Below are 71,804 nucleotides of genomic sequence, written 5' to 3' on the forward strand. Positions count from 1 at the left end.
CATAGAAACACATTTGAGTTTCCCGTGAATGCTTGTAAGTAGCTTATGACACTTTCAAAGGAAAGTGATTTTCTCTGAAAGGACAGCATTTAGAAAGTGAAGCAACACTCCATTCACTTCGCACAGTGAATTGAAGTTTTGGAACAGACAGCTTCTCTTTCATAGAAACACATTTGAGTTTCCCGTGAATGCTTGTAAGTAGCTTATGACACTTTCAAAGGAAAGTGATTTTCTCTGAAACTACAGCATTTAGAATGTGAAGGAACACTCCATTCACTTCGCACAGTGAATTGAAGTGTTGGAACAGACTGCTTCTCTTTCAGAGAAATGCATGAGAATTTCTGTTGAATGCTTGTAAGTAGCTTAAGGCACTTTCAAAGGAAAGTGATTTTCTCTGAAAGGACAGCATTTGGAAAGTGAAGCAACACTGCATTCACTTTGAAAAGTGAATTGAAGTGTTGGAACCGACTGCTTCTCTTTCAGAGAAACGCATGTGAATTTCTGTTGAATGCTTGTAATTAGCTTAAGGCACTTTCAAAGGAAAGTGATTTTCTCTGAAAGGACAGCATTTAGAAAGTGAAGCAACACTCCATTCACTTTGCAAAGTGAATTGAAGTGTTGAACAGACTGCTTGTCCTTTCAGAGAAAATGCATGTGAATTTCTGTTGAATGCTTGTAAGTAGCTTAAGGCACATTCAAAGGAAAGTGATTTTCTCTGAAAGGACAGCATTTAGAAAGTGAAGCAACACACCATTCACTTCGCACAATGAATTGAAGTGTTGGAACAGACTGCTTCTCTTTCAGAGAAAACAGATGTGAGTTCCTTGTGAATGCTTGTAAGTAGCTTAAGGCAGATTCAAAAGTGAGTGTCTTTCTCTAAAAGGAGAGCATATAGAAAGTGAAGCAACACTCCATTCACTTCACACAGTGAATTGAAGTGTTGGAACAGACTGCTTCTCTTTCAGAGAAACGCATGTGAATTACTGTTAAATGCTTGTAAGTAGCTTAAGGCACTTTCAAAGGAAAGTGATTTTCTCTGAAAGGACAGCATTTAGAAAGTGAAACAACACTCCATTCACTTCGCACAGTGAATTGAAGTGTTGGAACAGACAGCTTCTCTTTCATAGAAACACATTTGAGTTTCCCGTGAATGCTTGTAAGTAGCTTAAGACACTTTCAAATGAAAGTGATTTTCTCTGAAACTACAGCATTTAGAATGTGAAGGAACACTCCATTCACTTCGCACAGTGAATTGAAGTGTTGGAACAGACAGCTTCTCTTTCAGAGAAAAAGATGTGAGTTTCTTGTGAATGCTTGTAAGTCGCTTAAGGCAGTTTCAAAGGAAAGTGAATTTCTCTGAAAGGACAGCATTTGGAAAGTGAAGTAACACTCCATTCACTTCGCACAGTGAATTGAAGTGTTGGAACAGACTGCTTCTCTTTCAGAAAAATGCATGTGAGTTTCTTGTGAATGCTTGTAAGTAGCTTATGGCAGTTTCAAAAGTGAGTGATTTTCTCTAAAAGGAGAGCATATAGAAAGTGAAGGAACACTCCATTCTCTTCGCACAGTGAATTGAAGTGTTGGAACAGACTGCTTCTCTTTCAGAAAAATGCATATGAATTTCTGTTGAATGCTTGTATGTAGCTTAAGGCACTTTCAAAGGAAAGTGATTTTCTCTAAAAGGACAGCATTTAGAAAGTGAAGCAACACTCCATTCACTTCGCAAAGTGAATTGAGGTGTTGGAACAGACTGCTTCTCTTTCAGAGAAACAGATGTGATTTTCTTGTGAATGCTTGTAAGTAGCTTAAGGCAGTTTCAAAAGAGAGTGATTTTCTCTAAAAGGAGAGCATATAGAAAGTGAAGCAACACTCCATTCACTTCGCACAGTGAATTGAAGTGTTGGAACAGACTGCTTCTCTTTCAGAGAAACGCATGTGAATATCTGTTGAATGCTTGTAAGTAGCTTAAGGCACTTTCAAAGGAAAGTGATTTTCTCTGAAAGGACAGCATTTAAAAAGTGAAGGAACACTCCATTCACTTCGCACAGTGAATTGAAGTGTTGGAACAGACTGCTTCTCTTTCAGAAAAATGCATGTGAGTTTCTTGTGAACGCTTGTAAGTAGCTTAAGGCACTTTCAAAGGAAAGTGATTTTCTCTGAAAGGACAGCATTTAGAAAGTGAAGCAACACTCCATTCACTTCGCACAGTGAATTGAAGTGTTAAAACAGACTGCTTCTCTTTCAGAGAAACGCATGTGAATTTCTGTTGAATGCTTTTAAGTAGCTTAAGGCACTTTCAAAGGAAAGTGATTTTCTCTGAAAGGACAGAATTTCGAAAGTGAAGCAACACTCCATTCACTTCGCACAGTGAATTGAAGTGTTGGAAGAGACTGCTTCTCTTTCAGAGAAACGCATGAGAATTTCTGTTGAATGCTTGTAAGTAGCTTAAGGCACTTTCAAAGGAAAGTGATTTTCTCTGAAAGGACAGCATTTAGAAAGTGAAGCAACACTCCATTCACTTGGCACAGGGAATTGAAGTGTTGGAACAGACTGCTTGTCTTTCAGAGAAACGCATGTGAATTTCTGTTGAATGCTTGTAATTAGCTTAAGGCACTTTCAAAGGAAAGTGATTTTCTCTGAAAGGACAGCATTTAGAAAGTGAAGCAACACTCCATTCACTTTGCAAAGTGATTTGAAGTGTTGGAACAGACTGCTTCTCTTTCAGAGAAATGCATGTGAATTTCTGTTGAATGCTTGTAAGTAGCTTAAGGCACATTCAAAGGAAAGTGATTTTCTCTGAAAGGACAGCATTTAGAAAGTGAAAAAACACACCATTCACTTCGCACAGTGAATTGAAGTGTTGGAACAGACTGCTTCTCTTTCAGAGAAACGCATGTGAATTTCTGTTGAATGCTTGTAAGTAGCTTAAGGCACTTTCAAAGGAAAGTGATTTTCTCTGAAAGGACAGTATTTAGAAAGTGAAGCAACACTCCATTCACTTCGCACAGTGAATTGAAGTGTTCGAACAGACAGCTTCTATTTCATAGAAACACATTTGAGTTTTTTGTGAATGCTTGTAAGTAGCTTAAGACACTTTCAAAGGAAAGTAATTTTCTCTGAAACTACAGCATTTAGAATGTGAGGGAACACTCCATTCACTTCGAACAGTGAATTGAAGTGTTGGAACAGACTGCTTCTCTTTCAGAGAAACAGATGTGAGTTTCTTGTGAATGCTTGTAAGTACCTTAAGGCAGGTTCAAAAGAGAGTGATTTTCTCTAAAAGGAGAGCATATAGAAAGTGAAGGAACACTCCATTCACTTCGCACAGTGAATTGAAGTGTTGGAACAGACTGCTTCTCTTTCAGAAAAATGCATATGAATTTCTGTTGAATGCTTGTATGTAGCTTAAGGCACTTTCAAAGGAAAGTGATTTTCTCTAAAAGGACAGCATTTAGAAAGTGAAGCAACACTCCATTCACTTCGCAAAATGAATTGAGGTGTTGGAACAGACTGCTTCTCTTTCAGAGAAACAGATGTGATTTTCTTGTGAATGCTTGTAAGTAGCTTAAGGCAGTTTCAAAAGAGAGTGATTTTCTCTAAAAGGAGAGCATATAGAAAGTGAAGCAACACTCCATTCACTTCGCACAGTAAATTGAAGTGTTGGAACAGACTGCTTCTCTTTCAGAGAAACGCATGTGAATATCTGTTGAATGCTTGTAAGTAGCTTAAGGCACTTTCAAAGGAAAGTGATTTTCTCTGAAAGGACAGCATTTAAAAAGTGAAGGAACACTCCATTCACTTCGCACAGTGAATTGAAGTGTTGGAACAGACTGCTTCTCTTTCAGAAAAATGCATGTGAGTTTCTTGTGAACGCTTGTAAGTAGCTTAAGGCACTTTCAAAGGAAAGTGATTTTCTCTGAATGGACAGCATTTAGAAAGTGAAGCAACACTCCATTCACTTCGCACAGTGAATTGATGTGTTGAAACAGACTGCTTCTCTTTCAGAGAAACGCATGTGAATTTCTGTTGAATGCTTGTAAGTAGCTTAAGGCACTTTCAAAGGAAAGTGATTTTCTCTGAAAGGACAGAATTTCGAAAGTGAAGCAACACTCCATTCACTTCGCACAGTGAATTGAAGTGTTGGAAGAGACTGCATCTCCTTCAGAGAAACGCATGAGAATTTCTGTTGAATGCTTGTAAGTAGCTTAAGGCACTTTCAAAGGAAAGTGATTTTCTCTGAAAGGACAGCATTTAGAAAGTGAAGCAACACTCCATTCACTTGGCACAGGGAACTGAAGTGTTGGAACAGACTGCTTGTCTTTCAGAGAAACGCATGTGAATTTCTGTTGAATGCTTGTAATTAGCTTAAGGCACTTTCAAAGGAAAGTGATTTTCTCTGAAAGGACAGCATTTAGAAAGTGAAGCAACACTCCATTCACTTTGCAAAGTGAATTGAAGTGTTGGAACAGACTGCTTCTCTTTCAGAGAAATGCATGTGAATTTCTGTTGAATGCTTGTAAGTAGCTTAAGGCACATTCAAAGGAAAGTGATTTTCTCTGAAAGGACAGCATTTAGCAAGTGAAAAAACACACCATTCACTTCGCACAGTGAATTGAAGTGTTGGAACAGACTGCTTCTCTTTCACAGGAACAAATGTGAGTTTCTTGTGAATGCTTGTAAGTAGCTTAAGGCAGTTGTAAAAGAGAGTGATTTTCTCTAAAAGGAGAGCATTTAGAAAGTGAAGCAATACTCCATTCACTTCGCACAGTGAATTGAAGTGTTGGAACAGACTGCTTCTCTTTCAGAGAAACAGATGTGAGTTTCTTGTGAATGCTTGTAAGTAGCTTAAGGCAGTTTCAAAAGAGAGTGATTTTCTCTAAAAGGAGAGCATATTGAAAGTGAAGCAACACTCCATGCACTTCGCACAGTGAATTGAAGTGTTGGAACAGACTGCTTCTCTTTCAGAGAAACGCATGTGAATTTCTGTTGAATGCTTGTAAGTAGCTTAAGGCACTTTCAAAGGAAAGTGATTTTCTCTGACAGGACAGCATTTAGAAAGTGAAGCAACACTCCATTCACTTCTCACAGTGAATTGAAGTGTTGGAACAGACAGCTTCTCTTTCATAGAAACACATTTGAGTTTCCTGTGAATGCTTGTAAGTAGCTTAAGACGCTTTCAAAGGAAAGTGATTTTCTCTGAAACTACAGCATTTAGAATGTGAAGGAACACTCCAATTACTTTGCACAGTGAATTGAAGTGTTGGAACAGACTGCTTGTCTTTAAGAGAAAACCATGTGAATTTCTGTTTAATGCTTGTAATTAGCTTAAGGCACTTTCAAAGGAAAGTGATTTTCTCTGAAAGGACAGCATTTAGAAAGTGAAGCAACACTCCATTCACTTTGCAAAGTGAATTGAAGTGTTGGAACAGACTGCTTGTCTTTCAGAGAAATGCATGTGAATTTCTGTTGAATGCTTGTAAGTAGCTTAAGGCACATTCAAAGGAAAGTGATTTTCTCTGAAAGGACAGCATTTAGAAAGTGAAGCAACACACCATTCACTTTGCACAGTGAATTGAAGTGTTGGAACAGACTGCTTCTCTTTCAGAGAAACAGATATGAGTTTCTTGTGAATGCTTGTAAGTAGCTTATGGCAGTTTCAAAAATGAGTGATTTTCTCTAAAAGTAGAGCATATAGAAAGTGAAGCAACACTCCATTCACTTCGCACAGTGAATTGAAGTGTTGGAACAGACTGCTTCTCTTTCAGAGAAACGCATGTGAATTTCTGTTAATTGCTTGTAAGTAGCTTAAGGCACTTTCAAATGAAAGTGATTTTCTCTGAAAGGACAGCATTTAGAAAGTGAAGCAACACTCCATTCACTTCGCACAGTGAATTGAAATGTTGGAACAGACAGCTTCTCTTTCATAGAAACACATTTGAGTTTCCCGTGAATGCTTGTAAGTAGCTTAAGACACTTTCAAAGGAAAGTGATTTTCTCTGAAAGGACAGCATTTAGAAAGTGAAGCAACACTCCATTCACTTTGCAAAGTGAATTGAAGTGTTGGAACAGACTGCTTCTCTTTCAGAGAAAAAGATGTGAGTTTCTTGTGAATGCTTGTAAGTAGCTTAAGGCAGGTTCAAAAGAGAGTGATTTTCTCTAAAAGGAGAGCATATAGAAAGTGAAGGAACACTCCATTCACTTCGCACAGTGAATTGAAGTGTTGGAACAGACTGCTTCTCTTTCAGAGAAATGCATAGGAATTTCTGTTGAATGCTTGTATGTAGCTTAAGGCACTTTCAAAGGAAAGTGATTTTCTCTAAAAGGACAGCATTTAGAAAGTGAAGCAACACTCCATTCACTTCGCAAAGTGAATTGAAGTGTTGGAACAGACTGCTTCTCTTTCAGAGAAACAGATGTGATTTTCTTGTGAATGCTTGTAAGTAGCTTAAGGCAGTTTCAAAAGAGAGTGATTTTCTCTAAAAGGAGAGCATATAGAAAGTGAAGCAACACTCCATTCACTTCGCACAGTGAATTGAAGTGTTGGAACAGACTGCTTCTCTTGCAGAAAAAAGCATGTGAATATCTGTTAAATGCTTGTAAGTAGCTTAAGGCACTTTCAAAGGAAAGTGATTTTCTCTGAAAGGACAGCATTTAGAAAGTGAAGGAACACTCCATTCACTTCGCACAGTGAATTGAAGTGTTGGAACAGACTGCTTCTCTTTCAGAAAAATGCATGTGAGTTTCTTGTGAACGCTTGTAAGTAGCTTAAGGCACTTTTAAAGGAAAGTGATTTTCTCTGAAAGGACAGCATTTAGAAAGTGAAGCAACACTCCATTCACTTCGCACAGTGAATTGAAGTGTTGGAAGAGACTGCTTCTCTTTCAGAGAAACGCATGAGAATTTCTGTTGAATACTTGTAAGTAGCTTAAGGCACTTTCAAAGGAAAGTGATTTTCTCTGAAAGGACAGCATTTAGAAAGTGAAGCAACACTCCATTCACTTGGCACAGGGAATTGAAGTGTTGGAACAAACTGCTTGTCTTTCAGAGAAACGCATGTGAATTTCTGTTGAATGCTTGTAATTAGCTTAAGGCACTTTCAAAGGAAAGTGATTTTCTCTGAAAGGACAGCATTTAGAAAGTGAAGCAACACTCCATTCACTTTGCAAAGTGAATTGAAGTGTTGGAACAGACTGCTTGTCTTTCAGAGAAATGCACGTGAATTTCTGTTGAATGCTTGTAAGTAGCTTAAGGCACATTCAAAGGAATGTGATTTTCTCTGAAAGGACAGCATTTAGAAAGTGTAAAAACACACCATTCACTTCGCACAGTGAATTGAAGTGTTGGAACAGACTACTTCTCTTTCAGAGGAACAGATGTTAGTTTCTTGTGAATGCTTGTAAGTAGCTTAAGGCAGTTGCAAAAGAGAGTGATTTTCTCTAAAAGGAGAGCATTTAGAAAGTGAAGCAACACTCCATGCACTTCGCACAGTGAATTGAAGTGTTGGAACAGACTGCTTCTCTTTCAGAGAAACGCATGTGAATTTCTGTTGAATGCTTGTAAGTAGCTTAAGGCACTTTCAAAGGAAAGTGAGTTTCTCTGACAGGACAGCATTTAGAAAGTGAAGCAACACTCCATTCACTTCTCACAGTGAATTGAAGTGTTGGAACAGACTGCTTCTCTTTCAGAGAAACGCATGTGAATTTTTGTTGAATGCTTGTAAGTAGCTTAAGGCACTTTCAAAGGAAAGTGATTTTCTCTGAAAGGACAGCATTTAGAAAGTGAAGCAACATTCCATTCACTTCGCACAGTGAATTGAAGCTTTGGAACAGACAGCTTCTCTTTCATAGAAACACATTTGAGTTTCCTGTGAATGCTTGTAAGTAGCTTTAGACGCTTTCAAAGGAAAGTGATTTTCTCTGAAACTACAGCATTTAGAATGTGAAGGAACACTCCAATTACTTTGCACAGTGAATTGAAGTGTTGGAACAGACTGCTTCTTTTTCAGAGAAATGCATGTGAATTTCTGTTGAATGCTTGTAATTAGCTAAGGCACTTTCAAAGGAAAGTGATTTTCTCTGAAAGGACAGCATTTAGAAAGTGAAGCAACACTCCATTCACTTTGCAAAGTGAATTGAGGTGTTGGAACAGACTGCTTGTCTTTCAGAGAAATGCATGTGAATTTCTGTTGAATGCTTGTAAGTAGGTTAAGGCACATTCAAAGGAAAGTGATTTTCTCTGAAAGGACAGCATTTAGAAAGTGAAAAAACACACCATTCACTTCGCACAGTGAATTGAAGTGTTGGAACAGACTGCTTCTCTTTCAGAGGAACAAATGTGAGTTTCTTGTTAATGCTTGTAAGTAGCTTAAGGCAGTTGCAAAAGAGAGTGATTTTCTCTAAAAGGAGAGCATTTAGAAAGTGAAGCAATACTCCATTCACTTCGCACAGTGAATTTAAGTGTTGGAACAGACTGCTTCTCTTTCAGAAAAACAGATGTGAGTTTCTTGTGAATGCTTGTAAGTAGCTTAAGGCAGTTTCAAAAGAGAGTGATTTTCTCTAAAAGGAGAGCATATAGAAAGTGAAGCAACACTCCATGCACTTCGCACAGTGAATTGAAGTGTTGGAACAGACTGCTTCTCTTTCAGAGAAACGCATGTGAATTTCTGTTGAATACTTGTAAGTAGCTTAAGGCACTTTCAAAGGAAAGTGATTTTCTCTGAAAGGACAGCATTTAGAAAGTGAAGCAACACTCCATTCACTTGGCACAGGGAATTGAAGTGTTGGAACAACTGCTTGTCTTTCAGAGAAACGCATGTGAATTTCTGTTGAATGCTTGTAATTAGCTTAAGGCACTTTCAAAGGAAAGTGATTTTCTCTGAAAGGACAGCATTTAGAAAGTGAAGCAACACTCCATTCACTTTGCAAAGTGAATTGAAGTGTTGGAACAGACTGCTTGTCTTTCAGAGAAATGCACGTGAATTTCTGTTGAATGCTTGTAAGTAGCTTAAGGCACATTCAAAGGAATGTGATTTTCTCTGAAAGGACAGCATTTAGAAAGTGTAAAAACACACCATTCACTTCGCACAGTGAATTGAAGTGTTGGAACAGACTACTTCTCTTTCAGAGGAACAGATGTGAGTTTCTTGTGAATGCTTGTAAGTAGCTTAAGGCAGTTGCAAAAGAGAGTGATTTTCTCTAAAAGGAGAGCATTTAGAAAGTGAAGCAACACTCCATGCACTTCGCACAGTGAATTGAAGTGTTGGAACAGACTGCTTCTCTTTCAGAGAAACGCATGTGAATTTCTGTTGAATGCTTGTAAGTAGCTTAAGGCACTTTCAAAGGAAAGTGAGTTTCTCTGACAGGACAGCATTTAGAAAGTGAAGCAACACTCCATTCACTTCTCACAGTGAATTGAAGTGTTGGAACAGACTGCTTCTCTTTCAGAGAAACGCATGTGAATTTCTGTTGAATGCTTGTAAGTAGCTTAAGGCACTTTCAAAGGAAAGTGATTTTCTCTGAAAGGACAGCATTTAGAAAGTGAAGCAACATTCCATTCACTTCGCACAGTGAAATGAAGCTTTGGAACAGACAGCTTCTCTTTCATAGAAACACATTTGAGTTTCCCGTGAATGCTTGTAAGTAGCTTAAGACACTTTCAAAGGAAAGTGATTTTCTCTGAAACTACAGCATTTAGAATGTGAAGGAACACTCCATTCACTTCGCACAGTGAATTGAAGTGTTGGAACAGACTGCTTCTCTTTCAGAGAAAAAGATGTGAGTTTCTTGTGAATGCTTGTAAGTCGCTTAAGGCAGTTTCAAAGGAAAGTGAATTTCTCTGAAAGGACACCATTTGGAAAGTGAAGCAACACTCCATTCACTTCGCACAGTGAATTGAAGTGTTGGAACAGACTGCTCCTCTTTCAGAGAAACACATGTGAGTTTCTGTTGAATGCTTGTAAGTAGCTTAAGGCACTTTCAAAGGAAAGTGATTTTCTCTGAAAGGACAGTATTTGGAAAGTGAAGCAACACTCCATTCACTTCGCACAGTGAATTGAAGTGTTGGAACAGACAGCTTCTATTTCATAGAAACACATTTGAGTTTTTTGTGAATGCTTGTAAGTAGCTTAAGACACTTTCAAAGGAAAGTAATTTTCTCTGAAACTACAGCATTTAGAATGTGAAGGAACACTCCATTCACTTCGAACAGTGAATTGAAGTGTTGGAACAGACTGCTTCTCTTTCAGAGAAACAGATGTGAGTTTTTTGTGAATGCTTGTAAGTAGCTTAAGACGCTTTCAAAGGAAAGTGATTTTCTCTGAAACTACAGCATTTAGAATGTGAAGGAACACTCCAATTACTTTGCACAGTGAATTGAAGTGTTGGAACAGACTGCTTGTCTTTCAGAGAAAAGCATGTGAATTTCTGTTGAATGCTTGTAATTAGCTTAAGGCACTTTCAAAGGAAAGTGATTTTCTCTGAAAGGACAGCATTTAGAAAGTGAAGGAACACTCCATTCACTTTGCAAAGTGAATTGAAGTGTTGGAACAGACTGCTTGTCTTTCAGAGAAATGCATGTGAATTTCTGTTGAATGCTTGTAAGTAGCTTAAGGCACATTCAAAGGAAATTGATTTTCTCTGAAAGGACAGCATTTAGAAAGTGAAGCAACACAACATTCACTTCGCACAGTGAATTGAAGTGTTGGAACAGACTGCTTCTCTTTCAGAGAAACAGATGTGAGTTTCTTGTGAATGCTTGTAAGTAGCTTATGGCAGTTTCAAAAGTGAGTGATTTTCTCTAAAAGGAGAGCATATAGAAAGTGAAACAACACTCCATTCACTTCGCACAATGAATTGAAGTGTTGGAACAGACTGCTTCTCTTTCAGAGAAACGCATGTGAATTTCTGTTAAATGCTTGTAAGTAGCTTAAGTCACTTTCAAAGGAAAGTGATTTTCTCTGAAAGGACAGCATTTAGAAAGTGAAGCAACACTCCATTCACTTCGCACAGTGAATTGAAGTGTTGGAACAGACTGCTTCTCTTTCAGAGAAACAGATGTGAGTTTCTTGTGAATGCTTGTAAGTAGCTTAAGGCAGGTTCCAAAGAGAGTGATTTTCTCTAAAAGGAGAGCATATAGAAAGTGAAGGAACACTCCATTCACTTCGCACAGTGAATTGAAGTGTTGGAACAGACTGCTTCTCTTTCAGAGAAATGCATATGAATTTCTGTTGAATGCTTGTATGTAGCTTAAGGCACTTTCAAAGGAAAGTGATTTTCTCTGAAAGGACAGCATTTAGAAAGTGAAGCAACACTCCATTCACTTCGCACAGTGAATTGAAGTTTTGGAACAGACAGCTTCTCTTTCATAGAAACACATTTGAGTTTCCCGTGAATGCTTGTAAGTAGCTTATGACACTTTCAAAGGAAAGTGATTTTCTCTGAAACTACAGCATTTAGAATGTGAAGGAACACTCCATTCACTTCGCACAGTGAATTGAAGTGTTGGAACAGACTGCTTCTCTTTCAGAGAAATGCATGAGAATTTCTGTTGAATGCTTGTAAGTAGCTTAAGGCACTTTCAAAGGAAAGTGATTTTCTCTGAAAGGACAGCATTTGGAAAGTGAAGCAACACTGCATTCACTTTGAAAAGTGAATTGAAGTGTTGGAACCGACTGCTTCTCTTTCAGAGAAACGCATGTGAATTTCTGTTGAATGCTTGTAATTAGCTTAAGGCACTTTCAAAGGAAAGTGATTTTCTCTGAAAGGACAGCATTTAGAAAGTGAAGCAACACTCCATTCACTTTGCAAAGTGAATTGAAGTGTTGAACAGACTGCTTGTCTTTCAGAGAAATGCATGTGAATTTCTGTTGAATGCTTGTAAGTAGCTTAAGGCACATTCAAAGGAAAGTGATTTTCTCTGAAAGGACAGCATTTAGAAAGTGAAGCAACACACCATTCACTTCGCACAATGAATTGAAGTGTTGGAACAGACTGCTTCTCTTTCAGAGAAACAGATGTGAGTTTCTTGTGAATGCTTGTAAGTAGCTTAAGGCAGATTCAAAAGTGAGTGTCTTTCTCTAAAAGGAGAGCATATAGAAAGTGAAGCAACACTCCATTCACTTCACACAGTGAATTGAAGTGTTGGAACAGACTGCTTCTCTTTCAGAGAAACGCATGTGAATTACTGTTAAATGCTTGTAAGTAGCTTAAGGCACTTTCAAAGGAAAGTGATTTTCTCTGAAAGGACAGCATTTAGAAAGTGAAACAACACTCCATTCACTTCGCACAGTGAATTGAAGTGTTGGAACAGACAGCTTCTCTTTCATAGAAACACATTTGAGTTTCCCGTGAATGCTTGTAAGTAGCTTAAGACACTTTCAAATGAAAGTGATTTTCTCTGAAACTACAGCATTTAGAATGTGAAGGAACACTCCATTCACTTCGCACAGTGAATTGAAGTGTTGGAACAGACAGCTTCTCTTTCAGAGAAAAAGATGTGAATTTCTTGTGAATGCTTGTAAGTCGCTTAAGGCAGTTTCAAAGGAAAGTGAATTTCTCTGAAAGGACAGCATTTGGAAAGTGAAGTAACACTCCATTCACTTCGCACAGTGAATTGAAGTGTTGGAACAGACTGCTTCTCTTTCAGAAAAATGCATGTGAGTTTCTTGTGAATGCTTGTAAGTAGCTTATGGCAGTTTCAAAAGTGAGTGATTTTCTCTAAAAGGAGAGCATATAGAAAGTGAAGGAACACTCCATTCTCTTCGCACAGTGAATTGAAGTGTTGGAACAGACTGCTTCTCTTTCAGAAAAATGCATATGAATTTCTGTTGAATGCTTGTATGTAGCTTAAGGCACTTTCAAAGGAAAGTGATTTTCTCTAAAAGGACAGCATTTAGAAAGTGAAGCAACACTCCATTCACTTCGCAAAGTGAATTGAGGTGTTGGAACAGACTGCTTCTCTTTCAGAGAAACAGATGTGATTTTCTTGTGAATGCTTGTAAGTAGCTTAAGGCAGTTTCAAAAGAGAGTGATTTTCTCTAAAAGGAGAGCATATAGAAAGTGAAGCAACACTCCATTCACTTCGCACAGTGAATTGAAGTGTTGGAACAGACTGCTTCTCTTTCAGAGAAACGCATGTGAATATCTGTTGAATGCTTGTAAGTAGCTTAAGGCACTTTCAAAGGAAAGTGATTTTCTCTGAAAGGACAGCATTTAAAAAGTGAAGGAACACTCCATTCACTTCGCACAGTGAATTGAAGTGTTGGAACAGACTGCTTCTCTTTCAGAAAAATGCATGTGAGTTTCTTGTGAACGCTTGTAAGTAGCTTAAGGCACTTTCAAAGGAAAGTGATTTTCTCTGAAAGGACAGCATTTAGAAAGTGAAGCAACACTCCATTCACTTCGCACAGTGAATTGAAGTGTTAAAACAGACTGCTTCTCTTTCAGAGAAACGCATGTGAATTTCTGTTGAATGCTTTTAAGTAGCTTAAGGCACTTTCAAAGGAAAGTGATTTTCTCTGAAAGGACAGAATTTCGAAAGTGAAGCAACACTCCATTCACTTCGCACAGTGAATTGAAGTGTTGGAAGAGACTGCTTCTCTTTCAGAGAAACGCATGAGAATTTCTGTTGAATGCTTGTAAGTAGCTTAAGGCACTTTCAAAGGAAAGTGATTTTCTCTGAAAGGACAGCATTTAGAAAGTGAAGCAACACTCCATTCACTTGGCACAGGGAATTGAAGTGTTGGAACAGACTGCTTGTCTTTCAGAGAAACGCATGTGAATTTCTGTTGAATGCTTGTAATTAGCTTAAGGCACTTTCAAAGGAAAGTGATTTTCTCTGAAAGGACAGCATTTAGAAAGTGAAGCAACACTCCATTCACTTTGCAAAGTGATTTGAAGTGTTGGAACAGACTGCTTCTCTTTCAGAGAAATGCATGTGAATTTCTGTTGAATGCTTGTAAGTAGCTTAAGGCACATTCAAAGGAAAGTGATTTTCTCTGAAAGGACAGCATTTAGAAAGTGAAAAAACACACCATTCACTTCGCACAGTGAATTGAAGTGTTGGAACAGACTGCTTCTCTTTCAGAGAAACGCATGTGAATTTCTGTTGAATGCTTGTAAGTAGCTTAAGGCACTTTCAAAGGAAAGTGATTTTCTCTGAAAGGACAGTATTTAGAAAGTGAAGCAACACTCCATTCACTTCGCACAGTGAATTGAAGTGTTCGAACAGACAGCTTCTATTTCATAGAAACACATTTGAGTTTTTTGTGAATGCTTGTAAGTAGCTTAAGACACTTTCAAAGGAAAGTAATTTTCTCTGAAACTACAGCATTTAGAATGTGAGGGAACACTCCATTCACTTCGAACAGTGAATTGAAGTGTTGGAACAGACTGCTTCTCTTTCAGAGAAACAGATGTGAGTTTCTTGTGAATGCTTGTAAGTACCTTAAGGCAGGTTCAAAAGAGAGTGATTTTCTCTAAAAGGAGAGCATATAGAAAGTGAAGGAACACTCCATTCACTTCGCACAGTGAATTGAAGTTTTGGAACAGACAGCTTCTCTTTCATAGAAACACATTTGAGTTTCCCGTGAATGCTTGTAAGTAGCTTATGACACTTTCAAAGGAAAGTGATTTTCTCTGAAAGGACAGCATTTAGAAAGTGAAGCAACACTCCATTCACTTCGCACAGTGAATTGAAGTTTTGGAACAGACAGCTTCTCTTTCATAGAAACACATTTGAGTTTCCCGTGAATGCTTGTAAGTAGCTTATGACACTTTCAAAGGAAAGTGATTTTCTCTGAAACTACAGCATTTAGAATGTGAAGGAACACTCCATTCACTTCGCACAGTGAATTGAAGTGTTGGAACAGACTGCTTCTCTTTCAGAGAAATGCATGAGAATTTCTGTTGAATGCTTGTAAGTAGCTTAAGGCACTTTCAAAGGAAAGTGATTTTCTCTGAAAGGACAGCATTTGGAAAGTGAAGCAACACTGCATTCACTTTGAAAAGTGAATTGAAGTGTTGGAACCGACTGCTTCTCTTTCAGAGAAACGCATGTGAATTTCTGTTGAATGCTTGTAATTAGCTTAAGGCACTTTCAAAGGAAAGTGATTTTCTCTGAAAGGACAGCATTTAGAAAGTGAAGCAACACTCCATTCACTTTGCAAAGTGAATTGAAGTGTTGAACAGACTGCTTGTCTTTCAGAGAAATGCATGTGAATTTCTGTTGAATGCTTGTAAGTAGCTTAAGGCACATTCAAAGGAAAGTGATTTTCTCTGAAAGGACAGCATTTAGAAAGTGAAGCAACACACCATTCACTTCGCACAATGAATTGAAGTGTTGGAACAGACTGCTTCTCTTTCAGAGAAACAGATGTGAGTTTCTTGTGAATGCTTGTAAGTAGCTTAAGGCAGATTCAAAAGTGAGTGTCTTTCTCTAAAAGGAGAGCATATAGAAAGTGAAGCAACACTCCATTCACTTCACACAGTGAATTGAAGTGTTGGAACAGACTGCTTCTCTTTCAGAGAAACGCATGTGAATTACTGTTAAATGCTTGTAAGTAGCTTAAGGCACTTTCAAAGGAAAGTGATTTTCTCTGAAAGGACAGCATTTAGAAAGTGAAACAACACTCCATTCACTTCGCACAGTGAATTGAAGTGTTGGAACAGACAGCTTCTCTTTCATAGAAACACATTTGAGTTTCCCGTGAATGCTTGTAAGTAGCTTAAGACACTTTCAAATGAAAGTGATTTTCTCTGAAACTACAGCATTTAGAATGTGAAGGAACACTCCATTCACTTCGCACAGTGAATTGAAGTGTTGGAACAGACAGCTTCTCTTTCAGAGAAAAAGATGTGAGTTTCTTGTGAATGCTTGTAAGTCGCTTAAGGCAGTTTCAAAGGAAAGTGAATTTCTCTGAAAGGACAGCATTTGGAAAGTGAAGTAACACTCCATTCACTTCGCACAGTGAATTGAAGTGTTGGAACAGACTGCTTCTCTTTCAGAAAAATGCATGTGAGTTTCTTGTGAATGCTTGTAAGTAGCTTATGGCAGTTTCAAAAGTGAGTGATTTTCTCTAAAAGGAGAGCATATAGAAAGTGAAGGAACACTCCATTCTCTTCGCACAGTGAATTGAAGTGTTGGAACAGACTGCTTCTCTTTCAGAAAAATGCATATGAATTTCTGTTGAATGCTTGTATGTAGCTTAAGGCACTTTCAAAGGAAAGTGATTTTCTCTAAAAGGACAGCATTTAGAAAGTGAAGCAACACTCCATTCACTTCGCAAAGTGAATTGAGGTGTTGGAACAGACTGCTTCTCTTTCAGAGAAACAGATGTGATTTTCTTGTGAATGCTTGTAAGTAGCTTAAGGCAGTTTCAAAAGAGAGTGATTTTCTCTAAAAGGAGAGCATATAGAAAGTGAAGCAACACTCCATTCACTTCGCACAGTGAATTGAAGTGTTGGAACAGACTGCTTCTCTTTCAGAGAAACGCATGTGAATATCTGTTGAATGCTTGTAAGTAGCTTAAGGCACTTTCAAAGGAAAGTGATTTTCTCTGAAAGGACAGCATTTAAAAAGTGAAGGAACACTCCATTCACTTCGCACAGTGAATTGAAGTGTTGGAACAGACTGCTTCTCTTTCAGAAAAATGCATGTGAGTTTCTTGTGAACGCTTGTAAGTAGCTTAAGGCACTTTCAAAGGAAAGTGATTTTCTCTGAAAGGACAGCATTTAGAAAGTGAAGCAACACTCCATTCACTTCGCACAGTGAATTGAAGTGTTAAAACAGACTGCTTCTCTTTCAGAGAAACGCATGTGAATTTCTGTTGAATGCTTTTAAGTAGCTTAAGGCACTTTCAAAGGAAAGTGATTTTCTCTGAAAGGACAGAATTTCGAAAGTGAAGCAACACTCCATTCACTTCGCACAGTGAATTGAAGTGTTGGAAGAGACTGCTTCTCTTTCAGAGAAACGCATGAGAATTTCTGTTGAATGCTTGTAAGTAGCTTAAGGCACTTTCAAAGGAAAGTGATTTTCTCTGAAAGGACAGCATTTAGAAAGTGAAGCAACACTCCATTCACTTGGCACAGGGAATTGAAGTGTTGGAACAGACTGCTTGTCTTTCAGAGAAACGCATGTGAATTTCTGTTGAATGCTTGTAATTAGCTTAAGGCACTTTCAAAGGAAAGTGATTTTCTCTGAAAGGACAGCATTTAGAAAGTGAAGCAACACTCCATTCACTTTGCAAAGTGATTTGAAGTGTTGGAACAGACTGCTTCTCTTTCAGAGAAATGCATGTGAATTTCTGTTGAATGCTTGTAAGTAGCTTAAGGCACATTCAAAGGAAAGTGATTTTCTCTGAAAGGACAGCATTTAGAAAGTGAAAAAACACACCATTCACTTCGCACAGTGAATTGAAGTGTTGGAACAGACTGCTTCTCTTTCAGAGAAACGCATGTGAATTTCTGTTGAATGCTTGTAAGTAGCTTAAGGCACTTTCAAAGGAAAGTGATTTTCTCTGAAAGGACAGTATTTAGAAAGTGAAGCAACACTCCATTCACTTCGCACAGTGAATTGAAGTGTTCGAACAGACAGCTTCTATTTCATAGAAACACATTTGAGTTTTTTGTGAATGCTTGTAAGTAGCTTAAGACACTTTCAAAGGAAAGTAATTTTCTCTGAAACTACAGCATTTAGAATGTGAGGGAACACTCCATTCACTTCGAACAGTGAATTGAAGTGTTGGAACAGACTGCTTCTCTTTCAGAGAAACAGATGTGAGTTTCTTGTGAATGCTTGTAAGTACCTTAAGGCAGGTTCAAAAGAGAGTGATTTTCTCTAAAAGGAGAGCATATAGAAAGTGAAGGAACACTCCATTCACTTCGCACAGTGAATTGAAGTGTTGGAACAGACTGCTTCTCTTTCAGAAAAATGCATATGAATTTCTGTTGAATGCTTGTATGTAGCTTAAGGCACTTTCAAAGGAAAGTGATTTTCTCTAAAAGGACAGCATTTAGAAAGTGAAGCAACACTCCATTCACTTCGCAAAATGAATTGAGGTGTTGGAACAGACTGCTTCTCTTTCAGAGAAACAGATGTGATTTTCTTGTGAATGCTTGTAAGTAGCTTAAGGCAGTTTCAAAAGAGAGTGATTTTCTCTAAAAGGAGAGCATATAGAAAGTGAAGCAACACTCCATTCACTTCGCACAGTAAATTGAAGTGTTGGAACAGACTGCTTCTCTTTCAGAGAAACGCATGTGAATATCTGTTGAATGCTTGTAAGTAGCTTAAGGCACTTTCAAAGGAAAGTGATTTTCTCTGAAAGGACAGCATTTAAAAAGTGAAGGAACACTCCATTCACTTCGCACAGTGAATTGAAGTGTTGGAACAGACTGCTTCTCTTTCAGAAAAATGCATGTGAGTTTCTTGTGAACGCTTGTAAGTAGCTTAAGGCACTTTCAAAGGAAAGTGATTTTCTCTGAATGGACAGCATTTAGAAAGTGAAGCAACACTCCATTCACTTCGCACAGTGAATTGATGTGTTGAAACAGACTGCTTCTCTTTCAGAGAAACGCATGTGAATTTCTGTTGAATGCTTGTAAGTAGCTTAAGGCACTTTCAAAGGAAAGTGATTTTCTCTGAAAGGACAGAATTTCGAAAGTGAAGCAACACTCCATTCACTTCGCACAGTGAATTGAAGTGTTGGAAGAGACTGCATCTCCTTCAGAGAAACGCATGAGAATTTCTGTTGAATGCTTGTAAGTAGCTTAAGGCACTTTCAAAGGAAAGTGATTTTCTCTGAAAGGACAGCATTTAGAAAGTGAAGCAACACTCCATTCACTTGGCACAGGGAACTGAAGTGTTGGAACAGACTGCTTGTCTTTCAGAGAAACGCATGTGAATTTCTGTTGAATGCTTGTAATTAGCTTAAGGCACTTTCAAAGGAAAGTGATTTTCTCTGAAAGGACAGCATTTAGAAAGTGAAGCAACACTCCATTCACTTTGCAAAGTGAATTGAAGTGTTGGAACAGACTGCTTCTCTTTCAGAGAAATGCATGTGAATTTCTGTTGAATGCTTGTAAGTAGCTTAAGGCACATTCAAAGGAAAGTGATTTTCTCTGAAAGGACAGCATTTAGCAAGTGAAAAAACACACCATTCACTTCGCACAGTGAATTGAAGTGTTGGAACAGACTGCTTCTCTTTCACAGGAACAAATGTGAGTTTCTTGTGAATGCTTGTAAGTAGCTTAAGGCAGTTGTAAAAGAGAGTGATTTTCTCTAAAAGGAGAGCATTTAGAAAGTGAAGCAATACTCCATTCACTTCGCACAGTGAATTGAAGTGTTGGAACAGACTGCTTCTCTTTCAGAGAAACAGATGTGAGTTTCTTGTGAATGCTTGTAAGTAGCTTAAGGCAGTTTCAAAAGAGAGTGATTTTCTCTAAAAGGAGAGCATATTGAAAGTGAAGCAACACTCCATGCACTTCGCACAGTGAATTGAAGTGTTGGAACAGACTGCTTCTCTTTCAGAGAAACGCATGTGAATTTCTGTTGAATGCTTGTAAGTAGCTTAAGGCACTTTCAAAGGAAAGTGATTTTCTCTGACAGGACAGCATTTAGAAAGTGAAGCAACACTCCATTCACTTCTCACAGTGAATTGAAGTGTTGGAACAGACAGCTTCTCTTTCATAGAAACACATTTGAGTTTCCTGTGAATGCTTGTAAGTAGCTTAAGACGCTTTCAAAGGAAAGTGATTTTCTCTGAAACTACAGCATTTAGAATGTGAAGGAACACTCCAATTACTTTGCACAGTGAATTGAAGTGTTGGAACAGACTGCTTGTCTTTAAGAGAAAACCATGTGAATTTCTGTTTAATGCTTGTAATTAGCTTAAGGCACTTTCAAAGGAAAGTGATTTTCTCTGAAAGGACAGCATTTAGAAAGTGAAGCAACACTCCATTCACTTTGCAAAGTGAATTGAAGTGTTGGAACAGACTGCTTGTCTTTCAGAGAAATGCATGTGAATTTCTGTTGAATGCTTGTAAGTAGCTTAAGGCACATTCAAAGGAAAGTGATTTTCTCTGAAAGGACAGCATTTAGAAAGTGAAGCAACACACCATTCACTTTGCACAGTGAATTGAAGTGTTGGAACAGACTGCTTCTCTTTCAGAGAAACAGATATGAGTTTCTTGTGAATGCTTGTAAGTAGCTTATGGCAGTTTCAAAAATGAGTGATTTTCTCTAAAAGTAGAGCATATAGAAAGTGAAGCAACACTCCATTCACTTCGCACAGTGAATTGAAGTGTTGGAACAGACTGCTTCTCTTTCAGAGAAACGCATGTGAATTTCTGTTAATTGCTTGTAAGTAGCTTAAGGCACTTTCAAATGAAAGTGATTTTCTCTGAAAGGACAGCATTTAGAAAGTGAAGCAACACTCCATTCACTTCGCACAGTGAATTGAAATGTTGGAACAGACAGCTTCTCTTTCATAGAAACACATTTGAGTTTCCCGTGAATGCTTGTAAGTAGCTTAAGACACTTTCAAAGGAAAGTGATTTTCTCTGAAACTACAGCATTTAGAATGTGAAGGAACACTCCATTCACTTCGCACAGTGAATTGAAGTGTTGGAACAGACTGCTTCTCTTTCAGAGAAAAAGATGTGAGTTTCTTGTGAATGCTTGTAAGTAGCTTAAGGCAGGTTCAAAAGAGAGTGATTTTCTCTAAAAGGAGAGCATATAGAAAGTGAAGGAACACTCCATTCACTTCGCACAGTGAATTGAAGTGTTGGAACAGACTGCTTCTCTTTCAGAGAAATGCATAGGAATTTCTGTTGAATGCTTGTATGTAGCTTAAGGCACTTTCAAAGGAAAGTGATTTTCTCTAAAAGGACAGCATTTAGAAAGTGAAGCAACACTCCATTCACTTCGCAAAGTGAATTGAAGTGTTGGAACAGACTGCTTCTCTTTCAGAGAAACAGATGTGATTTTCTTGTGAATGCTTGTAAGTAGCTTAAGGCAGTTTCAAAAGAGAGTGATTTTCTCTAAAAGGAGAGCATATAGAAAGTGAAGCAACACTCCATTCACTTCGCACAGTGAATTGAAGTGTTGGAACAGACTGCTTCTCTTGCAGAAAAAAGCATGTGAATATCTGTTAAATGCTTGTAAGTAGCTTAAGGCACTTTCAAAGGAAAGTGATTTTCTCTGAAAGGACAGCATTTAGAAAGTGAAGGAACACTCCATTCACTTCGCACAGTGAATTGAAGTGTTGGAACAGACTGCTTCTCTTTCAGAAAAATGCATGTGAGTTTCTTGTGAACGCTTGTAAGTAGCTTAAGGCACTTTTAAAGGAAAGTGATTTTCTCTGAAAGGACAGCATTTAGAAAGTGAAGCAACACTCCATTCACTTCGCACAGTGAATTGAAGTGTTGGAAGAGACTGCTTCTCTTTCAGAGAAACGCATGAGAATTTCTGTTGAATACTTGTAAGTAGCTTAAGGCACTTTCAAAGGAAAGTGATTTTCTCTGAAAGGACAGCATTTAGAAAGTGAAGCAACACTCCATTCACTTGACACAGGGAATTGAAGTGTTGGAACAAACTGCTTGTCTTTCAGAGAAACGCATGTGAATTTCTGTTGAATGCTTGTAATTAGCTTAAGGCACTTTCAAAGGAAAGTGATTTTCTCTGAAAGGACAGCATTTAGAAAGTGAAGCAACACTCCATTCACTTTGCAAAGTGAATTGAAGTGTTGGAACAGACTGCTTGTCTTTCAGAGAAATGCACGTGAATTTCTGTTGAATGCTTGTAAGTAGCTTAAGGCACATTCAAAGGAATGTGATTTTCTCTGAAAGGACAGCATTTAGAAAGTGTAAAAACACACCATTCACTTCGCACAGTGAATTGAAGTGTTGGAACAGACTACTTCTCTTTCAGAGGAACAGATGTGAGTTTCTTGTGAATGCTTGTAAGTAGCTTAAGGCAGTTGCAAAAGAGAGTGATTTTCTCTAAAAGGAGAGCATTTAGAAAGTGAAGCAACACTCCATGCACTTCGCACAGTGAATTGAAGTGTTGGAACAGACTGCTTCTCTTTCAGAGAAACGCATGTGAATTTCTGTTGAATGCTTGTAAGTAGCTTAAGGCACTTTCAAAGGAAAGTGAGTTTCTCTGACAGGACAGCATTTAGAAAGTGAAGCAACACTCCATTCACTTCTCACAGTGAATTGAAGTGTTGGAACAGACTGCTTCTCTTTCAGAGAAACGCATGTGAATTTTTGTTGAATGCTTGTAAGTAGCTTAAGGCACTTTCAAAGGAAAGTGATTTTCTCTGAAAGGACAGCATTTAGAAAGTGAAGCAACATTCCATTCACTTCGCACAGTGAATTGAAGCTTTGGAACAGACAGCTTCTCTTTCATAGAAACACATTTGAGTTTCCTGTGAATGCTTGTAAGTAGCTTTAGACGCTTTCAAAGGAAAGTGATTTTCTCTGAAACTACAGCATTTAGAATGTGAAGGAACACTCCAATTACTTTGCACAGTGAATTGAAGTGTTGGAACAGACTGCTTCTTTTTCAGAGAAATGCATGTGAATTTCTGTTGAATGCTTGTAATTAGCTTAAGGCACTTTCAAAGGAAAGTGATTTTCTCTGAAAGGACAGCATTTAGAAAGTGAAGCAACACTCCATTCACTTTGCAAAGTGAATTGAGGTGTTGGAACAGACTGCTTGTCTTTCAGAGAAATGCATGTGAATTTCTGTTGAATGCTTGTAAGTAGGTTAAGGCACATTCAAAGGAAAGTGATTTTCTCTGAAAGGACAGCATTTAGAAAGTGAAAAAACACACCATTCACTTCGCACAGTGAATTGAAGTGTTGGAACAGACTGCTTCTCTTTCAGAGGAACAAATGTGAGTTTCTTGTTAATGCTTGTAAGTAGCTTAAGGCAGTTGCAAAAGAGAGTGATTTTCTCTAAAAGGAGAGCATTTAGAAAGTGAAGCAATACTCCATTCACTTCGCACAGTGAATTTAAGTGTTGGAACAGACTGCTTCTCTTTCAGAAAAACAGATGTGAGTTTCTTGTGAATGCTTGTAAGTAGCTTAAGGCAGTTTCAAAAGAGAGTGATTTTCTCTAAAAGGAGAGCATATAGAAAGTGAAGCAACACTCCATGCACTTCGCACAGTGAATTGAAGTGTTGGAACAGACTGCTTCTCTTTCAGAGAAACGCATGTGAATTTCTGTTGAATACTTGTAAGTAGCTTAAGGCACTTTCAAAGGAAAGTGATTTTCTCTGAAAGGACAGCATTTAGAAAGTGAAGCAACACTCCATTCACTTGGCACAGGGAATTGAAGTGTTGGAACAACTGCTTGTCTTTCAGAGAAACGCATGTGAATTTCTGTTGAATGCTTGTAATTAGCTTAAGGCACTTTCAAAGGAAAGTGATTTTCTCTGAAAGGACAGCATTTAGAAAGTGAAGCAACACTCCATTCACTTTGCAAAGTGAATTGAAGTGTTGGAACAGACTGCTTGTCTTTCAGAGAAATGCACGTGAATTTCTGTTGAATGCTTGTAAGTAGCTTAAGGCACATTCAAAGGAATGTGATTTTCTCTGAAAGGACAGCATTTAGAAAGTGTAAAAACACACCATTCACTTCGCACAGTGAATTGAAGTGTTGGAACAGACTACTTCTCTTTCAGAGGAACAGATGTGAGTTTCTTGTGAATGCTTGTAAGTAGCTTAAGGCAGTTGCAAAAGAGAGTGATTTTCTCTAAAAGGAGAGCATTTAGAAAGTGAAGCAACACTCCATGCACTTCGCACAGTGAATTGAAGTGTTGGAACAGACTGCTTCTCTTTCAGAGAAACGCATGTGAATTTCTGTTGAATGCTTGTAAGTAGCTTAAGGCACTTTCAAAGGAAAGTGAGTTTCTCTGACAGGACAGCATTTAGAAAGTGAAGCAACACTCCATTCACTTCTCACAGTGAATTGAAGTGTTGGAACAGACTGCTTCTCTTTCAGAGAAACACATGTGAATTTCTGTTGAATGCTTGTAAGTAGCTTAAGGCACTTTCAAAGGAAAGTGATTTTCTCTGAAAGGACAGCATTTAGAAAGTGAAGCAACATTCCATTCACTTCGCACAGTGAATTGAAGCTTTGGAACAGACAGCTTCTCTTTCATAGAAACACATTTGAGTTTCCTGTGAATGCTTGTAAGTAGCTTAAGACGCTTTCAAAGGAAAGTGATTTTCTCTGAAACTACAGCACTTAGAATGTGAAGGAACACTCCAATTACTTTGCACAGTGAATTGAAGTGTTGGAACAGACTGCTTCTTTTTCAGAGAAATGCATGTGAATTTCTGTTGAATGCTTGTAATTAGCTTAAGGCACTTTCAAAGGAAAGTGATTTTCTCTGAAAGGACAGCATTTAGAAAGTGAAGCAACACTCCATTCACTTTGCAAAGTGAATTGAGGTGTTGAAACAGACTGCTTGTCTTTCAGAGAAATGCATGTGAATTTCTGTTGAATGCTTGTAAGTAGGTTAAGGCACATTCAAAGGAAAGTGATTTTCTCTGAAAGGACAGCATTTAGAAAGTGAAGCAACACACCATTCACTTTGCACAGTGAATTGAAGTGTTGGAACAGACTGCTTCTCTTTCAGAGAAACAGATATGAGTTTCTTGTGAATGCTTGTAAGTAGCTTATGGCAGTTTCAAAAATGAGTGATTTTCTCTAAAAGTAGAGCATATAGAAAGTGAAGCAACACTCCATTCACTTCGCACAGTGAATTGAAGTGTTGGAACAGACTGCTTCTCTTTCAGAGAAAAAGATGTGAGTTTCTTGTGAATGCTTGTAAGTAGCTTAAGGCAGGTTCAAAAGAGAGTGATTTTCTCTAAAAGGAGAGCATATAGAAAGTGAAGCAACACTCCATTCACTTCTCAGAGTGAATTGAAGTGTTGGAACAGACTGCTTCTCTTTCAGAGAAATGCATAGGAATTTCTGTTGAATGCTTGTATGTAGCTTAAGGCACTTTCAAAGGAAAGTGATTTTCTCTAAAAGGACAGCATTTAGAAAGTGAAGCAACACTCCATTCACTTCGCAAAGTGAATTGAAGTGTTGGAACAGACTGCTTCTCTTTCAGAGAAACAGATGTGATTTTCTTGTGAATGCTTGTAAGTAGCTTAAGGCAGTTTCAAAAGAGAGTGATTTTCTCTAAAAGGAGAGCATATAGAAAGTGAAGCAACACTCCATTCACTTCGCACAAAGAATTGAAGTGTTGGAACAGACTGCTTCTCTTGCAGAAAAAAGCATGTGAATATCTGTTAAATGCTTGTAAGTAGCTTAAGGCACTTTCAAAGGAAAGTGATTTTCTCTGAAAGGACAGCATTTAGAAAGTGAAGGAACACTCCATTCACTTCGCACAGTGAATTGAAGTGTTGGAACAGACTGCTTCTCTTTCAGAAAAATGCATGTGAGTTTCTTGTGAACGCTTGTAAGTAGCTTAAGGCACTTTTAAAGGAAAGTGATTTTCTCTGAAAGGACAGCATTTAGAAAGTGAAGCAACACTCCATTCACTTCGCACAGTGAATTGAAGTGTTGGAAGAGACTGCTTCTCTTTCAGAGAAACGCATGAGAATTTCTGTTGAATACTTGTAAGTAGCTTAAGGCACTTTCAAAGGAAAGTGATTTTCTCTGAAAGGACAGCATTTAGAAAGTGAAGCAACACTCCATTCACTTGGCACAGGGAATTGAAGTGTTGGAACAAACTGCTTGTCTTTCAGAGAAACGCATGTGAATTTCTGTTGAATGCTTGTAATTAGCTTAAGGCACTTTCAAAGGAAAGTGATTTTCTCTGAAAGGACAGCATTTAGAAAGTGAAGCAACACTCCATTCACTTTGCAAAGTGAATTGAAGTGTTGGAACAGACTGCTTGTCTTTCAGAGAAATGCACGTGAATTTCTGTTGAATGCTTGTAAGTAGCTTAAGGCACATTCAAAGGAATGTGATTTTCTCTGAAAGGACAGCATTTAGAAAGTGTAAAAACACACCATTCACTTCGCACAGTGAATTGAAGTGTTGGAACAGACTACTTCTCTTTCAGAGGAACAGATGTGAGTTTCTTGTGAATGCTTGTAAGTAGCTTAAGGCAGTTGCAAAAGAGAGTGATTTTCTCTAAAAGGAGAGCATTTAGAAAGTGAAGCAACACTCCATGCACTTCGCACAGTGAATTGAAGTGTTGGAACAGACTGCTTCTCTTTCAGAGAAACGCATGTGAATTTCTGTTGAATGCTTGTAAGTAGCTTAAGGCACTTTCAAAGGAAAGTGAGTTTCTCTGACAGGACAGCATTTAGAAAGTGAAGCAACACTCCATTCACTTCTCACAGTGAATTGAAGTGTTGGAACAGACTGCTTCTCTTTCAGAGAAACGCATGTGAATTTTTGTTGAATGCTTGTAAGTAGCTTAAGGCACTTTCAAAGGAAAGTGATTTTCTCTGAAAGGACAGCATTTAGAAAGTGAAGCAACATTCCATTCACTTCGCACAGTGAATTGAAGCTTTGGAACAGACAGCTTCTCTTTCATAGAAACACATTTGAGTTTCCTGTGAATGCTTGTAAGTAGCTTTAGACGCTTTCAAAGGAAAGTGATTTTCTCTGAAACTACAGCATTTAGAATGTGAAGGAACACTCCAATTACTTTGCACAGTGAATTGAAGTGTTGGAACAGACTGCTTCTTTTTCAGAGAAATGCATGTGAATTTCTGTTGAATGCTTGTAATTAGCTTAAGGCACTTTCAAAGGAAAGTGATTTTCTCTGAAAGGACAGCATTTAGAAAGTGAAGCAACACTCCATTCACTTTGCAAAGTGAATTGAGGTGTTGGAACAGACTGCTTGTCTTTCAGAGAAATGCATGTGAATTTCTGTTGAATGCTTGTAAGTAGGTTAAGGCACATTCAAAGGAAAGTGATTTTCTCTGAAAGGACAGCATTTAGAAAGTGAAAAAACACACCATTCACTTCGCACAGTGAATTGAAGTGTTGGAACAGACTGCTTCTCTTTCAGAGGAACAAATGTGAGTTTCTTGTTAATGCTTGTAAGTAGCTTAAGGCAGTTGCAAAAGAGAGTGATTTTCTCTAAAAGGAGAGCATTTAGAAAGTGAAGCAATACTCCATTCACTTCGCACAGTGAATTTAAGTGTTGGAACAGACTGCTTCTCTTTCAGAAAAACAGATGTGAGTTTCTTGTGAATGCTTGTAAGTAGCTTAAGGCAGTTTCAAAAGAGAGTGATTTTCTCTAAAAGGAGAGCATATAGAAAGTGAAGCAACACTCCATGCACTTCGCACAGTGAATTGAAGTGTTGGAACAGACTGCTTCTCTTTCAGAGAAACGCATGTGAATTTCTGTTGAATACTTGTAAGTAGCTTAAGGCACTTTCAAAGGAAAGTGATTTTCTCTGAAAGGACAGCATTTAGAAAGTGAAGCAACACTCCATTCACTTGGCACAGGGAATTGAAGTGTTGGAACAACTGCTTGTCTTTCAGAGAAACGCATGTGAATTTCTGTTGAATGCTTGTAATTAGCTTAAGGCAATTTCAAAGGAAAGTGATTTTCTCTGAAAGGACAGCATTTAGAAAGTGAAGCAACACTCCATTCACTTTGCAAAGTGAATTGAAGTGTTGGAACAGACTGCTTGTCTTTCAGAGAAATGCACGTGAATTTCTGTTGAATGCTTGTAAGTAGCTTAAGGCACATTCAAAGGAATGTGATTTTCTCTGAAAGGACAGCATTTAGAAAGTGTAAAAACACACCATTCACTTCGCACAGTGAATTGAAGTGTTGGAACAGACTACTTCTCTTTCAGAGGAACAGATGTGAGTTTCTTGTGAATGCTTGTAAGTAGCTTAAGGCAGTTGCAAAAGAGAGTGATTTTCTCTAAAAGGAGAGCATTTAGAAAGTGAAGCAACACTCCATGCACTTCGCACAGTGAATTGAAGTGTTGGAACAGACTGCTTCTCTTTCAGAGAAACGCATGTGAATTTCTGTTGAATGCTTGTAAGTAGCTTAAGGCACTTTCAAAGGAAAGTGAGTTTCTCTGACAGGACAGCATTTAGAAAGTGAAGCAACACTCCATTCACTTCTCACAGTGAATTGAAGTGTTGGAACAGACTGCTTCTCTTTCAGAGAAACGCATGTGAATTTCTGTTGAATGCTTGTAAGTAGCTTAAGGCACTTTCAAAGGAAAGTGATTTTCTCTGAAAGGACAGCATTTAGAAAGTGAAGCAACATTCCATTCACTTCGCACAGTGAATTGAAGCTTTGGAACAGACAGCTTCTCTTTCATAGAAACACATTTGAGTTTCCTGTGAATGCTTGTAAGTAGCTTAAGACGCTTTCAAAGGAAAGTGATTTTCTCTGAAACTACAGCATTTAGAATGTGAAGGAACACTCCAATTACTTTGCACAGTGAATTGAAGTGTTGGAACAGACTGCTTCTTTTTCAGAGAAATGCATGTGAATTTCTGTTGAATGCTTGTAATTAGCTTAAGGCACTTTCAAAGGAAAGTGATTTTCTCTGAAAGGACAGCATTTAGAAAGTGAAGCAACACTCCATTCACTTTGCAAAGTGAATTGAGGTGTTGGAACAGACTGCTTGTCTTTCAGAGAAATGCATGTGAATTTCTGTTGAATGCTTGTAAGTAGGTTAAGGCACATTCAAAGGAAAGTGATTTTCTCTGAAAGGACAGCATTTAGAAAGTGAAGCAACACACCATTCACTTTGCACAGTGAATTGAAGTGTTGGAACAGACTGCTTCTCTTTCAGAGAAACAGATGTGAGTTTCTTGTGAATGCTTGTAAGTAGCTTATGGCAGTTTCAAAAGTGAGTGATTTTCTCTAAAAGTAGAGCATATAGAAAGTGAAGCAACACTCCATTCACTTCGCACAGTGAATTGAAGTGTTGGAACAGACTGCTTCTCTTCCAGAGAAACGCATGTGAATTTCTGTTAAATGCTTGTAAGTAGCTTAAGGCACTTTCAAATAAACGTGATTTTCTCTGAAAGGACAGCATTTAGAAAGTGAAGCAACACTCCATTCACTTCGCACAGTGAATTGAAGTGTTGGAACAGACAGCTTCTCTTTCATAGAAACACATTTGAGTTTCCCGTGAATGCTTGTAAGTAGCTTAAGACACTTTCAAAGGAAAGTGATTTTCTCTGAAACTACAGCATTTAGAATGTGAAGGAACACTCCATTCACTTCGCACAGTGAATTGAAGTGTTGGAACAGACTGCTTCTCTTTCAGAGAAAAAGATGTGAGTTTCTTGTGAATGCTTGTAAGTAGCTTAAGGCAGGTTCAAAAGAGAGTGATTTTCTCTAAAAGGAGAGCATATAGAAAGTGAAGGAACACTCCATTCACTTCGCACAGTGAATTGAAGTGTTGGAACAGACTGCTTCTCTTTCAGAGAAATGCATAGGAATTTCTGTTGAATGCTTGTATGTAGCTTAAGGCACTTTCAAAGGAAAGTGATTTTCTCTAAAAGGACAGCATTTAGAAAGTGAAGCAACACTCCATTCACTTCGCAAAGTGAATTGAAGTGTTGGAACAGACTGCTTCTCTTTCAGAGAAACAGATGTGATTTTCTTGTGAATGCTTGTAAGTAGCTTAAGGCAGTTTCAAAAGAGAGTGATTTTCTCTAAAAGGAGAGCATATAGAAAGTGAAGCAACACTCCATTCACTTCGCACAGTGAATTGAAGTGTTGGAACAGACTGCTTCTCTTGCAAAGAAACGCATGTGAATATCTGTTAAATGCTTGTAAGTAGCTTAAGGCACTTTCAAAGGAAAGTGATTTTCTCTGAAAGGACAGCATTTAGAAAGTGAAGGAACACTCCATTCACTTCGCACAGTGAATTGAAGTGTTGGAACAGACTGCTTCTATTTCAGAAAAATGCATGTGAGTTTCTTGTGAACGCTTGTAAGTAGCTTAAGGCACTTTCAAAGGAAAGTGATTTTCTCTGAAAGGACAGCATTTAGAAAGTGAAGCAACACTCCATTCACTTCGCACAGTGAATTGAAGTGTTGAAACAGACTGCTTTTCTTTCAGAGAAACGCATGTGAATTTCTGTTGAATGCTTGTAAGTAGCTTAAGGCACTTTCAAAGGAAAGTGATTTTCTCTGAAAGGACAGCATTTAGAAAGTGAAGCAACACTCCATTCACTTCGCACAGTGAATTGAAGTGTTGGAAGAGACTGCTTCTCTTTCAGAGAAACGCATGAGAATTTCTGTTGAATACTTGTAAGTAGCTTAAGGCACTTTCAAAGGAAAGTGATTTTCTCTGAAAGGACAGCATTTAGAAAGAGAAGCAACACTCCATTCACTTGGCACAGGGAATTGAAGTGTTGGAACAAACTGCTTGTCTTTCAGAGAAACGCATGTGAATTTCTGTTGAATGCTTGTAATTAGCTTAAGGCACTTTCAAAGGAAAGTGATTTTCTCTGAAAGGACAGCATTTAGAATGTGAAGCAACACTCCATTCAGTTTGCAAAGTGAATTGAAGTGTTGGAACAGACTGCTTGTCTTTCAGAGAAATGCACGTGAATTTCTGTTGAATGCTTGTAAGTAGCTTAAGGCACATTCAAAGGAATGTGATTTTCTCTGAAAGGACAGCATTTAGAAAGTGAAAAAACACACCATTCACTTCGCACAGTGAATTGAAGTGTTGGAACAGACTACTTCTCTTTCAGAGGAACAGATGTGAGTTTCTTGTGAATGCTTGTAAGTAGCTTAAGGCAGTTGCAAAAGAGAGTGATTTTCTCTAAAAGGAGAGCATTTAGAAAGTGAAGCAATACTCCATTCACTTCGCACAGTGAATTGAAGTGTTGGAACAGACTGCTTCTCTTTCAGAGAAACAGATGTGAGCTTCTTGTGAATACTTGTAAGTAGCTTAAGGCAGTTTCAAAAGAGAGTGATTTTCTCTAAAAGGAGAGCATATAGAAAGTGAAGCAACACTCCATGCACTTCGCACAGTGAATTGAAGTGTTGGAACAGACTGCTTCTCTTTCAGAGAAACGCATGTGAATTTCTGTTGAATGCTTGTAAGTAGCTTAAGGCACTTTCAAAGGAAAGTGAGTTTCTCTGACAGGACAGCATTTAGAAAGTGAAGAAACACTCCATTCACTTCTCACAGTGAATTGAAGTGTTGGAACAGACTGCTTCTCTTTCAGAGAAACGCATGTGAATTTCTGTTGAATGCTTGTAAGTAGCTTAAGGCACTTTCAAAGCAAAGTGATTTTCTCTGAAAGGACAGTATTTAGAAAGTGAAGCAACACTCCATTCACTTCGCACAGTGAATTGAAGCTTTGGAACAGACAGCTTCTCTTTCATAGAAACACATTTGTGTTTCCTGTGAATGCTTGTAAGTAGCTTAAGACGCTTTCAAAGGAAAGTGATTTTCTCTGAAACTACAGCATTTAGAATGTGAAGGAACACTCCAATTACTTTGCACAGTGAATTGAAGTGTTGGAACAGACTGCTTGTCTTTCAGAGAAACGCATGTGAATTTCTGTTGAATGCTTGTAATTAGCTTAAGGCACTTTCAAAGGAAAGTGATTTTCTCTGAAAGGACAGCATTTAGAAAGTGAAGCAACACTCCATTCACTTCGCACAGTGAATTGAAGTGTTGGAACAGACCCCTTCTATTTCATAGAAACACATTTGAGTTTTTTGTGAATGCTTGTAAGTAGCTTAAGACACTTTCAAAGGAAAGTGATTTTCTCTGAAACTACAGCATTTAGAATGTGAAGGAACACTCCATTCACTTCGAACAGTGAATTGAAGTGTTGGAACAGACTGCTTCTCTTTCAGAGAAACAGATGTGAGTTTCTTGTGAATGCTTGTAAGTAGCTTAAGGCAGGTTCAAAAGAGAGTGATTTTCTATAAAAGGAGAGCATATAGAAAGTGAAGGAACACTCCATTCACTTCGCACAGTGAATTGAAGTGTTGTAACAGACTGCTTCTCTTTCAGAGAAATGCATATGAATTTCTGTTGAATGCTTGTATGTAGCTTAAGGCACTTTCAAAGGAAAGTGATTTTCTCTAAAAGGACAGCATTTAGAAAGTGAAGCAACACTCCATTCAATTCGCAAAGTGAATTGAAGTGTTGGAACAGACTGCTTCTCTTTCAGAGAAACAGATGTGATTTTCTTGTGAATGCTTGTAAGTAGCTTAAGGCAGTTTCAAAAGAGAGTGATTTTCTCTAAAAGGAGAGCATATAGAAAGTGAAGCAACAATCCATTCACTTCGCACAGTGAATTGAAGTGTTGGAACAGACTGCTTCTCTTTCAGAGAAACGCATGTGAATATCTGTTAAATGCTTGTAAGTAGCTTAAGGCACTTTCAAAGGAAAGTGATTTTCTCTGAAAGGACAGCATTTAGAAAGTGAAGCAACACTCCATTCACTTCGCACAGTGAATTGAAGTGTTGGAACAGACTGCTTCTCTTTCAGAGAAACGCATGTGAATTTCTGTTGAATGCTTGTAAGTAGCTTAAGGCACTTTCAAAGGAAAGTGATTTTCTCTGAAAGGACAGCATTTAGAAAGTGAAGCAACACTCCATTCACTTCGCACAGTGAATTGAAGTGTTGGAACAGACAGCTTCTCTTTCATAGAAATACATTTGAGTTTCCCATGAATGCTTGTAAGTAGCTTAAGACACTCTCAAAGGAAAGTGATTTTCTCTGAAACTACAGCATTTAGAATGTGAAGGAACACTCCATTCACTTCGCACAGTGAATTGAATTGTTGGAACAGACTGCTTCTCTTTCAGAGAAATGCATGTGAATTTCTGTGGAATGCTTGTAATTAGCTTAAGCCACTTTCAAAGGAAAGTGATTTTCTCTGAAAGGACAGCATTTAGAAAGTGAAGCAACACTCCATTCACTTTGCACAGTGAATTGAAGTGTTGGAACAGACTGCTTCTCTTTCAGAGAAACGCATGAGAATTTCTGTTGAATGCTTGTAAGTAGCTTAAGGCACTTTCAAAGGAAAGTGATTTTCTCTGAAAGGACAGCATTTAGAAAGTGAAGCAACACTCCATTCTCTTGGCACAGTGAATTGAAGTGTTGGAAGAGACTGCTTGTCTTTCAGAGAAACGCATGTGAATTTCTGTTGAATGCTTGTAATAAGCTTAAGGCACTTTCAAAGGAAAGTGATTTTCTCTGAAAGGACAGCATTTAGAAAGTGAAGCAACACTCCATTCACTTTGCAAAGTGAATTGAGGTGTTGGAACAGACTGCTTCTCTTTCAGAGAAATGCATGTGAATTTCTGTTGAATGCTTGTAAGTAGCTTAAGGCACATTCAAAGGAAAGTGATTTTCTCTGAAAGGACAGCATTTAGAAAGTGAAAAAACACACCATTCACTTCGCACAGTGAATTGAAGTGTTGGAACAGACTGCTTCTCTTTCAGAGGAACAGATGTGAGTTTCTTGTGAATGCTTGTAAGTAGCTTAAGGCAGTTGCAAAAGAGAGTGATTTTCTCTAAAAGGAGAGCATTTAGAAAGTGAAGCAATACTCCATTCACTTCGCACAGTGAATTGAAGTGTTGGAACAGACTGCTTCTCTTTCAGAGAAACAGATGTGAGTTTCTTGTGAATGCTTGTAAGTAGCTTAAGGCAGTTTCAAAAGAGAGTGATTTTCTCTAAAAGGAGAGCATATAGAAATTGAAGCAACACTCCATGCACTTCGCACAGTGAATTGAAGTGTTGGAACAGACTGCTTCTCTTTCAGAGAAACGCATGTGAATTTCTGTTAAATGCTTGTAAGTAGCTTAAGGCACTTACAAAGGAAAGTGATTTTCTCTGAAAGGACAGTATTTAGAAAGTGAAGCAACACTCCATTCACTTCGCACAGTGAATTGAAGTTTTGGAACAGACAGCTTCTCTTTCATAGAAACACATTTGAGTTTCCTGTGAATGCTTGTAAGTAGCTTAAGACGCTATCAAAGGAAAGTGATTTTCTCTGAAACTACAGCATTTAGAATGTGAAGGAACACTCCAATTACTTTGCACAGTGAATTGAAGTGTTGGAACAGACTGCTTCTCTTTCAGAGAAACAGATGTGAGTTTCTTGTGAATGCTTGTAAGTAGCTTAAGGCAGTTTCAAAAGAGAGTGATTTTCTCTAAAAGGAGAGCATATAGAAAGTGAAGCAACACTCCATTCACTTCGCACAGTGAATTGAAGTGTTGGAACAGACTGCTTCTCTTTCAGAGAAAGGCATGTGAATTTCTGTTAAATGTTTGTAAGTAGCTTAAGGCACTTTCAAAGGAAAGTGATTTTCTCTGAAAGTACAGCATTTAGAAAGTAAAGCAACACTCCATTCACTTCTCAGAGTGAATTGAAGTGTTGGAACAGACTGCTTCTCTTTCAGAGAAACGCATGTGAATTTCTGTTGAATGCTTGTAAGTAGCTTAAGGCACTTTCAAAGGAAAGTGATTTTCTCTGAAAGGACAGTATTTAGAAAGTGAAGCAACACTCCATTCACTTCGCACAGTGAATTGAAGTGTTGAAACAGACAGCTTCTCTTTCATAGAAACACATTTGAGTTTCCTGTGAATGCTTGTAAGTAGCTTAAGACACTTTCAAAGGAAAGTGATTTTCTCTGAAACTACAGCATTTAGAATGTGAAGGAACTCTCCATTTACTTCTCACAGTGAATTGAAGTGTTGGAACAGACTGCTTCTCTTTCAGAGAAACAGATGTGAGTTTCTTGTGAATGCTTGTAAGTAGCTTACGGCAGGTTCAAAAGAGAGTGATTTTCTCTAAAAGGAGAGCATAAAGAAAGTGAAGCAACACTCCATTCACTTCGCGCAGTGAATTGAAGTGTTGGAACAGACTGCTTCTCTTTCAGAGAAACGCATGTGAATTTCTGTTAAATGCTTGTAAGTAGCTTAAGGCACTTTCAAAGGAAAGTGATTTTCTCTGAAAGGACAGCATTTAGAAAGTGAAGCAACACTCCATTCACTTCGCACAGTGAATTGAAGTGTTGGAACAGACTGCTTCTCCTTCAGAAAAATGCATGTGAGTTTCTTGTGAATGCTTGTAAGTAGCTTAAGGCACTTTCAAAGGAAAGTGATTTTCTCTGAAAGGACAGCATTTAGAAAGTGAATCAACACTCCATTCACTTCGCACAGTGAATTGAAGTGTTGGAACAGACTGCTTCTCTTTCAGAGGAACGCATGTGAATTTCTGTTGAATGCTTGTAAGTAGCTTAAGGCACTTTCAAAGGAAAGTGATTTTCTCTGAAAGGACAGCATTTAGAAAGTGAAGCAACACTCCATTCACTTCGCACAGTGAATTGAAGTGTTGGAACAGACTGCTTCTCTTTCAGAGAATCGCATGTGAATTTCTGTTGAATGCTTGTAAGTAGCTTAAGGCACTTTCAAAGGAAAGTGATTTTCTCTGAAAGGACAGTATTTAGAAAGTGAAGCAACACTCCATTCACTTCGCACAGTGAATTGAAGTGTTGAAACAGACAGCTTCTCTTTCATAGAAACACATTTGAGTTTCCTGTGAATGCTTGTAAGTAGCTTAAGACACTTTCAAAGGAAAGTGATTTTCTCTGAAACTACAGCATTTAGAATGTGAAGGAACTCTCCATTTACTTCTCACAGTGACTTGAAGTGTTGGAACAGACTGCTTCTCTTTCAGAGAAACAGATGTGAGTTTCTTGTGAATGCTTGTAAGTAGCTTAAGGCAGGTTCCAAAGAGAGTGATTTTCTCTAAAAGGAGAGCATAAAGAAAGTGAAGCAACACTCCATTCACTTCGCGCAGTGAATTGAAGTGTTGGAACAGACTGCTTCTCTTTCAGAGAAACGCATGTGAATTTCTGTTAAATGCTTGTAAGTAGCTTAAGGCACTTTCAAAGGAAAGTGATTTTCTCTGAAAGGACAGCATTTAGAAAGTGAAGCAACACTCCATTCACTTCGCACAGTGAATTGAAGTGTTGGAACAAATTGCTTCTCCTTCAGGAAAATGCATGTGAGTTTCTTGTGAATGCTTGTAAGTAGCTTAAGGCACTTTCAAAGGAAAGTGATTTTTTCTGAAAGGACAGCATTTAGAAAGTGAATCAACACTCCATTCACTTCGCACAGTGAATTGAAGTGTTGGAACAGACTGCTTCTCTTTCAGAGGAACGCATGTGAATTTCTGTTGAATGCTTGTAAGTAGCTTAAGGCACTTTCAAAGGAAAGGGATTTTCTCTGAAAGGACAGCATTTAGAAAGTGAAGCAACACTCCATTCACTTTGCACAGTGAATTGAAGTGTTGGAACAGACTGCTTGTCTTTCAGAGAAACGCATGTGAATTTCTGTTGAATGCTTGTAATTAGCTTAAGGCACTTTCAAAGGAAAGTGATTTTCTCTGAAAGGACAGCATTTAGAAAGTGAAGCAACACTCCATTCACTTTGCACAGTGAATTGAAGTGTTGGAACAGACTGCTTCTCTTTCAGAGAAATGCATGTGAATTTCTGTTGAATGCTTGTAAGTAGCTTAAGGCACATTCAAAGGAAAGTGATTTTCTCGGAAAGGACAGCATTTAGAAAGTGAAGCAACACACCATTCACTTCGCACAGTGAATTGAAGTATTGGAACAGACTGCTTGTCTTTCAGAGAAACAGATGTGAGTTTCTTGTGAATTCTTGTAAGTAGCTTAAGGCAGTTTCAAAGGAGAGTGATTTTCTCTAAAAGGAGAGCATTTAGAAAGTGAGGCAACACTCCATTCACTTCGCACAGTGAATTGAAGTGTTGGAACAGACTGCTTCTCTTTCAGAGAAACAGATGAAAGTTTTTTGTGAATGCTTGTAAGTAGCTTAAGGCAGTTTCAAAAGAGAGTGATTTTCTCTAAAAGGAGAGCATATAGAAAGTGAAGCAACACTCCATTCACTTCGCCCAGTGAATTGAAGTGTTGGAACAGACTGCTTCTCTTTCAGAGAAAGGCATGTGAATTTCTGTTAAATGTTTGTAAGTAGCTTAAGGCACTTTCAAAGGAAAGTGATTTTCTCTGAAAGGACAGCATTTAGAAAGTGAAGCAACACTCCATTCACTTCTCAGAGTGAATTGAAGTGTTGGAACAGACTGCTTCTCTTTCAGAGAAACGCATGTGAATTTCTGTTGAATGCTTGTAAGTAGCTTAAGGCACTTTCAAAGGAAAGTGATTTTCTCTGAAAGGACAGTATTTAGAAAGTGAAGCAACACTCCATTCACTTCGCACAGTGAATTGAAGTATTGAAACAGACAGCTTCTCTTTCATAGAAACACATTTGAGTTTCCTGTGAATGCTTGTAAGGAGCTTAAGACACTTTCAAAGGAAAGTGATTTTCTCTGAAACTACAGCATTTAGAATGTGAAGGAACTCTCCATTTACTTCTCACAGTGAATTGAAGTGTTGTAATAGACTGCTTCTCTTTCAAAGAAACAGATGTGAGTTTCTTGTGAATGCTTGTAAGTAGCTTACGGCAGGTTCAAAAGAGAGTGATTTTCTCTAAAAGGAGAGCATAAAGAAAGTGAAGCAACACTCCATTCACTTCGCGCAGTGAATTGAAGTGTTGGAACAGACTGCTTCTCTTTCAGAGAAACGCATGTGAATTTCTGTTAAATGCTTGTAAGTAGCTTAAGGCACTTTCAAAGGAAAGTGATTTTCTCTGAAAGGACAGCATTTAGAAAGTGAAGCAACACTCCATTCACTTCGCACAGTGAATTGAAGTGTTGGAACAGACTGCTTCTCCTTCAGAAAAATGCATGTGAGTTTCTTGTGAATGCTTGTAAGTAGCTTAAGGCACTTTCAAAGGAAAGTGATTTTCTCTGAAAGGACAGCATTTAGAAAGTGAATCAACACTCCATTCACTTCGCACAGTGAATTGAAGTGTTGGAACAGACTGCTTCTCTTTCAGAGGAACGCATGTGAATTTCTGTTGAATGCTTGTAAGTAGCTTAAGGCACTTTCAAAGGAAAGGGATTTTCTCTGAAAGGACAGCATTTAGAAAGTGAAGCAACACTCCATTCACTTTGCACAGTGAATTGAAGTGTTGGAACAGACTGCTTCTCTTTCAGAGAAACGCATGTGAATTTCTGTTGAATGCTTGTAATTAGCTTAAGGCACTTTCAAACGAAAGTGATTTTCTCTGAAAGGACAGCATTTAGAAAATGAAGCAACACTCCATTCACTTTGAACAGTGAATTGAAGTGTTGGAACAGACTGCTTCTCTTTCAGAGAAACGCATGTGAGTTTTTTGTGAATGCTTGTAAGTAGCTTAAGGCTGTTTCAAAAGAGAGTGATTTTCTCTAAAAGGAGAGCATATAGAAAGTGAAGCAACACTCCATTCACTTCGCACAGTGAATTGAAGTGTTGGAACAGACTGCTTCTCTTTCAGAGAAAGGCATGTGAATTTCTGTTAAATGTTTGTAAGTAGCTTAAGGCACTTTCAAAGGAAAGTGATTTTCTCTGAAAGGACAGCATTTAGAAAGTGAAGCAACACTCCATTCACTTCTCAGAGTGAATTGAAGTGTTGGAACAGACTGCTTCTCTTTCAGAGAAACGCATGTGAATTTCTGTTGAATGCTTGCAAGTAGCTTAAGGCACTTTCAAAGGAAAGTGATTTTCTCTGAAAGGACAGTATTTAGAAAGTGAAGCAACACTCCATTCACTTCGCAGAGTGAATGAAAGTGTTGAAACAGACAGCTTCTCTTTCATAGAAACACATTTGAGTTTCCTGTGAATGCTTGTAAGTAGCTTAAGACACTTTCAAAGGAAAGTGATTTTCTCTGAAACTACAGCATTTAGAATGTGAAGGAACTCTCCATTTACTTCGCACAGTGAATTGAAGTGTTGGAACAGACTGCTTCTCTTTCAGAGAAACAAATGTGAGTTTCTTGTGAATGCTTGTAAGTAGCTTAAGGCAGGTTCAAAAGAAAGTGATTTTCTCTAAAAGGTGAGCATATAGAAAGTGAAGCAACACTCCATTAACTTCGCACAGTGAACTGAAGTGTTGGAACAGACTGCTTCTCTTTCAGAGAAATGCATGTGAATTTCTGTTGAATGCTTGTAAGTAGCTTAAGGCACTTTCAAAGGAAAGGGATTTTCTCCGAAAGGACAGCATTTAGAAAGTGGAGCAAAACTCCATTCACTTCGCACAGTGAATTGAAGTGTTGGAACAGACTGCTTCTCTTTCAGAAAAATGCATGTGAGTTTCTTGTGAATGCTTGTAAGTAGCTTAAGGCACTTTCAAAGGAAAGTGATTTTCTCTGAAAGGACAGCATTTAGAAAGTGAAGCAACACTCCATTTACTTCGCACAGTGAATTGAAGTGTTGGAACAGACTGCTTCTCTTTCAGAGAAACACATTTGAGTTTCCCGTGAATGCTTGTAAGTAGCTTAAGACACTTTCAAAGGAAAGTGATTTTCTCTGAAACTACAGCATTTAGAATGTGAAGGAACACTCCATTCACTTCGCACATTGAATTGAAGTGTTGGAACAGACTGCTTCTCTTTCAGAGAAAAAGATGTGAGTTTCTTGTGAATCCTTGTAAGTCGCTTAAGGCAGTTTCAAAGGAAAGTGAATTTCTCTGAAAGGACAGCATTTAGAAAGTGAAGCAACACTCCATTCACTTCGCACAGTGAATTGAAGTGTTGGAACAGACTGCTTCTCTTTCAGAGAAACGCATGTGATTTTATGTTGAATGCTTGTAAGTAGCTTAAGGCACTTTCAAAGGAAAGTGGTTTTCTCTGAAAGGACAGCATTTGAAAGTGAAGCAACACTCCATTCACTTCGCACAGTGAATTGAAGTGTTGGAACAGACTGCTTCTCTTTCAGAGAAAAAGATGTGAGTTTCTTTTGAAGGCTTGTAAGTCGCTTAAGGCAGTTTCAAAGGAAAGTGAATTTCTCTGAAAGGACAGCATTTAGAAAGTGAAGCAACACTCCATTCACTTCCCACAGTGAATTGAAGTGTTGGAACAAACTGCTTTTCTTTCAGAGAAACACATGTGAATTTCTGTTGAATGCTTGTAAGTAGCTTAAGGCACGTTCAAAGGAAAGTGATTTTCTCTGAAAGGACAGCATTTAGAAAGTGAAGCAACACTCCATTCACTTTGCACAGTGAATTGAAGTGTTGGAACAGACTGCTTGTCTTTCAGAGAAACACATGTGAATTTCTGTTGAATGCTTGTAATTAGCTTAAGGCACTTTCAAAGGAACGTGATTTTCTCTGAAAGGACAGCATTTAGAAAGTGAAGCAACACTCCATTCACTTTGCACAGTGAATTGAAGTGTTGGAACAGACTGCTTCTCTTTCAGAGAAATGCATGTGAATTTCTGTTGAATGCTTGTAAGTAGCTTAAGGCACATTCAAAGGAAAGTGATTTTCTCTGAAAGGACAGAATTTAGAAAGTGAAGCAACACACCATTCACTTCGCACAGTGAATTGAAGTGTTGGAACAGACTGCTTGTCTTTCAGAGAAACAGATGTGAGTTTCTTGTGAATGCTTGTAAGTAGCTTAAGGCAGTTTCAAAGGAGAGTGATTTTCTCTAAAAGGAGAGCATTTAGAAAGTGAAGCAATACTCCATTCACTTCGCCCAGTGAATTGAAGTGTCGGAACAGACTGCTTCTCTTTCAGAGAAACAGATGTGAGTTTTTTGTGAATGCTTGTAATTAGCTTAAGGCAGTTTCAAAAGAGAGTGATTTTCTCTAAAAGGAGAGCATATAGAAAGTGAAGCAACACTCCATTCACTTCGCACAGTGAATTGAAGTGTTGGAACAGACTGCTTCTCTTTCAGAGAAAGGCATGTGAATTTCTGTTAAATGTTTGTAAGTAGCTTAAGGCACTTTCAAAGGAAAGTGATTTTCTCTGAAAGGACAGCATTTAGAAAGTGAAGCAACACTCCATTCACTTCGCACAGTGAATTGAAGTGTTGGAACAGACTGCTTCTCTTTCAGAGAAACGCATGTGAATTTCTGTTGAATGCTTGTAAGTAGCTTAAGGCACTTTCAAAGGAAAGTGATTTTCTCTGAAAGGACAGTATTTAGAAAGTGAAGCAACACTCCATTCACTTCGCACAGTGAATTGAAGTGTTGAAACAGACAGCTTCTCTTTCCTAGAAACACATTTGAGTTTCCTGTGAATGCTTGTAAGTAGCTTAAGACACTTTCAAAGGAAAGTGATTTTCTCTGAAACTACAGCATTTAGAATGTGAAGGAACTCTCCATTTACTTCTCACAGTGAATTAAAGTGTTGGAACAGACTGCTTCTCTATCAGAGAAACAGATGTGAGTTTCTTGTGAATGCTTGTAAGTAGCTTACGGCAGGTTCAAAAGAGAGTGATTTTCTCTAAAAGGAGAGCATAAAGAAAGTGAAGCAACACTCCATTCACTTCGCGCAGTGAATTGAAGTGTTGGAACAGACTGCTTCTCTTTCAGAGAAACGCATGTGAATTTCTGTTAAATGCTTGTAAGTAGCTTAAGGCACTTTCAAAGGAAAGTGATTTTCTCTGAAAGGACAGCATTTAGAAAGTAAAGCAACACTCCATTCACTTCGCACAGTGAATTGAAGTGTTGGAACAGACTGCTTCTCCTTCAGAAAAATGCATGTGAGTTTCTTGTGAATGCTTGTAAGTAGCTTAAGGCACTTTCAAAGGAAAGTGATTTTCTCTGAAAGGACAGCATTTAGAAAGTGAATCAACACTCCATTCACTTCGCACAGTGAATTGAAGTGTTGGAACAGACTGCTTCTCTTTCAGAGGAACGCATGTGAATTTCTGTTGAATGCTTGTGAGTAGCTTAAGGCACTTTCAAAGGAAAGGGATTTTCTCTGAAAGGACAGCATTTAGAAAGTGAAGCAACACTCCATTCACTTCGCACAGTGAATTGAAGTGTTGGAACAGACTGCTTCTCTTTCAGAGAAAAAGATGTGAGTTTCTTGTGAATGCTGGTAAGTCGCTTGAGGCAGTTTCAAAGGAAAGTGAATTTCTCTGAAAGGACAGCATTTAGAAAGTGAAGCAACACTCCATTCACTTCGCACAGTGAATTGAAGTGTTGGAACAGACTGCTTCTCTTTCAGAGAAATGCATGTGAATTTCTGTTGAATGCTTGTAAGTAGCTTAAGGCACTTTCAAAGGAAAGTGATTTTCTCTGAAAGGACAGCATTTAGAAAGTGAAGCAACACTCCATTCACTTCGCACAGTGAATTGAAGTGTTGGAACAGACTGCTTCTCTTTCAGAGAAAAAGATGTGAGTTTCTTTTGAATGCTTGTAAGTCGCTTAAGGCAGTTTCAAAGGGAAGTGAATTTCTCTGAAAGGACAGCATTTAGAAAGTGAAGCAACACTCCATTCACTTCGCACAGTGAATTGAAGTGTTGGAACAGACTGCTTCTCTTTCAGAGAAACAGATGTGAGTTTTTTGTGAATGCTTGTAAGTAGCTTAAGGCAGTTTCAAAAGAGAGTGATTTTCTCTAAAAGGAGAGCATATAGAAAGTGAAGCAACACTCCATTCACTTCGCACAGTGAATTGAAGTGTTGGAAAAGACTGCTTCTCTTTCAGAGAAAGGCATGTGAATTTCTGTTAAATGTTTGTAAGTAGCTTAAGGCACTTTCAAAGGAAAGTGATTTTCTCTGAAAGGACAGCATTTAGAAAGGGAAGCAACACTCCATTCACTTCTCAGAGTGAATTGAAGTGTTGGAACAGACTGCTTCTCTTTCAGAGAAACGCATGTGAATTTCTGTTGAATGCTTGTAAGTAGCTTAAGGCACTTTCAAAGGAAAGTGATTTTCTCTGAAAGGACAGTATTTAGAAAGTGAAGCAACACTCCATTCACTTCGCACAGTGAATTGAAGTATTGAAACAGACAGCTTCTCTTTCATAGAAACACATTTGAGTTTCCTGTGAATGCTTGTAAGTAGCTTAAGACACTTTCAAAGGAAAGTGATTTTCTCTGAAACTACAGCATTTAGAATGTGAAGGAACTCTCCATTTACTTCTCACAGTGAATTGAAGTGTTGTAACAGACTGCTTCTCTTTCAGAGAAACAGATGTGAGTTTCTTGTGAATGCTTGTAAGTAGCTTACGGCAGGTTCAAAAGAGAGTGATTTTCTCTAAAAGGAGAGCATAAAGAAAGTGAAGCAACACTCCATTCACTTCGCGCAGTGAATTGAAGTGTTGGAACAGACTGCTTCTCTTTCAGAGAAACGCATGTGAATTTCTGTTAAATGCTTGTAAGTAGCTTAAGGCACTTTCAAAGGAAAGTGATTTTCTCTGAATGGACAGCATTTAGAAAGTGAATCAACACTCCATTCACTTCGCACAGTGAATTGAAGTGTTGGAACAGACTGCTTCTCTTTCAGAGGAACGCATGTGAATTTCTGTTGAATGCTTGTAAGTAGCTTAAGGCACTTTCAAAGGAAAGGGATTTTCTCTGAAAGGACAGCATTTAGAAAGTGAAGCAACACTCCATTCACTTTGCACAGTGAATTGAAGTGTTGGAACAGACTGCTTCTCTTTCAGAGAAACGCATGTGAATTTCTGTTGAATGCTTGTAATTAGCTTAAGGAACTTTCAAAGGAAAGTGATTTTCTCTGAAAGAACAGCATTTAGAAAGTGAAGCAACACTCCATTCACTTCGCACAGTGAATTGAAGTGTTGGAACAAACTGCTTCTCCTTCAGAAAAATGCATGTGAGTTTCTTGTGAATGCTTGTAAGTAGCTTAAGGCACTTTCAAAGGAAAGTGATTTTCTCTGAATGGACAGCATTTAGAAAGTGAATCAACACTCCATTCACTTCGCACAGTGAATTGAAGTGTTGGAACAGACTGCTTCTCTTTCAGAGGAACGCATGTGAATTTCTGTTGAATGCTTGTAAGTAGCTTAAGGCACTTTCAAAGGAAAGGGATTTTCTCTGAAAGGACAGCATTTAGAAAGTGAAGCAGCACTCCATTCACTTTGCACAGTGAATTGAAGTGTTGGAACAGACTGCTTCTCTTTCAGAGAAACACATGTGAATTTCTGTTGAATGCTTGTAATTAGCTTAAGGCACTTTCAAAGGAAAGTGATTTTCTCTGAAAGAACAGCATTTAGAAAGTGAAGCAACACTCCATTCACTTTGCACAGTGAATTGAAGTGTTGGAACAGACTGCTTCTCTTTCAGAGAAATGCATGTGAATTTCTGTTGAATGCTTGTAAGTAGCTTAAGGCACATTCAAAGGAAAGTGATTTTCTCTGAAAGGACAGCATTTAGAAAGTGAAGCAACACACCATTCACTTCGCACAGTGAATTGACGTGTTGGAACAGACTGCTTGTCTTTCAGAGAAACAGATGTGAGTTTCTTGTGAATGCTTGTAAGTAGCTTAAGGCAGTTTCAAAGGAGAGTGATTTTCTCTAAAAGGAGAGCATTTAGAAAGTGAAGCAATACTCCATTCACTTCGCACAGTGAATTGAAGTGTTGGAACAGACTGCTTCTCTTTCAGAGAAACAGATGTGAGTTTTTTGTGAATGCTTGTAAGTAGCTTAAGCTAGTTTCAAAAGAGAGTGATTTTCTCTAAAAGGAGAGCATATAGAAAGTGAAGCAACACTCCATACACTTCGCACAGTGAATTGAAGTGTTGGAACAGACTGCTTCTCTTTCAGAGAAATGCATGTGAATTTCTGTTGAATGCTTGTAAGTAGCTTAAGGCACTTTCAAAGGAAAGTGATTTTCTCTGAAAGGACAGCATTTAGAAAGTGAAGCAAAACTCCTTTCACTTCGCACTGTTAATTGAAGTGTTGGAACAGACTGCTTCTCTTTCAGAAAAATGCATGTGAGTTTCTTGTGAATGCTTGTAAGTAGCTTAAGGCACTTTCAAAGGAAAGTGATTTTCTCTGAAAGGACAGCATTTAGAAAGTGAAGCAACACTCCATTCACTTCGCACAGTGAATTGAAGTGTTGGAACAGACTGCTTCTCTTTCAGAGAAACACATTTGAGTTTCCCGTGAATGCTTGTAAGTAGCTTAAGACACTTTCAAAGGAAAGTGATTTTCTCTGAAACTACAGCATTTAGAATGTGAAGGAACACTCCATTCACTTCGCACAGTGAATTGAAGTGTTGGAACAGACTGCTTCTCTTTCAGGAAAAAGATGTGAGTCTCTTGTGAATGCTTCTAAGTCGCTTAAGGCAGTTTCAAAGGAAAGTGAATTTCTCTGAAAGGACAGCATTTAGAAAGTGAAGCAACACTCCATTCACTTCTCACAGTGAATTGAAGTGTTGGAACAGACTGCTTCTCTTTCAGAGAAACGCATATGAATTTCTGTTGAATGCTTGTAAGTAGCTTAAGGCACTTTCAAAGGAAAGTGATTTTCTCTGAAAGGACAGCATTTAGAAAGTGAAGCAACACTCCATTCACTTCGCACAGTGAATTGAAGTGTTGGAACAGACTGCTTCTCTTTCAGAGAAAGGCATGTGAATTTCTGTTAAATGTTTGTAAGTAGCTTAAGGCACTTTCAAAGGAAAGTGATTTTCTCTGAAAGGACAGCATTTAGAAAGTGAAGCAACACTCCATTCACTTCGCACAGTGAATTGAAGTGTTGGAACAGACTGCTTCTCTTTCAGAGAAACGCATGTGAATTTCTGTTGAATGCTTGTAAGTAGCTTAAGGCACTTTCAAAGGAAAGTGATTTTCTCTGAAAGGACAGTATTTAGAAAGTGAAGCAACACTCCATTCACTTCGCACAGTGAATTGAAGTGTTGAAACAGACAGCTTCTCTTTCATAGAAACACATTTGAGTTTCCTGTGAATGCTTGTAAGTAGCTTAAGACACTTTCAAAGGAAAGTGATTTTCTCTGAAACTACAGCATTTAGAATGTGAAGGAACTCTCCATTTACTTCTCACAGTGAATTAAAGTGTTGGAACAGACTGCTTCTCTATCAGAGAAACAGATGTGAGTTTCTTGTGAATGCTTGTAAGTAGCTTACGGCAGGTTCAAAAGAGAGTGATTTTCTCTAAAAGGAGAGCATAAAGAAAGTGAAGCAACACTCCATTCACTTCGCGCAGTGAATTGAAGTGTTGGAACAGACTGCTTCTCTTTCAGAGAAACGCATGTGAATTTCTGTTAAATGCTTGTAAGTAGCTTAAGGCACTTTCAAAGGAAAGTGATTTTCTCTGAAAGGACAGCATTTAGAAAGTAAAGCAACACTCCATTCACTTCGCACAGTGAATTGAAGTGTTGGAACAGACTGCTTCTCCTTCAGAAAAATGCATGTGAGTTTCTTGTGAATGCTTGTAAGTAGCTTAAGGCACTTTCAAAGGAAAGTGATTTTCTCTGAAAGGACAGCATTTAGAAAGTGAATCAACACTCCATTCACTTCGCACAGTGAATTGAAGTGTTGGAACAGACTGCTTCTCTTTCAGAGGAACGCATGTGAATTTCTGTTGAATGCTTGTGAGTAGCTTAAGGCACTTTCAAAGGAAAGGGATTTTCTCTGAAAGGACAGCATTTAGAAAGTGAAGCAACACTCCATTCACTTCGCACAGTGAATTGAAGTGTTGGAACAGACTGCTTCTCTTTCAGAGAAAAAGATGTGAGTTTCTTGTGAATGCTGGTAAGTCGCTTGAGGCAGTTTCAAAGGAAAGTGAATTTCTCTGAAAGGACAGCATTTAGAAAGTGAAGCAACACTCCATTCACTTCGCACAGTGAATTGAAGTGTTGGAACAGACTGCTTCTCTTTCAGAGAAATGCATGTGAATTTCTGTTGAATGCTTGTAAGTAGCTTAAGGCACTTTCAAAGGAAAGTGATTTTCTCTGAAAGGACAGCATTTAGAAAGTGAAGCAACACTCCATTCACTTCGCACAGTGAATTGAAGTGTTGGAACAGACTGCTTCTCTTTCAGAGAAAAAGATGTGAGTTTCTTTTGAATGCTTGTAAGTCGCTTAAGGCAGTTTCAAAGGGAAGTGAATTTCTCTGAAAGGACAGCATTTAGAAAGTGAAGCAACACTCCATTCACTTCGCACAGTGAATTGAAGTGTTGGAACAGACTGCTTCTCTTTCAGAGAAACAGATGTGAGTTTTTTGTGAATGCTTGTAAGTAGCTTAAGGCAGTTTCAAAAGAGAGTGATTTTCTCTAAAAGGAGAGCATATAGAAAGTGAAGCAACACTCCATTCACTTCGCACAGTGAATTGAAGTGTTGGAAAAGACTGCTTCTCTTTCAGAGAAAGGCATGTGAATTTCTGTTAAATGTTTGTAAGTAGCTTAAGGCACTTTCAAAGGAAAGTGATTTTCTCTGAAAGGACAGCATTTAGAAAGTGAAGCAACACTCCATTCACTTCTCAGAGTGAATTGAAGTGTTGGAACAGACTGCTTCTCTTTCAGAGAAACGCATGTGAATTTCTGTTGAATGCTTGTAAGTAGCTTAAGGCACTTTCAAAGGAAAGTGATTTTCTCTGAAAGGACAGTATTTAGAAAGTGAAGCAACACTCCATTCACTTCGCACAGTGAATTGAAGTATTGAAACAGACAGCTTCTCTTTCATAGAAACACATTTGAGTTTCCTGTGAATGCTTGTAAGTAGCTTAAGACACTTTCAAAGGAAAGTGATTTTCTCTGAAACTACAGCATTTAGAATGTGAAGGAACTCTCCATTTACTTCTCACAGTGAATTGAAGTGTTGTAACAGACTGCTTCTCTTTCAGAGAAACAGATGTGAGTTTCTTGTGAATGCTTGTAAGTAGCTTACGGCAGGTTCAAAAGAGAGTGATTTTCTCTAAAAGGAGAGCATAAAGAAAGTGAAGCAACACTCCATTCACTTCGCGCAGTGAATTGAAGTGTTGGAACAGACTGCTTCTCTTTCAGAGAAACGCATGTGAATTTCTGTTAAATGCTTGTAAGTAGCTTAAGGCACTTTCAAAGGAAAGTGATTTTCTCTGAATGGACAGCATTTAGAAAGTGAATCAACACTCCATTCACTTCGCACAGTGAATTGAAGTGTTGGAACAGACTGCTTCTCTTTCAGAGGAACGCATGTGAATTTCTGTTGAATGCTTGTAAGTAGCTTAAGGCACTTTCAAAGGAAAGGGATTTTCTCTGAAAGGACAGCATTTAGAAAGTGAAGCAACACTCCATTCACTTTGCACAGTGAATTGAAGTGTTGGAACAGACTGCTTCTCTTTCAGAGAAACGCATGTGAATTTCTGTTGAATGCTTGTAATTAGCTTAAGGAACTTTCAAAGGAAAGTGATTTTCTCTGAAAGAACAGCATTTAGAAAGTGAAGCAACACTCCATTCACTTCGCACAGTGAATTGAAGTGTTGGAACAAACTGCTTCTCCTTCAGAAAAATGCATGTGAGTTTCTTGTGAATGCTTGTAAGTAGCTTAAGGCACTTTCAAAGGAAAGTGATTTTCTCTGAATGGACAGCATTTAGAAAGTGAATCAACACTCCATTCACTTCGCACAGTGAATTGAAGTGTTGGAACAGACTGCTTCTCTTTCAGAGGAACGCATGTGAATTTCTGTTGAATGCTTGTAAGTAGCTTAAGGCACTTTCAAAGGAAAGGGATTTTCTCTGAAAGGACAGCATTTAGAAAGTGAAGCAACACTCCATTCACTTTGCACAGTGAATTGAAGTGTTGGAACAGACTGCTTCTCTTTCAGAGAAACACATGTGAATTTCTGTTGAATGCTTGTAATTAGCTTAAGGCACTTTCAAAGGAAAGTGATTTTCTCTGAAAGAAGAGCATTTAGAAAGTGAAGCAACACTCCATTCACTTTGCACAGTGAATTGAAGTGTTGGAACAGACTGCTTCTCTTTCAGAGAAATGCATGTGAATTTCTGTTGAATGCTTGTAAGTAGCTTAAGGCACATTCAAAGGAAAGTGATTTTCTCTGAAAGGACAGCATTTAGAAAGTGAAGCAACACACCATTCACTTCGCACAGTGAATTGACGTGTTGGAACAGACTGCTTGTCTTTCAGAGAAACAGATGTGAGTTTCTTGTGAATGCTTGTAAGTAGCTTAAGGCAGTTTCAAAGGAGAGTGATTTTCTCTAAAAGGAGAGCATTTAGAAAGTGAAGCAATACTCCATTCACTTCGCACAGTGAATTGAAGTGTTGGAACAGACTGCTTCTCTTTCAGAGAAACAGATGTGAGTTTTTTGTGAATGCTTGTAAGTAGCTTAAGCTAGTTTCAAAAGAGAGTGATTTTCTCTAAAAGGAGAGCATATAGAAAGTGAAGCAACACTCCATACACTTCGCACAGTGAATTGAAGTGTTGGAACAGACTGCTTCTCTTTCAGAGAAATGCATGTGAATTTCTGTTGAATGCTTGTAAGTAGCTTAAGGCACTTTCAAAGGAAAGTGATTTTCTCTGAAAGGACAGCATTTAGAAAGTGAAGCAAAACTCCTTTCACTTCGCACTGTTAATTGAAGTGTTGGAACAGACTGCTTCTCTTTCAGAAAAATGCATGTGAGTTTCTTGTGAATGCTTGTAAGTAGCTTAAGGCACTTTCAAAGGAAAGTGATTTTCTCTGAAAGGACAGCATTTAGAAAGTGAAGCAACACTCCATTCACTTCGCACAGTGAATTGAAGTGTTGGAACAGACTGCTTCTCTTTCAGAGAAACACATTTGAGTTTCCCGTGAATGCTTGTAAGTAGCTTAAGACACTTTCAAAGGAAAGTGATTTTCTCTGAAACTACAGCATTTAGAATGTGAAGGAACACTCCATTCACTTCGCACAGTGAATTGAAGTGTTGGAACAGACTGCTTCTCTTTCAGGAAAAAGATGTGAGTCTCTTGTGAATGCTTCTAAGTCGCTTAAGGCAGTTTCAAAGGAAAGTGAATTTCTCTGAAAGGACAGCATTTAGAAAGTGAAGCAACACTCCATTCACTTCTCACAGTGAATTGAAGTGTTGGAACAGACTGCTTCTCTTTCAGAGAAACGCATATGAATTTCTGTTGAATGCTTGTAAGTAGCTTAAGGCACTTTCAAAGGAAAGTGATTTTCTCTGAAAGGACAGCATTTAGAAAGTGAAGCAACACTCCATTCACTTCGCACAGTGAATTGAAGTGTTGGAACAGACTGCTTCTCTTTCAGAGAAAGGCATGTGAATTTCTGTTAAATGTTTGTAAGTAGCTTAAGGCACTTTCAAAGGAAAGTGATTTTCTCTGAAAGGACAGCATTTAGAAAGTGAAGCAACACTCCATTCACTTCGCACAGTGAATTGAAGTGTTGGAACAGACTGCTTCTCTTTCAGAGAAACGCATGTGAATTTCTGTTGAATGCTTGTAAGTAGCTTAAGGCACTTTCAAAGGAAAGTGATTTTCTCTGAAAGGACAGTATTTAGAAAGTGAAGCAACACTCCATTCACTTCGCACAGTGAATTGAAGTGTTGAAACAGACAGCTTCTCTTTCATAGAAACACATTTGAGTTTCCTGTGAATGCTTGTAAGTAGCTTAAGACACTTTCAAAGGAAAGTGATTTTCTCTGAAACTACAGCATTTAGAATGTGAAGGAACTCTCCATTTACTTCTCACAGTGAATTAAAGTGTTGGAACAGACTGCTTCTCTATCAGAGAAACAGATGTGAGTTTCTTGTGAATGCTTGTAAGTAGCTTACGGCAGGTTCAAAAGAGAGTGATTTTCTCTAAAAGGAGAGCATAAAGAAAGTGAAGCAACACTCCATTCACTTCGCGCAGTGAATTGAAGTGTTGGAACAGACTGCTTCTCTTTCAGAGAAACGCATGTGAATTTCTGTTAAATGCTTGTAAGTAGCTTAAGGCACTTTCAAAGGAAAGTGATTTTCTCTGAAAGGACAGCATTTAGAAAGTAAAGCAACACTCCATTCACTTCGCACAGTGAATTGAAGTGTTGGAACAGACTGCTTCTCCTTCAGAAAAATGCATGTGAGTTTCTTGTGAATGCTTGTAAGTAGCTTAAGGCACTTTCAAAGGAAAGTGATTTTCTCTGAAAGGACAGCATTTAGAAAGTGAATCAACACTCCATTCACTTCGCACAGTGAATTGAAGTGTTGGAACAGACTGCTTCTCTTTCAGAGGAACGCATGTGAATTTCTGTTGAATGCTTGTGAGTAGCTTAAGGCACTTTCAAAGGAAAGGGATTTTCTCTGAAAGGACAGCATTTAGAAAGTGAAGCAACACTCCATTCACTTCGCACAGTGAATTGAAGTGTTGGAACAGACTGCTTCTCTTTCAGAGAAAAAGATGTGAGTTTCTTGTGAATGCTGGTAAGTCGCTTAAGGCAGTTTCAAAGGAAAGTGAATTTCTCTGAAAGGACAGCATTTAGAAAGTGAAGCAACACTCCATTCACTTCGCACAGTGAATTGAAGTGTTGGAACAGACTGCTTCTCTTTCAGAGAAATGCATGTGAATTTCTGTTGAATGCTTGTAAGTAGCTTAAGGCACTTTCAAAGGAAAGTGATTTTCTCTGAAAGGACAGCATTTAGAAAGTGAAGCAACACTCCATTCACTTCGCACAGTGAATTGAAGTGTTGGAACAGACTGCTTCTCTTTCAGAGAAAAAGATGTGAGTTTCTTTTGAATGCTTGTAAGTCGCTTAAGGCAGTTTCAAAGGAAAGTGAATTTCTCTGAAAGGACAGCATTTAGAAAGTGAAGCAACACTCCATTCACTTCGCACAGTGAATTGAAGTGTTGGAACAGACTGCTTCTCTTTCAGAGAAACAGATGTGAGTTTTTTGTGAATGCTTGTAAGTAGCTTAAGGCAGTTTCAAAAGAGAGTGATTTTCTCTAAAAGGAGAGCATATAGAAAGTGAAGCAACACTCCATTCACTTCGCACAGTGAATTGAAGTGTTGGAAAAGACTGCTTCTCTTTCAGAGAAAGGCATGTGAATTTCTGTTAAATGTTTGTAAGTAGCTTAAGGCACTTTCAAAGGAAAGTGATTTTCTCTGAAAGGACAGCATTTAGAAAGTGAAGCAACACTCCATTCACTTCTCAGAGTGAATTGAAGTGTTGGAACAGACTGCTTCTCTTTCAGAGAAACGCATGTGAATTTCTGTTGAATGCTTGTAAGTAGCTTAAGGCACTTTCAAAGGAAAGTGATTTTCTCTGAAAGGACAGTATTTAGAAAGTGAAGCAACACTCCATTCACTTCGCACAGTGAATTGAAGTATTGAAACAGACAGCTTCTCTTTCATAGAAACACATTTGAGTTTCCTGTGAATGCTTGTAAGTAGCTTAAGACACTTTCAAAGGAAAGTGATTTTCTCTGAAACTACAGCATTTAGAATGTGAAGGAACTCTCCATTTACTTCTCACAGTGAATTGAAGTGTTGTAACAGACTGCTTCTCTTTCAGAGAAACAGATGTGAGTTTCTTGTGAATGCTTGTAAGTAGCTTACGGCAGGTTCAAAAGAGAGTGATTTTCTCTAAAAGGAGAGCATAAAGAAAGTGAAGCAACACTCCATTCACTTCGCGCAGTGAATTGAAGTGTTGGAACAGACTGCTTCTCTTTCAGAGAAACGCATGTGAATTTCTGTTAAATGCTTGTAAGTAGCTTAAGGCACTTTCAAAGGAAAGTGATTTTCTCTGAATGGACAGCATTTAGAAAGTGAATCAACACTCCATTCACTTCGCACAGTGAATTGAAGTGTTGGAACAGACTGCTTCTCTTTCAGAGGAACGCATGTGAATTTCTGTTGAATGCTTGTAAGTAGCTTAAGGCACTTTCAAAGGAAAGGGATTTTCTCTGAAAGGACAGCATTTAGAAAGTGAAGCAACACTCCATTCACTTTGCACAGTGAATTGAAGTGTTGGAACAGACTGCTTCTCTTTCAGAGAAACGCATGTGAATTTCTGTTGAATGCTTGTAATTAGCTTAAGGCACTTTCAAAGGAAAGTGATTTTCTCTGAAAGAACAGCATTTAGAAAGTGAAGCAACACTCCATTCACTTCGCACAGTGAATTGAAGTGTTGGAACAAACTGCTTCTCCTTCAGAAAAATGCATGTGAGTTTCTTGTGAATGCTTGTAAGTAGCTTAAGGCACTTTCAAAGGAAAGTGATTTTCTCTGAATGGACAGCATTTAGAAAGTGAATCAACACTCCATTCACTTCGCACAGTGAATTGAAGTGTTGGAACAGACTGCTTCTCTTTCAGAGGAACGCATGTGAATTTCTGTTGAATGCTTGTAAGTAGCTTAAGGCACTTTCAAAGGAAAGGGATTTTCTCTGAAAGGACAGCATTTAGAAAGTGAAGCAACACTCCATTCACTTTGCACAGTGAATTGAAGTGTTGGAACAGACTGCTTCTCTTTCAGAGAAACACATGTGAATTTCTGTTGAATGCTTGTAATTAGCTTAAGGCACTTTCAAAGGAAAGTGATTTTCTCTGAAAGAACAGCATTTAGAAAGTGAAGCAACACTCCATTCACTTTGCACAGTGAATTGAAGTGTTGGAACAGACTGCTTCTCTTTCAGAGAAATGCATGTGAATTTCTGTTGAATGCTTGTAAGTAGCTTAAGGCACATTCAAAGGAAAGTGATTTTCTCTGAAAGGACAGCATTTAGAAAGTGAAGCAACACACCATTCACTTCGCACAGTGAATTGACGTGTTGGAACAGACTGCTTGTCTTTCAGAGAAACAGATGTGAGTTTCTTGTGAATGCTTGTAAGTAGCTTAAGGCAGTTTCAAAGGAGAGTGATTTTCTCTAAAAGGAGAGCATTTAGAAAGTGAAGCAATACTCCATTCACTTCGCACAGTGAATTGAAGTGTTGGAACAGACTGCTTCTCTTTCAGAGAAACAGATGTGAGTTTTTTGTGAATGCTTGTAAGTAGCTTAAGGCAGTTTCAAAAGAGAGTGATTTTCTCTAAAAGGAGAGCATATAGAAAGTGAAGCAACACTCCATACACTTCGCACAGTGAATTGAAGTGTTGGAACAGACTGCTTCTCTTTCAGAGAAATGCATGTGAATTTCTGTTGAATGCTTGTAAGTAGCTTAAGGCACTTTCAAAGGAAAGTGATTTTCTCTGAAAGGACAGCATTTAGAAAGTGAAGCAAAACTCCATTCACTTCGCACTGTTAATTGAAGTGTTGGAACAGACTGCTTCTCTTTAGAAAAATGCATGTGAGTTTCTTGTGAATGCTTGTAAGTAGCTTAAGGCACTTTCAAAGGAAAGTGATTTTCTCTGAAAGGACAGCATTTAGAAAGTGAAGCAACACTCCATTCACTTCGCACAGTGAATTGAAGTGTTGGAACAGACTGCTTCTCTTTCAGAGAAACACATTTGAGTTTCCCGTGAATGCTTGTAAGTAGCTTAAGACACTTTCAAAGGAAAGTGATTTTCTCTGAAACTACAGCATTTAGAATGTGAAGGAACACTCCATTCACTTCGCACAGTGAATTGAAGTGTTGGAACAGACTGCTTCTCTTTCAGAGAAAAAGATGTGAGTCTCTTGTGAATGCTTCTAAGTCGCTTAAGGCAGTTTCAAAGGAAAGTGAATTTCTCTGAAAGGACAGCATTTAGAAAGTGAAGCAACACTCCATTCACTTCTCACAGTGAATTGAAGTGTTGGAACAGACTGCTTCTCTTTCAGAGAAACGCATATGAATTTCTGTTGAATGCTTGTAAGTAGCTTAAGGCACTTTCAAAGGAAAGTGATTTTCTCTGAAAGGACAGTATTTAGAAAGTGAAGCAACACTCCATTCACTTCGCACAGTGAATGGAAGTGTTGAAACAGAGAGCTTCTCTTTCATAGAAACACATTTGAGTTTCCTGTGAATGCTTGTAAGTAGCTTAAGACATTTTCAAAGGAAAGTGATTTTCTCTGAAACTACAGCATTTAGAATGTGAAGGAACTCTCCATTTACTTCGCACAGTGAATTGAAGTGTTGGAACAGACTGCTTCTCTTTCAGAGGAACAAATGTGAGTTTCTTGTGAATGCTTGTAAGTAGCTTAAGGCAGGTTCAAAAGAGAGTGATTTTCTCTAAATGGTGAGCATATAGAAAGTGAAGCAACACTCCATTCACTTCGCACAGTGAATTGAAGTGTTGGAACAGACTGCTTCTCTTTCAGAGAAATGCATGTGAATTTCTGTTGAATGCTTGCAAGTAGCTTAAGGCACTTTCAAAGGAAAGTGATTTTCTCCGAAAGGACAGCATTTAGAAAGTAAAGCAAAACTCCATTCACTTCGCACAGTGAATTGAAGTGTTGAAACAGACTGCTTCTCTTTCAGAAAAAATGCATGTGAGTTTCTTGTGAATGCTTGTAAGTAGCTTAAGGCACTTTCAAAGGAAAGTGATTTTCTCTGAAAGGACAGCATTTAGAAAGTGAAGCAACACTCCATTCACTTCGCACAGTGAATTGAAGTGTTGGAACAGACTGCTTCTCTTTCAGAGAAACACATTTGAGTTTCCCGTGAATGCTTGTAAGTAGCTTAAGACACTTTCAAAGGAAAGTGATTTTCTCTGAAACTACAGCATTTAGAATGTGAAGGAACACTCCATTCACTTCGCACAGTGAATTGAAGTGTTGGAATAGACTGCTTCTCTTTCAGAGAAAAAGATGTGAGTCTCTTGTGAATGCTTCTAAGTCGCTTAAGGCAGTTTCAAAGGAACATGAATTTCTCTGAAAGGACAGCATTTAGAAAGTGAAGCAACACTCCATTCACTTCTCACAGTGAATTGAAGTGTTGGAACAGACTGCTTCTCTTTCAGAGAAACGCATTTGAATTTCTGTTGAATGCTTGTAAGTAGCTTAAGGCACTTTCAAAGGAAAGTGATTTTCTCTGTAAGGACAGCATTTAGAAAGTGACGCAACACTCCACTCACTTCACACAGTGAATTGAAGTGTTGGAACAGACTGCTTCTCTTTCAGAGAAACGCATGTGAATTTCTGTTGAATGCTTGTAAGTAGCTTAAGGCACTTTCAAAGGAAAGTGATTTTCTCTGAAAGGACAGCATTTAGAAAGTGAAGCAACACTCCATTCACTTCGCACAGTGAATTGAAGTGTTGGAACAGACTGCTTCTCTTTCAGAGAAACGCATGTGAATTTCTGTTGAATGCTTGTAAGTAGCTTCAGGCACTTTCAAAGGAACGTGATTTTCTCTGAAAGGACAGCATTTAGAAAGTGAAGCAACACTCCATTCACTTTGCAAAGTGAATTGAAGTGTTGGAACAGACTGCCTGTCTTTCAGAGAAACGCATGTGAATTTCTGTTGAATGCTTGTAATTAGCTTAAGGCACTTTCAAAAGAAAGTTATTTTCTCTGAAAGGACAGCATTTAGAAAGTGAAGCAACACTCCATTCCCTTTGCAAAGTGAATTGAAGTGTTGGAACAGACTACTTCTCTTTCAGAGAAACGCAAGTGAATTTCTGTTGAATGCTTGTAAGTAGCTTAAGGCACTTTCAAAGGAAAGTGATTTTCTTGGAAAGGACAGTATTTAGAAAGTGAAGCAACACTCCATTCACTTCGCACAGTGAATTGAAGTGTTGGAACAGACAGCTTCTCTTTCATAGAAACACATTAGAGTTTCCTGTGAATGCTTGTAAGTAGCTTAAGACACTTTCAAAGGAAAGTGATTTTCTCTGAAACTACAGCATTTAGAATGTGAAGGAACACTCCATTCACTTCGCACAGTGAATTGACATGTTGGAACAGACTGCTTCTCTTTCAGAGAAAAAGATGTGAGTTTCTTGTGAATGCTTGTAAGTAGCTTAAGGCAGTTTCAAAAGAGAGTGATTTTCTCTAAAAGAAGAGCATATAGAAAGTGAAGCAACACTCCATTCACTTCGCACAGTGAATTGAAGTGTTAGAACAGACTGCTTCTATTTCAGAGAAACTCATGTGAATTTCTATTGACTGCTTGTAAGTAGCTTAAGGCAGGTTCAAAAGAGAGTGATTTTCTCTAAAAGGAGAGCATATACAAAGTGAAGCAACACTCCATTCACTTTGCACAGTGAATTGAAGTGTTGGAACAGACTGCATCTCTTTCAGAGAAACGCATGTGAATTTCTGTTAAATGCTTGTAAGTAGCTTAAGGCACTTTCAAAGGAAAGTGATTTTCTCTGAAAGGACAGTATTTAGAAAGTGAAGCAACACTCCATTCACTTCACACAGTAAATTGAAGTGTTGGAACAGACAACTTCTCTTTCATAGAAACACATTTGAGTTTCCTGTGAATGCTTGTAAGTATCTTAAGGCACTTTCAAAGGAAAGTGATTTTCTTTGAAAGGACAGCATTAAGAAATTGAAGCAACACTCCATTCACTTCGCACAGTGAATTGAAGTGTTGGAACAGACTGCTTCTCTTTCAGAGAAACAATTGTGATTTTCTTGTGAATGCTTGTAAGAAACTTAAGGCAGTTTCAAAAGAGAGTGATTTTTTTCTCAAAAAGGAGAGCATATAGAAAGTGAAGCAACACTCCATTCACTTTGCACAGTGAATTGAAGTGTTGGGACAGACTGCTTCTCTTTCAGAGAAACGCATGTGAATATCTGTTGAATGCTTGTAATTAGCTTACAGCACTTTCAAAGGAAAGTGATTTTCTCTGAAAGGACAGCATTTAGAAAGTGAAGCAACAATCCATTCACTTTGCACAGTGAATTGAAGTGTTGGAACAGACTGCTTCTCTTTCAGAGAAATGCATGTGAATTTCTGTTGAATGCTTGTAAGTAACTTAAGGCACATTCAAAGGAAAGTGATTTTCTCTGAAAGGACAGCATTTAGAAAGTGAAGCAACACTCCATTCACTTCGCACAGTGAATTGAAGTGTTGGAAGAGACTGCTTCTCTTTCAGAAAAATGCATGTGAGTTTCTTGTGAATGAATGTAAATAGCTTAAGGCACTTTCAAAGGAAAGTGATTTTTCTCTGAAAGGACAGCATTTAGAAAGTGAAGCAACACTCCATTCACTTCGCACAGTGAATTGAAGTGTTGGAACAGACTGCTTCTCTTTCAGAGAAACAGATGAGAGTTTCTTGTGAATGCTTGTAACTAGCTTAAGGCAGTTTCAAAAGAGAGTGATTTTCTCTAAAAGGAGAGCATATAGAAAGTGAAGCAACACTCCATTCACTTCGCACAGTGAATTGAAGTGTTGGAACAGACTGCTTCTCTTTCAGAGAAACGCATGTGAATTTCTGTTGAATGCTTGTAAGTAGCTTAAGGCACTTTCAAAGGAAAGTGATTTTCTCTGAAAGGACAGCATTTAGAAAGTGAAGCAACACTCCATTCACTTCTCACAGTGAACTGAATTGTTGGAACAGACTGCTTCTCTTTCAGAGAAACGCATGTGAATTTCTGTTGAATGCTTGTAAGTAGCTTAAGGCACTTTCAAAGGAAAGTGATTTTCTCTGAAAGGACAGTATTTAGAAAGTGAAGCAACACTCCATTCACTTCGCACAGTGAATTGAAGTATTGAAACAGACAGCTTCTCTTTCATAGAAACACATTTGAGTTTCCTGTGAATGCTTGTAAGTAGCTTAAGACACTTTCAAAGGAAAGTGATTTTCTCTGAAACTACAGCATTTAGAATGTGAAGGAACTCTCCATTTACTTCTCACAGTGAATTGAAGTGTTGTAACAGACTGCTTCTCTTTCAGAGAAACAGATGTGAGTTTCTTGTGAATGCTTGTAAGTAGCTTACGGCAGGTTCAAAAGAGAGTGATTTTCTCTAAAAGGAGAGCATAAAGAAAGTGAAGCAACACTCCATTCACTTCGCGCAGTGAATTGAAGTGTTGGAACAGACTGCTTCTCTTTCAGAGAAACGCATGTGAATTTCTGTTAAATGCTTGTAAGTAGCTTAAGGCACTTTCAAAGGAAAGTGATTTTCTCTGAAAGGACAGCATTTAGAAAGTGAAGCAACACTCCATTCACTTCGCACAGTGAATTGAAGTGTTGGAACAGACTGCTTCTCCTTCAGAAAAATGCATGTGAGTTTCTTGTGAATGCTTGTAAGTAGCTTAAGGCACTTTCAAAGGAAAGTGATTTTCTCTGAATGGACAGCATTTAGAAAGTGAATCAACACTCCATTCACTTCGCACAGTGAATTGAAGTGTTGGAACAGACTGCTTCTCTTTCAGAGGAACGCATGTGAATTTCTGTTGAATGCTTGTAAGTAGCTTAAGGCACTTTCAAAGGAAAGGGATTTTCTCTGAAAAGACAGCATTTAGAAAGTGAAGCAACACTCCATTCACTTTGCACAGTGAATTGAAGTGTTGGAACAGACTGCTTCTCTTTCAGAGAAACGCATGTGAATTTCTGTTGAATGCTTGTAATTAGCTTAAGGCACTTTCAAAGGAAAGTGATTTTCTCTGAAAGAACAGCATTTAGAAAGTGAAGCAACACTCCATTCACTTTGCACAGTGAATTGAAGTGTTGGAACAGACTGCTTCTCTTTCAGAGAAATGCATGTGAATTTCTGTTGAATGCTTGTAAGTAGCTTAAGGCCATTCAAAGGAAAGTGATTTTCTCTGAAAGGACAGCATTTAGAAAGTTAAGCAACACACCATTCACTTCGCACAGTGAATTGACGTGTTGGAACAGACTGCTTGTCTTTCAGAGAAACAGATGTGAGTTTCTTGTGAATGCTTGTAAGTAGCTTAAGGCAGTTTCAAAGGAGAGTGATTTTCTCTAAAAGGAGAGCATTTAGAAAGTGAAGCAATACTCCATTCACTTCGCACAGTGAATTGAAGTGTTGGAACAGACTGCTTCTCTTTCAGAGAAACAGATGTGAGTTTTTTGTGAATGCTTGTAAGTAGCTTAAGGCAGTTTCAAAAGAGAGTGATTTTCTCTAAAAGGAGAGCATATAGAAAGTGAAGCAACACTCCATACACTTCGCACAGTGAATTGAAGTGTTGGAACAGACTGCTTCTCTTTCAGAGAAATGCATGTGAATTTCTGTTGAATGCTTGTAAGTAGCTTAAGGCACTTTCAAAGGAAAGTGATTTTCTCTGAAAGGACAGCATTTAGAAAGTGAAGCAAAACTCCATTCACTTCGCACTGTTAATTGAAGTGTTGGAACAGACTGCTTCTCTTTCAGAAAAATGCATGTGAGTTTCTTGTGAATGCTTGTAAGTAGCTTAAGGCACTTTCAAAGGAAAGTGATTTTCTCTGAAAGGACAGCATTTAGAAAGTGAAGCAACACTCCATTCACTTCGCACAGTGAATTGAAGTGTTGGAACAGACTGCTTCTCTTTCAGAGAAACACATTTGAGTTTCCCGTGAATGCTTGTAAGTAGCTTAAGACACTTTCAAAGGAAAGTGATTTTCTCTGAAACTACAGCATTTAGAATGTGAAGGAACACTCCATTCACTTCGCACAGTGAATTGACATGTTGGAACAGACTGCTTCTCTTTCAGAGAAAAAGATGTGAGTTTCTTGTGAATGCTTGTAAGTAGCTTAAGGCAGTTTCAAAAGAGAGTGATTTTCTCTAAAAGAAGAGCATATAGAAAGTGAAGCAACACTCCATTCACTTCGCACAGTGAATTGAAGTGTTAGAAAAGACTGCTTCTATTTCAGAGAAACGCATGTGAATTTCTATTGACTGCTTGTAAGTAGCTTAAGGCAGGTTCAAAAGAGAGTGATTTTCTCTAAAAGGAGAGCATATACAAAGTGAAGCAACACTCCATTCACTTTGCACAGTGAATTGAAGTGTTGGAACAGACTGCATCTCTTTCAGAGAAACGCATGTGAATTTCTGTTAAATGCTTGTAAGTAGCTTAAGGCACTTTCAAAGGAAAGTGATTTTCTCTGAAAGGACAGTATTTAGAAAGTGAAGCAACACTCCATTCACTTCACACAGTAAATTGAAGTGTTGGAACAGACAACTTCTCTTTCATAGAAACACATTTTAGTTTCCTGTGAATGCTTGTAAGTATCTTAAGGCACTTTCAAAGGAAAGTGATTTTCTTTGAAAGGACAGCATTAAGAAATTGAAGCAACACTCCATTCACTTCGCACAGTGAATTGAAGTGTTGGAACAGACTGCTTCTCTTTCAGAGAAACAATTGTGATTTTCTTGTGAATGCTTGTAAGAAACTTAAGGCAGTTTCAAAAGAGAGTGATTTTTTTCTCAAAAAGGAGAGCATATAGAAAGTGAAGCAACACTCCATTCACTTTGCACAGTGAATTGAAGTGTTGGGACAGACTGCTTCTCTTTCAGAGAAACGCATGTGAATATCTGTTGAATGCTTGTAATTAGCTTACGGCACTTTCAAAGGAAAGTGATTTTCTCTGAAAGGACAGCATTTAGAAAGTGAAGCAACAATCCATTCACTTTGCACAGTGAATTGAAGTGTTGGAACAGACTGCTTCTCTTTCAGAGAAATGCATGTGAATTTCTGTTGAATGCTTGTAAGTAACTTAAGGCACATTCAAAGGAAAGTGATTTTCTCTGAAAGGACAGCATTTAGAAAGTGAAGCAACACTCCATTCACTTCGCACAGTGAATTGAAGTGTTGGAACAGACTGCTTCTCTTTCAGAAAAATGCATGTGAGTTTCTTGTGAATGAATGTAAATAGCTTAAGGCACTTTCAAAGGAAAGTGATTTTTCTCTGAAAGGACAGCATTTAGAAAGTGAAGCAACACTCCATTCACTTCGCACAGTGAATTGAAGTGTTGGAACAGACTGCTTCTCTTTCAGAGAAACAGATGTGAGTTTCTTGTGAATGCTTGTAACTAGCTTAAGGCAGTTTCAAAAGAGAGTGATTTTCTCTAAAAGGAGAGCATATAGAAAGTGAAGCAACACTCCATTCACTTCGCACAGTGAATTGAAGTGTTGGAACAGACTGCTTCTCTTTCAGAGAAACGCATGTGAATTTCTGTTGAATGCTTGTAAGTAGCTTAAGGCACTTTCAAAGGAAAGTGATTTTCTCTGAAAGGACAGCATTTAGAAAGTGAAGCAACACTCCATTCACTTCTCACAGTGAACTGAATTGTTGGAACAGACTGCTTCTCTTTCAGAGAAACGCATGTGAATTTCTGTTGAATGCTTGTAAGTAGCTTAAGGCACTTTCAAAGGAAAGTGATTTTCTCTGAAAGGACAGTATTTAGAAAGTGAAGCAACACTCCATTCACTTCGCACAGTGAATTGAAGTATTGAAACAGACAGCTTCTCTTTCATAGAAACACATTTGAGTTTCCTGTGAATGCTTGTAAGTAGCTTAAGACACTTTCAAAGGAAAGTGATTTTCTCTGAAACTACAGCATTTAGAATGTGAAGGAACTCTCCATTTACTTCTCACAGTGAATTGAAGTGTTGTAACAGACTGCTTCTCTTTCAGAGAAACAGATGTGAGTTTCTTGTGAATGCTTGTAAGTAGCTTACGGCAGGTTCAAAAGAGAGTGATTTTCTCTAAAAGGAGAGCATAAAGAAAGTGAAGCAACACTCCATTCACTTCGCGCAGTGAATTGAAGTGTTGGAACAGACTGCTTCTCTTTCAGAGAAACGCATGTGAATTTCTGTTAAATGCTTGTAAGTAGCTTAAGGCACTTTCAAAGGAAAGTGATTTTCTCTGAAAGGACAGCATTTAGAAAGTGAAGCAACACTCCATTCACTTCGCACAGTGAATTGAAGTGTTGGAACAGACTGCTTCTCCTTCAGAAAAATGCATGTGAGTTTCTTGTGAATGCTTGTAAGTAGCTTAAGGCATTTTCAAAGGAAAGTGATTTTCTCTGAATGGACAGCATTTAGAAAGTGAATCAACACTCCATTCACTTCGCACAGTGAATTGAAGTGTTGGAACAGACTGCTTCTCTTTCAGAGGAACGCATGTGAATTTCTGTTGAATGCTTGTAAGTAGCTTAAGGCACTTTCAAAGGAAAGGGATTTTCCCTGAAAAGACAGCATTTAGAAAGTGAAGCAACACTCCATTCACTTTGCACAGTGAATTGAAGTGTTGGAACAGACTGCTTCTCTTTCAGAGAAACGCATGTGAATTTCTGTTGAATGCTTGTAATTAGCTTAAGGCACTTTCAAAGGAAAGTGATTTTCTCTGAAAGAACAGCATTTAGAAAGTGAAGCAACACTCCATTCACTTTGCACAGTGAATTGAAGTGTTGGAACAGACTGCTTCTCTTTCAGAGAAATGCATGTGAATTTCTGTTGAATGCTTGTAAGTAGCTTAAGGCACATTCAAAGGAAAGTGATTTTCTCTGAAAGAACAGCATTTAGAAAGTGAAGCAACACTCCATTCACTTCGCACAGTGAATTGAAGTGTTAGAAAAGACTGCTTCTATTTCAGAGAAACGCATGTGAATTTCTATTGACTGCTTGTAAGTAGCTTAAGGCAGGTTCAAAAGAGAGTGATTTTCTCTAAAAGGAGAGCATATACAAAGTGAAGCAACACTCCATTCACTTTGCACAGTGAATTGAAGTGTTGGAACAGACTGCATCTCTTTCAGAGAAACGCATGTGAATTTCTGTTAAATGCTTGTAAGTAGCTTAAGGCACTTTCAAAGGAAAGTGATTTTCTCTGAAAGGACAGTATTTAGAAAGTGAAGCAACACTCCATTCACTTCACACAGTAAATTGAAGTGTTGGAACAGACAACTTCTCTTTCATAGAAACACATTTGAGTTTCCTGTGAATGCTTGTAAGTATCTTAAGGCACTTTCAAAGGAAAGTGATTTTCTTTGAAAGGACAGCATTAAGAAATTGAAGCAACACTCCATTCACTTCGCACAGTGAATTGAAGTGTTGGAACAGACTGCTTCTCTTTCAGAGAAACAATTGTGATTTTCTTGTGAATGCTTGTAAGAAACTTAAGGCAGTTTCAAAAGAGAGTGATTTTTTTCTCAAAAAGGAGAGCATATAGAAAGTGAAGCAACACTCCATTCACTTTGCACAGTGAATTGAAGTGTTGGGACAGACTGCTTCTCTTTCAGAGAAACGCATGTGAATATCTGTTGAATGCTTGTAATTAGCTTACGGCACTTTCAAAGGAAAGTGATTTTCTCTGAAAGGACAGCATTTAGAAAGTGAAGCAACAATCCATTCACTTTGCACAGTGAATTGAAGTGTTGGAACAGACTGCTTCTCTTTCAGAGAAATGCATGTGAATTTCTGTTGAATGCTTGTAAGTAACTTAAGGCACATTCAAAGGAAAGTGATTTTCTCTGAAAGGACAGCATTTAGAAAGTGAAGCAACACTCCATTCACTTCGCACAGTGAATTGAAGTGTTGGAACAGACTGCTTCTCTTTCAGAAAAATGCATGTGAGTTTCTTGTGAATGAATGTAAATAGCTTAAGGCACTTTCAAAGGAAAGTGATTTTTCTCTGAAAGGACAGCATTTAGAAAGTGAAGCAACACTCCATTCACTTCGCACAGTGAATTGAAGTGTTGGAACAGACTGCTTCTCTTTCAGAGAAACAGATGTGAGTTTCTTGTGAATGCTTGTAACTAGCTTAAGGCAGTTTCAAAAGAGAGTGATTTTCTCTAAAAGGAGAGCATACAGAAAGTGAAGCAACACTCCATTCACTTCGCACAGTGAATTGAAGTGTTGGAACAGACTGCTTCTCTTTCAGAGAAACGCATGTGAATTTCTGTTGAATGCTTGTAAGTAGCTTAAGGCACTTTCAAAGGAAAGTGATTTTCTCTGAAAGGACAGCATTTAGAAAGTGAAGCAACACTCCATTCACTTCTCACAGTGAACTGAATTGTTGGAACAGACTGCTTCTCTTTCAGAGAAACGCATGTGAATTTCTGTTGAATGCTTGTAAGTAGCTTAAGGCACTTTCAAAGGAAAGTGATTTTCTCTGAAAGGACAGTATTTAGAAAGTGAAGCAACACTCCATTCACTTCGCACAGTGAATTGAAGTATTGAAACAGACAGCTTCTCTTTCATAGAAACACATTTGAGTTTCCTGTGAATGCTTGTAAGTAGCTTAAGACACTTTCAAAGGAAAGTGATTTTCTCTGAAACTACAGCATTTAGAATGTGAAGGAACTCTCCATTTACTTCTCACAGTGAATTGAAGTGTTGTAACAGACTGCTTCTCTTTCAGAGAAACAGATGTGAGTTTCTTGTGAATGCTTGTAAGTAGCTTACGGCAGGTTCAAAAGAGAGTGATTTTCTCTAAAAGGAGAGCATAAAGAAAGTGAAGCAACACTCCATTCACTTCGCGCAGTGAATTGAAGTGTTGGAACAGACTGCTTCTCTTTCAGAGAAACGCATGTGAATTTCTGTTAAATGCTTGTAAGTAGCTTAAGGCACTTTCAAAGGAAAGTGATTTTCTCTGAAAGGACAGCATTTAGAAAGTGAAGCAACACTCCATTCACTTCGCACAGTGAATTGAAGTGTTGGAACAGACTGCTTCTCCTTCAGAAAAATGCATGTGAGTTTCTTGTGAATGCTTGTAAGTAGCTTAAGGCACTTTCAAAGGAAAGTGATTTTCTCTGAATGGACAGCATTTAGAAAGTGAATCAACACTCCATTCACTTCGCACAGTGAATTGAAGTGTTGGAACAGACTGCTTCTCTTTCAGAGGAACGCATGTGAATTTCTGTTGAATGCTTGTAAGTAGCTTAAGGCACTTTCAAAGGAAAGGGATTTTCTCTGAAAAGACAGCATTTAGAAAGTGAAGCAACACTCCATTCACTTTGCACAGTGAATTGAAGTGTTGGAACAGACTGCTTCTCTTTCAGAGAAACGCATGTGAATTTCTGTTGAATGCTTGTAATTAGCTTAAGGCACTTTCAAAGGAAAGTGATTTTCTCTGAAAGAACAGCATTTAGAAAGTGAAGCAACACTCCATTCACTTTGCACAGTGAATTGAAGTGTTGGAACAGACTGCTTCTCTTTCAGAGAAATGCATGTGAATTTCTGTTGAATGCTTGTAAGTAGCTTAAGGCACATTCAAAGGAAAGTGATTTTCTCTGAAAGGACAGCATTTAGAAAGTGAAGCAACACACCATTCACTTCGCACAGTGAATTGACGTGTTGGAACAGACTGCTTGTCTTTCAGAGAAACAGATGTGAGTTTCTTGTGAATGCTTGTAAGTAGCTTAAGGCAGTTTCAAAGGAGAGTGATTTTCTCTAAAAGGAGAGCATTTAGAAAGTGAAGCAATACTCCATTCACTTCGCACAGTGAATTGAAGTGTTGGAACAGACTGCTTCTCTTTCAGAGAAACAGATGTGAGTTTTTTGTGAATGCTTGTAAGTAGCTTAAGGCAGTTTCAAAAGAGAGTGATTTTCTCTAAAAGGAGAGCATATAGAAAGTGAAGCAACACTCCATACACTTCGCACAGTGAATTGAAGTGTTGGAACAGACTGCTTCTCTTTCAGAGAAATGCATGTGAATTTCTGTTGAATGCTTGTAAGTAGCTTAAGGCACTTTCAAAGGAAAGTGATTTTCTCTGAAAGGACAGCATTTAGAAAGTGAAGCAAAACTCCATTCAGTTCGCACTGTTAATTGAAGTGTTGGAACAGACTGCTTCTCTTTCAGAAAAATGCATGTGAGTTTCTTGTGAATGCTTGTAAGTAGCTTAAGGCACTTTCAAAGGAAAGTGATTTTCTCTGAAAGGACAGCATTTAGAAAGTGAAGCAACACTCCATTCACTTCGCACAGTGAATTGAAGTGTTGGAACAGACTGCTTCTCTTTCAGAGAAACACATTTGAGTTTCCCGTGAATGCTTGTAAGTAGCTTAAGACACTTTCAAAGGAAAGTGATTTTCTCTGAAACTACAGCATTTAGAATGTGAAGGAACACTCCATTCACTTCGCACAGTGAATTGAAGTGTTGGAACAGACTGCTTCTCTTTCAGAGAAAAAGATGTGAGTCTCTTGTGAATGCTTCTAAGTCGCTTAAGGCAGTTTCAAAGGAAAGTGAATTTCTCTGAAAGGACAGCATTTAGAAAGTGAAGCAACACTCCATTCACTTCTCACAGTGAATTGAAGTGTTGGAACAGACTGCTTCTCTTTCAGAGAAACGCATATGAATTTCTGTTGAATGCTTGTAAGTAGCTTAAGGCACTTTCAAAGGAAAGTGATTTTCTCTGAAAGGACAGTATTTAGAAAGTGAAGCAACACTCCATTCACTTCGCACAGTGAATGGAAGTGTTGAAACAGAGAGCTTCTCTTTCATAGAAACACATTTGAGTTTCCTGTGAATGCTTGTAAGTAGCTTAAGACATTTTCAAAGGAAAGTGATTTTCTCTGAAACTACAGCATTTAGAATGTGAAGGAACTCTCCATTTACTTCGCACAGTGAATTGAAGTGTTGGAACAGACTGCTTCTCTTTCAGAGAAACAAATGTGAGTTTCTTGTGAATGCTTGTAAGTAGCTTAAGGCAGGTTCAAAAGAGAGTGATTTTCTCTAAATGGTGAGCGTATAGAAAGTGAAGCAACACTCCATTCACTTCGCACAGTGAATTGAAGTGTTGGAACAGACTGCTTCTCTTTCAGAGAAATGCATGTGAATTTCTGTTGAATGCTTGCAAGTAGCTTAAGGCACTTTCAAAGGAAAGTGATTTTCTCCGAAAGGACAGCATTTAGAAAGTAAAGCAAAACTCCATTCACTTCGCACAGTGAATTGAAGTGTTGAAACAGACTGTTTCTCTTTCAGAAAAAATGCATGTGAGTTTCTTGTGAATGCTTGTAAGTAGCTTAAGGCACTTTCAAAGGAAAGTGATTTTCTCTGAAAGGACAGCATTTAGAAAGTGAAGCAACACTCCATTCACTTCGCACAGTGAATTGAAGTGTTGGAACAGACTGCTTCTCTTTCAGAGAAACACATTTGAGTTTCCCGTGAATGCTTGTAAGTAGCTTAAGACACTTTCAAAGGAAAGTGATTTTCTCTGAAACTACAGCATTTAGAATGTGAAGGAACACTCCATTCACTTCGCACAGTGAATTGAAGTGTTGGAACAGACTGCTTCTCTTTCAGAGAAAAAGATGTGAGTCTCTTGTGAATGCTTCTAAGTCGCTTAAGGCAGTTTCAAAGGAACATGAATTTCTCTGAAAGGACAGCATTTAGAAAGTGAAGCAACACTCCATTCACTTCTCACAGTGAATTGAAGTGTTGGAACAGACTGCTTCTCTTTCAGAGAAACGCATTTGAATTTCTGTTGAATGCTTGTAAGTAGCTTAAGGCACTTTCAAAGGAAAGTGATTTTCTCTGTAAGGACAGCATTTAGAAAGTGACGCAACACTCCACTCACTTCACACAGTGAATTGAAGTGTTGGAACAGACTGCTTCTCTTTCAGAGAAACGCATGTGAATTTCTGTTGAATGCTTGTAAGTAGCTTAAGGCACTTTCAAAGGAAAGTGATTTTCTCTGAAAGGACAGCATTTAGAAAGTGAAGCAACACTCCATTCACTTCGCACAGTGAATTGAAGTGTTGGAACAGACTGCTTCTCTTTCAGAGAAACGCATGTGAATTTCTGTTGAATGCTTGTAAGTAGCTTAAGGCACTTTCAAAGGAACGTGATTTTCTCTGAAAGGACAGCATTTAGAAAGTGAAGCAACACTCCATTCACTTTGCAAAGTGAATTGAAGTGTTGGAACAGACTGCCTGTCTTTCAGAGAAACGCATGTGAATTTCTGTTGAATGCTTGTAATTAGCTTAAGGCACTTTCAAAAGAAAGTGATTTTCTCTGAAAGGACAGCATTTAGAAAGTGAAGCAACACTCCATTCCCTTTGCAAAGTGAATTGAAGTGTTGGAACAGACTACTTCTCTTTCAGAGAAACGCAAGTGAATTTCTGTTGAATGCTTGTAAGTAGCTTAAGGCACTTTCAAAGGAAAGTGATTTTCTTGGAAAGGACAGTATTTAGAAAGTGAAGCAACACTCCATTCACTTCGCACAGTGAATTGAAGTGTTGGAACAGACAGCTTCTCTTTCATAGAAACACATTAGAGTTTCCTGTGAATGCTTGTAAGTAGCTTAAGACACTTTCAAAGGAAAGTGATTTTCTCTGAAACTACAGCATTTAGAATGTGAAGGAACACTCCATTCACTTCGCACAGTGAATTGACATGTTGGAACAGACTGGTTCTCTTTCAGAGAAAAAGATGTGAGTTTCTTGTGAATGCTTGTAAGTAGCTTAAGGCAGTTTCAAAAGAGAGTGATTTTCTCTAAAAGAAGAGCATATAGAAAGTGAAGCAACACTCCATTCACTTCGCACAGTGAATTGAAGTGTTAGAACAGACTGCTTCTATTTCAGAGAAACCATGTGAATTTCTATTGACTGCTTGTAAGTAGCTTAAGGCAGGTTCAAAAGAGAGTGATTTTCTCTAAAAGGAGAGCATATACAAAGTGAAGCAACACTCCATTCACTTTGCACAGTGAATTGAAGTGTTGGAACAGACTGCATCTCTTTCAGAGAAACGCATGTGAATTTCTGTTAAATGCTTGTAAGTAGCTTAAGGCACTTTCAAAGGAAAGTGATTTTCTCTGAAAGGACAGTATTTAGAAAGTGAAGCAACACTCCATTCACTTCACACAGTAAATTGAAGTGTTGGAACAGACAACTTCTCTTTCATAGAAACACATTTGAGTTTCCTGTGAATGCTTGTAAGTATCTTAAGGCACTTTCAAAGGAAAGTGATTTTCTTTGAAAGGACAGCATTAAGAAATTGAAGCAACACTCCATTCACTTCGCACAGTGAATTGAAGTGTTGGAACAGACTGCTTCTCTTTCAGAGAAACAATTGTGATTTTCTTGTGAATGCTTGTAAGAAACTTAAGGCAGTTTCAAAAGAGAGTGATTTTTTTCTCAAAAAGGAGAGCATATAGAAAGTGAAGCAACACTCCATTCACTTTGCACAGTGAATTGAAGTGTTGGGACAGACTGCTTCTCTTTCAGAGAAACGCATGTGAATATCTGTTGAATGCTTGTAATTAGCTTACGGCACTTTCAAAGGAAAGTGATTTTCTCTGAAAGGACAGCATTTAGAAAGTGAAGCAACAATCCATTCACTTTGCACAGTGAATTGAAGTGTTGGAACAGACTGCTTCTCTTTCAGAGAAATGCATGTGAATTTCTGTTGAATGCTTGTAAGTAACTTAAGGCACATTCAAAGGAAAGTGATTTTCTCTGAAAGGACAGCATTTAGAAAGTGAAGCAACACTCCATTCACTTCGCACAGTGAATTGAAGTGTTGGAACAGACTGCTTCTCTTTCAGAAAAATGCATGTGAGTTTCTTGTGAATGAATGTAAATAGCTTAAGGCACTTTCAAAGGAAAGTGATTTTTCTCTGAAAGGACAGCATTTAGAAAGTGAAGCAACACTCCATTCACTTCGCACAGTGAATTGAAGTGTTGGAACAGACTGCTTCTCTTTCAGAGAAACAGATGTGAGTTTCTTGTGAATGCTTGTAACTAGCTTAAGGCAGTTTCAAAAGAGAGTGATTTTCTCTAAAAGGAGACCATATAGAAAGTGAAGCAACACTCCATTCACTTCGCACAGTGAATTGAAGTGTTGGAACAGACTGCTTCTCTTTCAGAGAAACGCATGTGAATTTCTGTTGAATGCTTGTAAGTAGCTTAAGGCACTTTCAAAGGAAAGTGATTTTCTCTGAAAGGACAGCATTTAGAAAGTGAAGCAACACTCCATTCACTTCTCACAGTGAACTGAATTGTTGGAACAGACTGCTTCTCTTTCAGAGAAACGCATGTGAATTTCTGTTGAATGCTTATAAGTAGCTTAAAGCACTTTCAAAGGAAAGTGATTTTCTCTGAAAGGACAGCATTTAGAAAGTGAAGCAACACTCCATTCACTTCTCACAGTGAATTGAAGTGATGGAACAAACAGCTTCTCTTTCACAGAAACACATTTGAGTTTCCTGTGAATTCTTGTAAGTAGCTTAAGACACTTTCAAAGGAAAGTGATTTTCTCTGAAACTATAGCATTTAGAATGTGAAGGAACACTCCATTCACTTCGCACAGTGAATTGAAGTGTTGGAACAGACTGCTTCTCTTTCAGAGAAACAGATGTGAGTTTCTTGTGAATGCTTGTAAGTAGCTTAAGGCAGTTTCAAAAGCGAGTGATTTTCTCTAAAAGGAGAGCATATAGAAAGTGAAGCAACACTCCATTCACTTCGCACAGTTCATTGAAGTGTTGGAACAGACTGCTTCTCTTTCAGAGAAACGCATGTGAATTTCTGTTAAATGCTTGTAAGTAGCTTAAGGCAATTTCAAAGGAAAGTGATTTTCTCTGAAAGGACAGCATTTAGAAAGTGAAGCAACACTCCATTCACCTCGCACAGTGAATTGAAGTGTTTTATCAGACTGCTTCTCTTTCAGAAAAATGCATGTGAGTTTCTTGTGAATACTTGTAAGTAGCTTAAGGCACTTTCAAAGGAAAGTGATTTTCTCTGAAAGGACAGCATTGAGAAAGTGAAGCAACACTCCATTCACTTGGCACAGTGAATTGAAGTGTTGGAACAGACTGCTACTCTTTCAGAGAAACGCATGTTAATTTCTGTTGAATGCTTGTAAGTAGCTTAAGGCACTTTCAAAGGAAAGTGATTTTCTCTGAAAGGACAGCATTTAGAAAGTGAAGCAACACTCCATTCACTTCGCACAGTGAATTGAAGTGTTGGAACAGACAGCTTCTCTTTCGTAGAAACACATTTGTTTTCCCGTGATTGCTAGTAAGTAGCTTAAGACACTTTCAAAGGAAAGTGATTTTCTCTGAAACTACAGCATTTAGAATGTGAAGGAACACTCCATTCACTTCGCACAGTGAATTGAAGTGTTGGAACAGACTGCTTCTCTTTCAGAGAGAAAGATGTGAGTCTCTTGTGAATGCTTCTAAGTCGCTTAAGGCAGTTTCAAAGGAAAGTGAATTTCTCTGAAAGGACAGCATTTAGAAAGTGAAGCAACACTCCATTCAC

This window comes from Myodes glareolus, chromosome 23 (genome assembly GCF_982192425.1).
Source record: "Myodes glareolus chromosome 23, mMyoGla1.1, whole genome shotgun sequence".
NCBI lineage: Eukaryota > Metazoa > Chordata > Mammalia > Rodentia > Cricetidae > Myodes > Myodes glareolus.